Source organism: Hippocampus bargibanti, linkage group LG08 (assembly GCF_051943395.1).
Source record: "Hippocampus bargibanti isolate YZ-2025 linkage group LG08, ASM5194339v1, whole genome shotgun sequence".
Taxonomy (NCBI): Eukaryota; Metazoa; Chordata; class Actinopteri; order Syngnathiformes; family Syngnathidae; genus Hippocampus; species Hippocampus bargibanti.
In genome coordinates this window covers 25,799,317-25,860,264 of record NC_142741.1, presented here as the reverse complement: position 1 = coordinate 25,860,264, position 60,948 = coordinate 25,799,317, and the positions used below count along the sequence as shown (strand labels likewise).

The 60,948-nt window shown below is 41.1% G+C and overlaps 7 protein-coding genes across 16 annotated transcripts in view; 1 reads left to right on the top strand and 6 right to left on the bottom strand.

Moving 5' to 3' along the window:
* Positions 1–1,834: 1,834 nt before the first annotated feature.
* On the bottom strand, positions 1,835–14,182 carry tspan7 (tetraspanin 7). Its single transcript, XM_089002997.1, has 8 exons — positions 14,028–14,182; positions 7,951–8,139; positions 7,328–7,402; positions 7,157–7,252; positions 6,076–6,231; positions 5,893–5,976; positions 4,354–4,439; positions 1,835–4,250 (listed from the first exon to the last, which is right to left on the bottom strand). The coding sequence occupies exons 1-7, from the start codon at positions 14,091–14,093 to the stop codon at positions 4,371–4,373; spliced, it is 735 nt and encodes a 244-aa protein (XP_088859123.1). The 5' UTR covers positions 14,094–14,182; the 3' UTR covers positions 1,835–4,250; positions 4,354–4,370.
* Positions 14,183–15,114: 932 nt separating this feature from the next.
* Positions 15,115–15,873, bottom strand: LOC148894965 (mid1-interacting protein 1A-like). The gene has a single exon (XM_089002999.1). It carries the CDS (start codon positions 15,842–15,844, stop codon positions 15,386–15,388), a length of 459 nt encoding a protein of 152 aa, XP_088859125.1. The 5' UTR covers positions 15,845–15,873; the 3' UTR covers positions 15,115–15,385.
* A 3,619-nt stretch (positions 15,874–19,492) lies between these two features.
* On the bottom strand, positions 19,493–27,442 carry katnal1 (katanin p60 subunit A-like 1). 2 transcript variants are annotated; one of them, XM_089002614.1, is made up of 12 exons: positions 27,321–27,442; positions 27,060–27,156; positions 25,417–25,590; positions 24,466–24,626; positions 23,204–23,381; positions 23,012–23,121; positions 22,829–22,934; positions 21,545–21,703; positions 21,309–21,435; positions 20,513–20,647; positions 20,261–20,387; positions 19,493–20,033 (listed from the first exon to the last, which is right to left on the bottom strand). In XM_089002614.1, the coding sequence occupies exons 2-12, from the start codon at positions 27,099–27,101 to the stop codon at positions 19,835–19,837; spliced, it is 1,518 nt and encodes a 505-aa protein (XP_088858740.1). In that variant the 5' UTR covers positions 27,102–27,156; positions 27,321–27,442; the 3' UTR covers positions 19,493–19,834. The 2 variants fall into 2 exon arrangements, with proteins under 2 accessions (XP_088858740.1, XP_088858741.1); XM_089002615.1 differs by lacking the exon at positions 27,060–27,156 and having other exon boundaries at positions 27,321–27,415.
* Positions 27,443–28,059: 617 nt separating this feature from the next.
* Positions 28,060–32,387, bottom strand: kbtbd7 (kelch repeat and BTB (POZ) domain containing 7). The gene has a single exon (XM_089003255.1). It carries the CDS (start codon positions 32,111–32,113, stop codon positions 30,239–30,241), a length of 1,875 nt encoding a protein of 624 aa, XP_088859381.1. The 5' UTR covers positions 32,114–32,387; the 3' UTR covers positions 28,060–30,238.
* A 1,446-nt stretch (positions 32,388–33,833) lies between these two features.
* Positions 33,834–44,156, bottom strand: slain1a (SLAIN family member 1a). 3 transcript variants are annotated; one of them, XM_089002515.1, is made up of 9 exons: positions 43,466–44,154; positions 42,167–42,303; positions 40,473–40,589; positions 39,305–39,403; positions 38,208–38,357; positions 37,816–38,139; positions 37,278–37,487; positions 35,786–36,119; positions 33,834–34,747 (listed from the first exon to the last, which is right to left on the bottom strand). In XM_089002515.1, the coding sequence occupies exons 1-9, from the start codon at positions 43,927–43,929 to the stop codon at positions 34,672–34,674; spliced, it is 1,911 nt and encodes a 636-aa protein (XP_088858641.1). In that variant the 5' UTR covers positions 43,930–44,154; the 3' UTR covers positions 33,834–34,671. The 3 variants fall into 3 exon arrangements, with proteins under 3 accessions (XP_088858641.1, XP_088858643.1, XP_088858642.1); XM_089002517.1 differs by lacking the exon at positions 37,278–37,487 and having other exon boundaries at positions 43,466–44,156; XM_089002516.1 differs by lacking the exon at positions 39,305–39,403.
* Positions 44,157–44,914: 758 nt separating this feature from the next.
* On the bottom strand, positions 44,915–56,264 carry scel (sciellin). 7 transcript variants are annotated; one of them, XM_089002878.1, is made up of 19 exons: positions 56,043–56,260; positions 53,744–53,829; positions 53,590–53,652; positions 53,457–53,516; positions 53,050–53,082; positions 52,916–52,951; positions 51,929–51,967; positions 51,774–51,839; positions 51,288–51,344; positions 50,192–50,245; positions 50,036–50,089; positions 49,880–49,951; positions 49,710–49,796; positions 48,561–48,632; positions 48,327–48,452; positions 47,434–47,502; positions 47,065–47,173; positions 45,330–45,432; positions 44,915–45,245 (listed from the first exon to the last, which is right to left on the bottom strand). In XM_089002878.1, the coding sequence occupies exons 2-19, from the start codon at positions 53,809–53,811 to the stop codon at positions 45,229–45,231; spliced, it is 1,185 nt and encodes a 394-aa protein (XP_088859004.1). In that variant the 5' UTR covers positions 53,812–53,829; positions 56,043–56,260; the 3' UTR covers positions 44,915–45,228. The 7 variants fall into 7 exon arrangements, with proteins under 7 accessions (XP_088859004.1, XP_088859005.1, XP_088859002.1 ...); XM_089002879.1 differs by lacking the exon at positions 53,457–53,516 and having other exon boundaries at positions 56,043–56,262; XM_089002876.1 differs by lacking the exon at positions 56,043–56,260 and having other exon boundaries at positions 47,434–47,499; positions 53,744–53,844.
* A 3,021-nt stretch (positions 56,265–59,285) lies between these two features.
* The window catches only part of mycbp2 (MYC binding protein 2), a 74,050-nt gene continuing 72,387 nt past the window's right edge, over positions 59,286–60,948 (top strand). Inside the window, exon 1 of the mRNA XM_089001927.1 lies at positions 59,286–59,946. Within this exon, the coding sequence (XP_088858053.1) occupies positions 59,672–59,946 (275 nt within the window). The 5' untranslated portion in view covers positions 59,286–59,671. The remainder of the gene's footprint in view (positions 59,947–60,948) is intronic.

Here is a 60,948-nt window from a genome sequence, read left to right as displayed (position 1 = left end):
TCCTAACCTATCTAGCTGGCTATCTATTAGCTATCTATCAATCTAGCTAGCTGTCTATTAGCTATTTATTAGCTAGCTAGCTAACTTTCTATCTATTTGAGTTACTTCCGGGTTGAGTGAACGCCGCTGTGTGTGGCTTGCCTAAAAATATCATCCTGCGTGTTTTGGCTATTTTAGATGCTATAAAACGTTTTTCTGATGTCAGTTAGGAAACCAAAAAAATGGTGTCGCTTGTCCTTTAAATTTCCGCGGCACGCGCGGCCTAAATAGTAGCCCTGGCTAATGACACATCAGCCTTAATATATATATATATTGATCTATTTCTTGTGCATAAACGCAGACGACAGCATGTATTGAAAATTAAACGAACATTTGTTTGACGTTGTTGTTTGGCTGCTGCTGATGACGAGCGGCCGCTGCGTTGGCGTGTTTGCGCGCGAGAGACATTAAAAGACAGACTAATAGCGCTTCCCCGATGGATGTTTCCCTCCCTCTGGCCTCTATCAGCCACGAAGGGGGGGGGTGGTGGTTGGATATGCGGGCCGGGGGGGTTCTGGGGGGCGGAAGCCAGCGGCACTCACGCTCCATTAGCGGACCCACTGCCGCGCCGCTCCGCCGGTAATTTGTGTAACGAGGTTGCAGCGAACCCGAGCAGGCCGGGCTTCGCCGAGTAATAGCCTCTCCTTCCCATCATCTCGCCGCTTTGCCGACCGACCGACCGACCGACCGACCTTTTTACGGATGCAGGCAGCGTCTCCGTCCTTCGCTTCTCTTCCTCTCCCCCCCGACACCATCGCTCACGCGGTCGTTACGTTTTCACCTGAACCCGCAGCGCCTTCAAGCGGACGGGTGCGGTACTACACCCGGCCGCCGACTTTGACGGCCAAGGACACGTGTCGAACGAGAGGCCCTGAGGGCTTACATCCGGTTGGCAAACAAAATAATATTTTTCTTTTTTTCCAGTGGCGGACCGTCAGGCCCTGCGAAGCCTTCTCTGCTAGCCTAAAAATATGCGAATCACAGACTGATATGAATTATATTTTGTCCTTTAATGGTGAGTGTAGTTTTTTAAATGTTGCTGTGCCGATGTCTGTTTTGTGTTCGGGAGACTTTTACTGAGCGAGTTGCTTGTTCTGTAGCCACAAAGGGACAGAAGTCTTCTTGTGGCGGTCCCGAGCCCGGAAAAATACAGAGGGTTGTGTCAGGAAGGGCATCCGATGTAAAAGCGCGGCCAAAACAAGATGGAGGACACTGATTTGCTGCGGTGACCCCTCGAAGGGAAAAGCCCAAAGGAAAAGAAGAATTCCATAATTATCTTTCAGCTTTCTTTCATTACTTTTCCCCTGTCGCGCTTCTTCCAGATGTGTGTTTTCGCATTTAACTCATTCACTGCCAGACGTGTAAAAATGTGGCCACTCCAGCTGTCCAAAATACAATGCAATACATATACATATTGGTTTAGATAGTGATTTAATAACAGCTAAAGCTGGAACAAAGCGCTAACATGGGGGAAATTTTGCCCCCTTGTGGAAAGGAAAAACAGAGGTCTAGAGGTCTGGCTAACGCTTTATCGGCACCCAAGCAAGAAAAAAACAAAACTCAATTAATTCAGGAATGGCCGCTCTACGTGATATTTTCAATTCCCAAATAAATTTGTGAGTGAGTTCATGAAATTACACGGAATTAATCTTTTCAGTACTCGTCCTTCAAAATAAATGACAAATTGAACAAACAAATGTACAATTTTGTCAGTTTATTGATATTAAGACCACGGATGGTGACATTGTTGTTGATATTAGACAGTGTGGTGATGTGGAGAGAGGGTGTGTGTGTGTGTGTGTGTGTGTGTGTGTTGTGTGTGTGTGTGTGTGTGTGTGTGTGTGTGTGTGTGCGTGTGTGTGTGTGTGTGCGTGTGTTCGTGTGGTGACCCCATGTGAAAGATGGATGGTATTATAGTTGTTTTTTTAAATTAGAATATACAAGATAAAACCGCATACATGTACTCAAAGTAACGTACAAAAGCGGAGTACAACTCAAGAGCCACTGAAAGAACAAGAAAAACAAATACTTAGCTGTGATGACAAAAAAAAAATCACTAAATCAAAAGAGGAAGAAAAATAATCTAATAGAATATAATGCCAAATTCGACAAAAAGTGTCAATCAGAACAACAGCCACTACTAATTACGAGTCATTACAAACAAATACTTTACAACTAAACAGCAGATTAAACACAGCCAGGAAACATATTCAAATGAAACATCACATGATCATTATTCGTATTATAAATTACATTTACAGCACATATCAACAAATATGATGATGATGCGACGATGATGGAAGCAACGCTTTGTTGATTCTTTACAATCAGAATATTAATTTAACAAAAGTTGCAATTTTATATGAATATGTTCCAGCTTCAGCTGTTGTTCATTTTTGACCAAATAAAGTTGGAATTATCAGAAAAAGGAATGATTTTTGTCCGAACAATCAAGATGCAATATTTTGAGAATATTTATTCACAAAAAAAAATGTCAGAATATTATGTAATGGGGATGAAAAATAAAAAGTCCTAATTTGAGAGTAAAATGATAACTTGGTGAATTCCCAAAAATATTAAATGATGATTAAAATGTCCTGATTTAAAAAAAAATCCAATAATTCATAATTAAGTCAAATATTTAAATACATTACTTACTGAAAGAGTTTAATACATATTCATAATTAATTAATTTAGAATGTTTTAGTCACAAATCATGTTTTTTTTAATGAATATAAACGAGAAAGAAAATGTCATTTTGGCTGATAAACCCCTATTAACCCTTTCACACCGAGCGTGTTCATATGAACATAAATAAACTCATTTTCAAAGGCATTAATGTTGTTTCTTGTCACATTAATTATTGTTAATTATTTATAATAACATTATTATTAATGATATACCCCGTTTGAAGCTATTTGATACTCTGTCTTGATTTTATTTAGATTTTTTTAATTGAATTTATCAAAGTTCATATGAACGCGCTCAGCGTAAATAGGTTAATTTAGCTTTTCTGATAACATTTTGAAATTAGGGGTGAAAAAAAACCAGGAAAAACACCTCAAGGTAATTTAAAACAAAAAGCTTGAACAGAATATAACCGTAACAACAATAAAAAGCAATAGTGTACTTCCAAAGTATTACAGTGTTGGAGTGTTCCTCGTTTACCTAACATCACTTTGATTCTCAAAAAAAAAATATATTTCAATTTAATTTTTTTATAAGCAGCCTCAAAAGTATTCCCCGCCGCCCACCATCACCACTGTTTGATTTTCTTCGATCTACGGCCCTAATTTTCGTCCATTTCCTCCGCTTCTTCACAAATTGAGGAGGTGAAAGAACGAGACTGCAGTACAATAGCACCCCCTACGGCCGAATTGCAAACTACATCGATTTTTTGTTTATTCCGTCTATTGAAAAAAAAAAAAAAAAAGTTAGGTACCCGTATTAATCGTGACGTTTAAAACACACGTTATCGTACATCCATCTGTGAAAAGAGTGTCATATGTGTGCAAAAAGTGAGCCTTGGATGCAGTTAGCGCCAGTGTAACAATGTGTTGTGTGACACAAACAGAGCGCTGAGTGGAAATGAGGCTTAATGTGATCCCTATGTGGTGTGTACAGTAATCCCTCGTTTATTCGCGGGTAATGGGAACCGGGACCACCCACGATAGATGAGTTATATAATAATAACAATCCACGTGATACGTGAGAAAATTCATTGTCAGCGCCTTAGCCACTCTCAAAGACTTGCACACTGCAAGTATCCAAACAAGGGCGCAGAAAATCCTATTGGACCCTCCGCACCCTGCCCACCACCTTTTCCAGCGACTTCCCTCGGGCAGGCGCTACCAATCGGCTGGGCAGGGCTGAGAAAATGCACAGCTAATCCACATGGCTGTAAATTATGGGATATCGTGCTCTCATTGGGTGACGTTAGCGTTGCGAACCAATCCAAGCTACAGCCATGTACAAAAACTCTGTCATTCTACATTTTTTTTTACATTCAGAACGTTTTTTTTCCCTGAAAAAAAAACATCTGTGACGCACTAAAACGGCGATAATTGAACGGCGAACTAGCGAGGGATCACTGTACATGATGTCCACGGTAGCAGCTAGCAAAACGGAGAGAGGTAAAAATGAACTTTTCTAACATGATATAAGCAAAGAAAATCATCTTGGTATCTTTTTTAAATCTTCTCTTCATGTCACTGAAAAGACAACCGAATTATAACAGGCAAAAGGCAACATTTTGATTTTATGAATTATTATTATTATTTTTTTTACAATAATCCCCCCCCCACTCATTCCCACCTGCCATGCGACGTCTGTTACACCATCTCATACTGGTTGGCTGTGATGATCCTGGAAAGGCAGCAGGCCAGCAACATGCCAATCAGCTGAAAGACACACACACACACACACACACACACACACACACATTCCTGTTTCAATGCTTTTTGTGAGGTCCGGATAACTTCAGATAAGGAGCGAGTGTAACGGAGTTGTGCGCTTAGATTATTAAATTATGAAGGAAGTGACGCAACGGCGCACAGTGTGGCACTATGTCCCGCCCATAGTTTCCAGAACAATCTCCAGGAGATTCAGGGTGAGTCGCAATTTTCTGTTGGTCTTGATTAACGCGCATTTTCATGACAATATCTTATTTTGTTTCCCCTTTTTTACTGTCTAGTGTTATCTAATTAGTTCCCTTATTCATTCGAGTCCAGATTACTTTTTGTGTCATTATTTACTTCACGTTTTGTCGAGTGGAACTGTGCTTCATAGTGCTTTTCTATTGCTCAGTTAATCACAAGACGAAACCCATGCGACTTCACCCATCCCTTCTGCCATACTGTGTTGCAGGTAATAATTGTTTCATTTCGTTTTTATTGAACAATATTTAGTTTCTTGTGTCGTGTTTCATTTGCCCGTGAGTGTCCGTGGCTGGTTGAACTGTACGCCAGCCATTACAAGCGCACCGCGTGTTCTGCCGAGTCTCCGCCCATGATGCGTTCAGGGACATCTTGTAAATAACAGTGAACTTGTGTTGTATTCTCTTTTTCTGTAAATAACCACTATACGATCACACGTTGTTAATTCTGTTTTGTTATCGACAATGTTTTGCATTTCAGAACAATCTCCAGGAGATTCAGGTTAATCACAAGACGAAACCCATGCGACTTCACCCATCCCTTCTGCCATACTGTGTTGCAGAAATAAAAGAAATAAAAAGACACATCCACGCGTCTCGTCTTCATTAATACAGCAGCATCGTGGAGATGAAGACAGTCACTGTTGTGACACCCGTCACACGAGGACCACCGTTGCTGAGAAGTTTAGAGAAGAATTAGTGTTCCATTTGACCACTAAATGTCACCCCATTTCCCACTTCAACTTCTTTCAAAACAAAATTTAAAAAATGGACTTGAAACTGAAATAACAGCAGGAGTGAGGTCTCTGAATGGGCACATTCAAAGTCCTCACCCCTGTAAGGAATTTGGTTAAAATATCATTTTACTTTTAGTGGTATGAACATTTTCCTCTCATTAACCACACACACACACACACACACAAACACACACAGTGAGTAACAAGTGTGTGTATTGGATTGGATTGGATTTGCCTAAAACTTGTGAGGACCGGCCAAAAGGTCCTCACTTGTCAAAAATGTCCTCACTACGTACGGCATAAAAGATTAGTGGTCCTCACAAGACAAGTCATACAAACACACACACAAAACAATCTGCCGGTTCCGTACCAAATACATTCCAATATAATATACAAATTCCCCCAAACCCCAAAAAATGGAGTATTTATGAAAGGCCTATTTATGAATGTTGTCCCCACTACCTGCGAGAAGGCAATGCCAAAGGTCACGCCTGCAATGATGGCCATGTTGGTTTCCATGAAGGAAGTGACCAGCTCGTAGCAGCCCTGCACACCAGCGCAAACAGACACACAACGGTGAAAGCTACTACAGGCAACGTCTATGTAGTTTGTGTGTAGTTGTGAAACGTAATGGCTAACGCTAACCTGGTGGTGAACTTTGTTGGGGGCCACAGTTGCATTGCGAAGGTCGCCGGGGTCGCAGTCCGAAGAGTTGACGCAGCAGCTGGCGGGAATGCCGTTGGACGGATAGTAGACGCTGCCCAACCAGCTGGTGTAGTTGTAGACGCCGCAGCAGCGCAGCTATTGATGATAGTAATCATAATAATAAGAATAAGAAGAAGAAGAAGAAGAATGCGCCAGCGTTCACACAACCGGGAATAACTCAAATAGATCAAGTTAGCTAGCTAATAGATAACTAATAGCTAGCTAGCTAGTTAGACAGCTAATAGATAGCTAGCTAGGTAGCCAGCAACGGTGACCCCGTTGAACCGGGAATAACTCAAATAGATCAAGTTAGTTAGCTAATAGATAACTAATAGATAGCAAATAGATAGCTAGCTAGGTAGCCAGCTCAACCGGGAATAACTCAAATAGATCAAGTTAGCTCGCTAGCTAACAGATGACTAGTAGTCAGTCGCACTTTTTTTCCATGTTAGCGCTTTGTTCCAGCTTCAGCTGTTGTTAAAGCACTACACAGACACTCCCCTACTTACAAACATTCGAGTTACGAACAGTGGTACATAAGACATTTTTGTAGAAACATGTTATATTCTCTCCAGCTGACGAGCTAGCTATCTAGATAGATATCAATTAGCTATGTAACTATCTGGCTGACTATCTAGCTAGCTATCTATTAGCGAACTAGCTAGCTTTCTATCTATTTGAGTTATTTCCGGGTTGAGTGAACGCTGCCGCTGCTCACCCACAGAAAAACTCATCCTGTAACTGTAAAGTGACCTTGACAGTTTTGAAAGGCACTTAGAAATGAAATATATTCTTATTATTCTTATTATTATATATTTATCGAGCATATATTTCACTAAATGTTTATTTTTTAACCAATACAGGTTACGCAAACATACTTATATAAGCTTTAATCATATATTCCATACAAAATATAGCACTGAAGCAACTTACGAACAAATTCACCATACAAACGAGCGTTCGGAATGTATCCCGTTCGTAAGTTGGGGAGCGTCTGTACAGCGTTTTTAGGTAGGCTTACCCTGTTCTGCAGGTTGTCAACAGCGCGGCTGGCTTCGTCCTCAGAGTTGTAGTTGAGCACGGCGTCGGTGTACGTCCTGTGGAACGTTCCCTTGATCTGCAAAAAAATGACATCAGTTAGCTTAGATTAGCATTTTGTCCATTCTGGCGCTGAACCAACGCACACGCTGACCTCGTGGCGAAAGACAAATCCGCTAATCCCGGCCACCAATTCGGCGAGGAAGACCAGGGACAGAAACATGGCGTACTACACGGAGGGAGAAAGAACACGGTTGAGGAAACATTAGCGGTGCAATGCTACGTCGGTGAAAATCGGAAATTCTGTCATTCCCTCTCCATTTTATCTTCTTGATTTGGCTTATTGGTGACAGTAATTCAGATTTAAAAAAAAATTGGTACAAGTCTATTAGCTAGCTGGCTTTCTATCCGAGTTACTTCCGGGTTGAGTGAAGGCCTAGCTAGCTATCTGTTAGCTATCTATTAGCTAGCAAGCTTTCTAGCTGATTTACTTAGCTATCGAATTAGCTAGCTCGCTTTCTATCTGAGTTTCTTCCTGGTTGAGTGAAGGCCTAGCGAGCTATATATTAGCAATTAGCTAGCTATCTTTCTATCTGAGTTACTTCCGGGTTCAGTGAAGGTCTAGCTTGCTATCTGTTAGCTATCTATTAGCTAGCTAGCTTTCTATCTGAGTTACTTAGCTATCGAATTAGATAGCTAGCTTTCTATCTGAGTTACTTCTGGGTTGGGTGAAGGCCTAGCTAGCTATCTGTTAGCTTCATATCGGTAGCGTCTTACCAGTTTCAACATCCATGGGCTTCCTCTGCACGTGGCGAAGCATCCAAATAGGCCAAAAACCACAATGACGGTCCCGGTACCGATGAGCACGTAGGGAGCGTTGGTGGAGTTGTCAGCGATGAGCGAGATGTACGGGCCTAGCATCAACTTGCCCCATACTCCAACCGCTAGCAGGATAGCGCCAGTAATCTGTAGAAAGGAGACAATAGAAGGCATTGTTTCTCAACCATTAATGTGACAACAAACAAAAATGTTCACCCAAACAAGACATTGTGTCAGTTTATGCTAGCATCTTATTTTGGTTTTAGCTGGCATACTCGTGTATGTTAACTAGCATACTCATGTGTGTTACCTAGCATACTCGTGTGTGTGTGTTAGCTAGCATACTCGTATGTGTGCTAGCTAGCATACTCGTGTGTGGCTAGCTAGCATACTCGTGTCTGCTAGCTAGCATACTCGTGTATGTTAGCTAGCATACTCGTGTATGTTAGCTAGCATACTCGTGTTCGTTAGCTATCATACTTGGGTTTGTTAGCTAGCATACTTGTGTTTGTTAGCTAGCATAACCGTGTGTGTGTTAGCTAGCATACTCAGGTATGTCAGCTACCATACTTGTGTGCGAGATAGCATACTCGTGTTTGTTAGCTAGCATACTCAGGTATGTTAGCTACCATACTTGTGTGTGTGTGCTAGCTACCATACTCGTGTGTGCTAGCTAGCATACACATGTATGTTAGCTAGCATACTTGTGTATGTTAGCTAGCATACTGGTGTATGTTAGCTAGCATACTCGTGTGTGTTAGCTAGCATACGCGTGTGTGTGTTAGCTAGCATACTCGTGTATGTTAGCTAGCATACGCGTGTGTGTTAGCTAGCATACTCGTGTATGTTAACTAGCATACGCGTGTATTCAACAATCTGTTTTTGTTGCGCCCGTAATGGCGCCATATTAGTGTGCCGAGGCACCTCGGTGGGCAATCAAGTGCGTAAAATGATGGCGCGAGCAGGAAGGGAAGTGTTTGTTTTTTTTTTTATTATTATCCCAACTCGCTCTCGACAGGCAGCGTGGAGGCGGATCAAGGTGGAACAAGAAAGAGGGGCAATTAAGAGACCGAGGTTGGGAGGAGTGGGAGTTCGGGGGGGGAGGGGGGTTCTGCTGCGTTCAGGATGGCAATCACGTGTCTGGAGAACAACGGAGAACGCAGAACGACGCCGCATCAAAGGCGTCGCTTTGATCCGTCGCGAGACGCTTTTTTTCCGCCTGTTGCGCCGCTCTTTGCATTTCAAATGAAGGCGGCGGATAAAAAGAACCACGTTGTGCCAGGCAGCCCCAATGAAACGGCGGCGTGCTGGGAACGTCTTTCTCGGCGGTGGATATGGAAAGGGGGGCTTTGAGAAGAGGGGGGGGGGGGTTTGACGGTTGTCGACGACGACGACGATGATGATCCGCCCCTGGGCGACGGCGAACTGTCATGGTAAAGCTTCCAAGAGCAGGCGGCTTGCCTTCCCGCTGTCAACGCAACTTGACAGCAAGACGGCTGCACAAAATGGCTCCCTCAAACCTCACAGAACGAAAGAAAAAAAGAAATAAAAAAAAAAGAAACAAGCTGAGCTCTGATGCAAAATGACGCGACGAGGCTGGAACGGTGGCAGGTCCTTTCCTGGGAATGCTTCCCTCTTGGCTGGAGGTCAACCTGCTCTAGAAAGCCACCCAAAAGAAATCAAATAAGTCGAGGAAGATCCCAAATCATCCTGTTTGATTTGGGAGTTGTTCTAATCGACAAACCCGTTTCCGCCCATAGGAAATATGATCAAATTCATTGGTTGCAGCCATTTATAAGGACAACCGACACCTCCGGACAAGTTGCGTCCATCATTTGTAAAATCACTTCAAATGACTTCTACTGAGCGCATCTTACAAAGATTCCTAAAATTCACCTTTTAAAGGACAATCGACACCATTTTTTTGTTTCCCAACTGACATCCTTGAGCGTTTTGAAAGGCGCTTAGAAATTAAATGTATTATTATTATCAGAAAAACGTTTGATAGCATCGAAAATAGCCAAAACACACAGGCTGATATTTTTAGTCAAGTGCAAAACATGAATAAAAATGACTCACAAAACTACTTCAAAATGACCTCGGAGATGGCGAGTTTCAGAAGGTCCCGCCCCCTTGTTCGTGACGATACGCAGGGACGTCTTGACTTGCTCTAGAATCAAAAGACCGGCTTCAAATTCAGAGATGCTTTCTTGTTACTCCTCCAGTTATGAATATGATTCAAATAGTTCTGAAGAGGAAAGCATAAATGTTTGTAACCAATTAAAGGAGTCCTTCCGTATCAATTCGAGCTGTCAGCAATGTAGCGTCCAGAAAATCCACAAGATGGCGCACAAGCTCTGTTGGAAATGGGCTGATTTGTCTGCTTTCTTGTTACTCATTCGCTCAAACCTCACATTTTTCTTTTGATTCTGGAGCAAGGCAGTTTGTGAAGAAGTATCCTGGCATGCCGTCACCAACAAGGGGGCGGGACTTTATGAATCTCCCCAGTTTCGAGCTCATTTTTGTGGCGTTTTTGGGACACTCTAGTGGCCGTATAGTAAATCACAGCACACTCGCAGCTGTGGAGTGATTCAGACATAGCGCGACTGAAGGCCTAGAAGTGACACGCATGGCCCACCACTGATTTAGAATCACGCAAATGCCCTGTGCAGAATTAATGAGAGGAGCGGCGACTGACGATGTGTCACTGGCTTGTATTCTTGCAAGATTTGCTTTTTTGCTCGCCTTCAATTCCATCCAGACGAATTTGTGTGGGGTCAGAGGTCGCTGACATGGTTTTTACCCCGTTGGCAGAGCAAGAAGACAAACCATCCGACGCCGGAGGTTGTTTTGAAGGCGAGACTTCCAGCCTGTATGCTGGGAATATGGCTGAATGACCCTTACCCTCTTCCCTTCCCCCCTAAAAGAAAGGGAAAAAAGGGATCATCGCACTTCAATCTCAGAGGGTCGGGGGGGTGAAAAAAACAAGGGTTTGTACAGCTGTTAAACAGCCACGCAGACATGTTTTCTTATCAACACACGTGCGCAAACAAGGACAATGACTTCCAGATGAGTGTTGACATGACAACACGATAAAAGCTACAACCAGACAAAGTCAAGTCACACCAGACACGGGAAATTGTTGCATGTTCCCATCCATGTTTTTTATTTATTCCTGCAGAGGCATTTTTTTGGTAATAATAATAATAATAATAATAATAATAATAATCTTCTCCTTTCAGCTTTTCCCTTAAAAATAATAAAGATAAAAAAAAATAATAATAATAATAATAAGAAGAAGAAGAATATTAATACTAATAATAAAATTACAAATAAAAATAAAAATACAACTAAAAAGTAATATTAATTTTATATTATTTTTATTTTATTTATTTATTTTTTATTTTTTTATTTTTTATTTAAATTTAAATTTATGTTTTTTTAATTTTTATTAATGGGTAATAATAATAATAATAAGAAGAAGAAGAAGAAGAAGAAAATCATAACAATAATAATACATTTCACACAGTCAAACCTCGGTTTTCCACCATAATGCGTTCCAGAAACTTGTTTGAAAATCAATTTGGTTGAAAAGTGAAACATTGTCCAATAATCAATGTAATCAATGTTTGCTTTTCTCAAAATCTCAAACAATATATCATCAGAACAAAAAGGTCCAAAGTAGCAAACAAAACCATGAGTAAGACTTGATAAGACGAAACAAACATGACAGGGTGAAACAAACAATGACCCGACACTGAATGGTCGCGCCGGGAGTCCTTTTAACCGCCACTGATTAAAACAACCAACACCTGTGGAGAGCTGCAGGCGGGGCCCTACAGTGCCACCCGCTGGTCGCAAACCGAAACGTGACATAGCACAGTTAGACCACGCATTGTGCTTGAACTCCAGACCCATATCATTTCTGATAAAAGAAGAGAGTCGAAGGAGTGGACACATTTGTGCACGTCTGGCAGTGAATTAGTTAATTTTTATGATTCCTTTTTTTATATGGATAAAGATGAATATAACTCACAATGCCTGAATGTAACTAAACGGCTATCCGGATATTTTCTTTATCGCAAATTGCAATATGACGCAATGCAAAATCTCAAGTTAACAAGAAGCAGAGCTGCATATGGATGTGTTTGTTTTCCCCACTGGTCACGTCTATAAATGGCTATTCTCTGAGGGTCTGGTGTTGCGGGGCGGGGGCTATCGTCTCTCTTGATGATTCTGCTCTCGCTGTTCTGTCGATGGCCTCGGTGATTGCAGATAAATTGTTTCCCGCTTCCTGTCGCCGTTGCACACAAGTGGCTTGTTGGGAGCGTTCATTTTCAAGGCCCAACGGGAAATCAATTCCAAGAGGATACGACGAGGGCTTCTCAACTTGTTATGTCGCCTTGTGAATTCCAAACAGACCCCTTCCAAACCCCCCCCCGTCCTATCGGCCCAACCCCCCCACGGCCACCGCGTTTTTGTTTGAAATTCAACACCGCGCGAGGCCTTCTCGGGCGGTCGGAGAGTTTAAAGGAGGTCAGCTTTCTTCCCTCCTCATAAGGAAGCGGGAGGTGCCATGGCGAGGACACGACGCACCACCTGCTCCATCTGGGGCGAGACGTCTAACAAGGCCGACGAGTCGCACCGCGACACGTTATTTGCGAGCCGATGACCTGAAAAGTCAGGCCAGCCTCGAACTCCGGTCCGGGGTTTAGAAAAACGAGCCGCTGACGGTGATCTCGCTGCGCACACGAAACCCGAAGCCGCTAAGGTCTCGCCAGCTAAATCTAAAAGCTTGGTGACGCGGACATTTAGCCGCATGGAGGCTAGCAAGTCTCCGCCATATTTTGCCGAAGACCAAGTACCGTATTTTCAGGTGGATAAGGCGCACCCCCAGTCAATGCTGTATTTTCAAATGTCTCCATATATAAGGCGCACCTGAATATAAAGTATATACATTTTAATAATCATAAGAATAATAATAATACATTTCATTTATCAGCGCCTTTCAAAACTCTCAAGGTCACTTTACACTCACAGGATACGTTTTTCTGTGGGTGAGCAGCGACTGCCACACGTGCCAGCATTCACTCAGCCCAGAAGTAACTCAAATAGATAGCAATCTAGCGAATAGATACCTAATAGCTAGCGAATCGACAGCTCGCAAATAGATAGCTAATAGCTAGTGAATAGATAGCCAGTACCTAGTGAATAGATAGCTAACAGCTAGCGAATAGATAGGTAATAGCTAGTTCACTCAACCTGGAAGTAACTCAAATAGGTAGAAAGCTAGCTAACCAGCTAGTAGATAGCGAATAGATAGATAGCTAATAGCTAACCAGCTAATAGATAGCTATGCAGATTGCCAGCTAACAGATATCCAGCTAATTGATAAATAGCTGATAGACAGCAAATAGATCGCTATACATAGAATACAATAGATAATATACAGCTAGCTAGGTAGCCAGCCAGCGAGATAGCCAGCTAGCAAGGTAGCCAGCTACTATAGTGGTGCCAATCCAGATAAAGATGACTTAATTTTTTCCATTTGCGTCATAACGGTGGCAATACGGTTGAGAATCAGCTGAATGTCGTGCGCCAACAAGTAGCCTGGTAACAAACACCATTTGGAGAATTTGCACTGAAAATATCTTTAAAAAAAAGATCTTTAAAAGAATGATAATATGCACACACCCTTTTGAGCATAGAAGGAAAGTGCGGCCCAGGCTTGGCACAGCAGGCCTGGATCGTCACAAACGTCATTTGTTTACGTGGGGCCGACGTGGGGGTGACGTTTGATGTTGATATCATGGCTAGCTTCGCAGCAAGCGTGAGGCGAACGACCATGAATCATTCGGACATGCGAGTAATCGGTGATGCTGCAGCTATTAGCCGCCCCATCTTCATTCTCATCCTCATCATCATCATCATCATCCCCCCCCCTCGTCGTCATCCGCCACCGCGCACGCAGTTAAAAAAAAAACCATCTACCAGCCGAACACGTCGACGCCCATTCGAGGTGAGGACCGACTTACCCAAAAGACGAAGGAATAGACGATGAGGAGGGTCTTGAGGCAGGTGATAACCGGTTTGGTCTCCATGATCTCGTTGCTGACGGCGGCGGAAACAAACACGACTGCGGCACGCACAGCGTCAAGGGTGCACTTCGTCGCAGTGACCGCTGGGGGGAGTCCGCGCCATCGCCACCATTCACTTGAAGCTGCACAACTGAGAGGCACATTAACTTCCGGTTATTTTTCATTGCTTTTATTTTATTTTCTTGTTTTTTTTTTGTTATTGCGTTTTTTGGGGGGCGGCTATGTTAAACCAAATAATGTATTGATCACATATTCCCGTAGTCGTGTTTTGGAACCACTAACCAGCTCTTCACATACATATAAATTTGTGGCCGCTTTCATCAGCATTAAACGCTTGATGAGGAACGTAGCCTTCTTTCACCATCTTGAGGAATGATCCCTTGTTGGTGCGTTCTCTGCTATAATTTTACCTAGTTCCTCATCAAATGCGTTCTGTTTAGCTGGGTTGATAGCTTTTTGCATCAAGTGTACAGATAGCGTGTGCGGGTTGTTTGTGGAGCCTGATTGATGGGATATTTTAACCTTGCAGTCTACACTCTGCCTTTGAACTATCAAAGTTGAAACGAGTCCAAATGTCACTTTTCTACCCATTTTGTCACTCTGTCGTCTGCCTGTCTCTAATGTTTAACCACCTCCCCTTCTGCATTCTTGACCAATCACGTGCCTTTAACCAAAGACTGTGGGCGGGGAATAGGGGACTAAAACAGTCAGCTGCCATTTTGTTGTTAGAAGAATGGGCTCGTTCGCACATCGCTCATTGAGGCAGCTCCGTGTACAAAAATAGTTCATATGCCAAGGGAAATTTTTCAAAATTTAATGTTCATAAACCGAAACCGAGTTATCACTACATTTTAAAAGCTTTGTATAAATAATTCAGATTTACGAAAAAGTGCTACATTACAACAAACATTGCAAACATAAAACCCGAATGAGAAATAAGTTGCAATTTTATTCAAATACAAATTTGTTGACAATCATATTAGTACGGAGAAGAATCATAGCAGCATGAAATAGGGGGCGCAGGTTACAATTTCATATCGTAAAAATAAGTGATAATTGTCCATCATTTTGTTTTACAAAGTGACCATTTAGTTAGAAAAATACAAATCCGATAAAAACGTGCTTCACCTGAGTGCATCGGTGAAAAAAAAACAAAAAACAAAACAATTGTGATCGAAAACGAGTGTTAAGTGTACACACGTGTTAGGCAGTATCGGGATATTTGACAGCATGTCAAATTCCGCCACCTCAATATTATAGTGCAGGACAATTATTATATTTTTTTTTTGAGGGTTTTAGATGCCGACCCTTTGTTTGTAGTAGCTAGTGAGAGAGTTAGCTCGCACGGTGAGCTTGGATAGCACCCCCTGGAGGCCGGTGAGATGGTACTGGAACAGCTCCTCGATGTTGTCATCCTTGTCATTTTCATCCATTTCAGACGATGATGATGATGATGATGATGATGACGATGATGATGATGTGGAGGACAAGGAGTTGTTTCGGCTGAGCCTCTTGCCCTCAGCAGCCTTTACGCCCCATTCGATGTTGCCGCGCAGGGACTTGAGCAGGTGGTAGTAGGTGTACAGGTTGCCCTCATCCAAATCCGACTTGAAATGGCTCATCTCCGTGTGGCGGTCCAGCGGGATATCCCTCAGCAGGCTGGGCACCATGACGGTCTGATCCATGTTGTTCACAGCGCCGATGAAGCCGTCCATGCAGCTCATGATGGAGTTTTTCTTCTTGGGATGCATCATGATGATCGGACAGTTTTCGGGCTTCAATTGGAGTGTCGGTCGGGTTCTTTCTTTGTCTTTTTTTTTTTACTTGGAAAATGACCTTGCTTTCAAATGGGAGTCCAAGTAAAATCATCAGTGCTTAGAAAAACGGTCTCGGTGGTCGCACCAAAGTTGAAGTCAATCCTAAACCGCCTAAAAATGGCCGAGAAAGAAATGAAAGGTAATCATGAGAAAAAGTAGCATTTGTAAAATTAAATTTTAAATATTACAAGAATGTGAGTGTTCTTGGAGACATTTTTAATGGTACAAATGGCACACAAGGACCACTCTATAGTCTATCTGACCTTCAAATTACTATTCCCTCTCGTTCCCTCAGATCCACTTCCTCCCTTCACCTCTGTATGCCCCTCCCCCTGCCCGTCTCACACGATGGGGGACAGGGCTTTCAGCTGCTCTGCCCCCAAACTCACTTCCTCCCAACATTCGTAACATCGATTCTATTCCCAAAAAAATGGTGTCGGTTGTCCTTTACACCATTTTTTTGTTTCCTAACTGACTTCAGAAAAAGGTTTTATAGCATCGAAAATACCCAAAACGCGCAGACTGATATTTTTAGTCAAATGCAAAACACCAAGAAAAATGACTTAAAGTGTCCCAAAACTACTTCAAAATGACCTCGGAGATGGCGAGTTTCAGAAGGTCCCGCCCCCTTGTTCGTGACATCACACCAGGACGTCTTGCCTTGCTCGAGAATCAAAACAATGGCTTCAGATTCGGAGAAGATACTTTCTTGTTCCTCATCCAGTTATGAATATGATTCAAATAGTTGTGAAGACGAAAGCATAAATGTTTGCAATCCATTCAAGAAGTCCTTCCGTCTCATTTTGAGGCATCTGGACTCCAATGTAGCGCCTAGAAAATGCACAAGATGGCGCCCAACCTCCGTTGGAAATGGGCTGATTTGTCTGCTGGGAATTTGTGTCAACTAGTATGAAATAGTAGTCTCTGTGCAACACACAACGATTCACCATCACGTTATTTCTGTTTTTTCCTTCTAATTTCGCCATCACCACGGATCAACACCACACGTTTTCAGACCAAACAAAGTACCCAAACTGCATTGTGTGTTGCTTTCTCGGTCAGGGGCGTTCCCTCGGTGACGTCACGTCAGGCATCGTCATCAACTCAAAATCAAGACTTCCTGCATATTCAGCGAGAGTTTTAAAATGTAAAATATAGCTATATGCGGTGGAATCTTATTAAAATACGCTCAGTAGAAGTCTTTTGATGTCATTTTACAAATTATGGACACAACTTGTCCGAAGATGTCGGTCGTCCTTGAAGAAATGCAACATACTTAAGTGCTACAACAACACACAGGGGGAAACTTTGCTTCCCAAACTCAAGACCATGTTTGCGAGTCAAACATTTTTGACACAAAGCAAGTTGTTCCGACTTTGTTCCTATTATATTTCATTTATAAGGATCACAATTGTTTTCTTAACTGGACATGAAGGCAGCCTTTCCTTTATTGCTTTGATGTTTTTTTTCACCATTAAAATTGTATTGTCAAAGCTAGCGAGGAATTTAATACAGTTAAGATCGGTCTCTAATTGACACGCACATATTTCACATAAAAGTGAACGAACCAGAATTGTGTGAAATTTACCAACATGGCATCATTAATTCACAAATATTAAAAGCAGTTTTGGGGTGAAACGCACTTTAGCATTCGAAAATCGTGGGTCTATTTTTTTCCCTTGAAAAAGTTGCTTAAATTAATATCACAGGAGCGAATTTGAAGTGATACACGCTCACACCTGATTTGATTTAGCCAATTGCTAGTAAATGTACAATCCCCAAATCCGAATTTAAGACGTTTAACCGGTCGATATTCATATAAAAGCGATAGATAACCGATTCCTGGAAGTTAACCAGAGTTGTGTCGACCATTTAAGACGATTTTCGGCGAATTTGGACCCACCTTGTCGCCAAGGTGACGGAGAAAACCGCACCTTGGTCCCTCGACTGTCGGTTGCGGCCAGTTCAGGAAAAAGAGCAACTCACACTTTCAACGTTGATATTTCTTGATGGGGGTACGTTTTACAAACGTTTGCTCCGTCAACGCCTAAAGTGTTCGGTTCTGTTCCCATACAATCGTCACGTTTCGTCAAGAAGGACGTTCAAAGCCGGCGGATCGAACGTCTTTCACTAAACTGAGCATGCGCAGCTGCGACCACCATTTTGTTTGGGAAAGAACGAGTCGTGAATTTCAAGTCAAAGGAGCTGCTTGTACTGTACTTACGAAACGAAACGAAATGAAAATATGACTTACAAAGACAAAAAAACTTCTTTTCCCTTCAAGTGGTCTCCACAGCAAATCAGTGTCCTCCATCTTTAGAGGTTTGATCCGCATGTTTGTTTTGGCCAAGCTTTTACGTCGGATGCCCTTCCTGACACACTGTCTGTATTTATCCGAGCTTGGCACCGGCACAAGAAGATTTATGTCCCTTTGTGGCTACAGAACAAGCAACTCGCTCAGTAAAAGGCTCCCGAACACAAAAAGGGTCATCGGCAAAGCAAAAACTATACTCACCATTTGATTACAATGCTCTGATCTTACTGTGAAATGGGCATCTGTTTCCCTACATTACATCATAAACAGAACTTTAAAGTCCTTTAAGATGCTTTATCTTCCAGTCACATTACATACTGTATCTAAATTATCTCTTACTCTATATTACATCCCGAAAAACATTCTTTTTCAATAATTCCAAATTATCTTTCAGCTGCCTTTCACTACTTTTCCCTTGTTGCGCTTCAAGACTTTAGTTTCCATATTTTAGCATTTAACCAGTCACAGTATATACATGTATATCTAAATTATCATCTCTTTCCCTATATTACATCCCGAAAAACACAATATACATATTTCGGGAGGATGAAAATGAGTTTTAGTTGTCAATATAAAAAGCAAAAAAAAAAAAAAACCCAAAACAGTTTTGAAGGACACTTGTTTAGATCGAAAACGCTATACTTTCGGGGTATAAAGGGCCTTGCTAAGGTACTAAACTCAATGTTCACAATTTTTTTTCCCACAAGTTTGTTAAAACCATTGGTTCCCAAACTTAACACTAATGACCACCTTCAAAAAGAATTTAATCTCCAAAGGTGATTAATCCCACAATGGGAAAATGGGCCCTCACTTTGCTTGTATCTATTTGAGTTACTTCCTGGTTGAGTGAACGCTGGCGTGTGTGGCTGCCGCTGCTCACCCACAGAAAGACTTATCCTGTGACTGTAAAGTGACCTTGAGAGTTTTGAAAGGTGCTGAGAAATGAAATGCATTATTATTATTATTATTATTATTATATAGCCATCTAGCTAGCGCGCTAGATTAGCTATGGACCTAGCAGCTAGCTAAATGAACTTTTATAACAACTTTTATACGGGACTTGTAATCATTTATAAGGGCAGGTATTAGCCAAGGTCGACAGGTATGAATCACAATTGAAAACCTTATTTTTTTGGTATTTAATTGTGTGATTCTTTCATCTAACATCATCTAATACAGAAGATATCCCATGTATGAAAGTAAATACCACACGTTGCTGCATCAAATTCACCTTTTATATAAGCAAGCACACAAACAATTGTACAACCTAATCAAGGGCATCCATTCATTTATTGGATTTCAGTGCACTTCAAGAACAATTTAAAAGTTCACACAACACACGAGGTTGACGTAAATGACCAAACACCCAGACCGCGGTTTTGTCTTCTAGGGTTTCCTGACGCAGGCGATATTGATGCATTTGCTACAACTTGAAAGAAGGAATATTGCTCGGTCAAATTTGCATCCCCATTCAGTGATTCATTGCTTTCATCATTTAAAAAATATATTCCATGAATGGATTGTGCCTTAACACTGTTGCGTATTCATCAGGCATATATGACATCATCATTCGAGGTCAGTCAACTTTTGTAAAACAAACAAAAAAAAACACTTCACCCTGAACCAAACTCGGACATCCAGGCTTTGTATCTTTCCAGGTCAGAAGCTGACACAGACTTGGAGATCTTCTTGAGTGTGAGCGTGAAGTCCTCCATCATCACGGGCATCTGGAGTTCTTCTTTAGACAGGGCTCGGATCTCCTCGGGGCTGAGTCCTTGAATTCGCCGCCGCATGGCCATCATGGAAGCATCCCTGAGAGAAATGATGGACACGTTTGTCGAGGGACCTTCTGAAACTGGCCATCTCCGAGGTCATTTCGAAAGAATTTTGGGAGACTTTAACTCATTTTTATTGGTGTTTTGCATGTGACTAAAAATATCAGCCTGGGTGTTTTGGGTATTTTAGATGCTATCAAACGTTTTTGTGATGTCAGTTAGGAAACAAAAAATGGTGTCGGTTGTCCTTTAAGGCATACAAACCTGCAGACGTTGGTGATGTCGGCTCCGGAGTAGCCCTCGGTTTTTTCAGCGATCAGGTCTAGGTCCACGTCGGCGGCCAAATCCACCTCCCGCAAGTTGATCTTAAGAAGTTCTACCCGACCCACGGCTACACGGACGGCGGTATTTACAAAAAAAGCCACGTTAAAGATAGCACAAGTCAAGACATGTTTACAGAAGAGTATTTTTTTGAACGGGAACAACGTGTGGCTTTTAAAATGCGCGAGAGGTCACCTGTTGGCAAGGAGATGTAGATCCGCTTTTCCAGACGTCGGCGCAAAGCTTCATCGATATCCCATGGGAAGTTAGTTGCGGCGAGGACCATGACCATCTTGGAAGGGTCTTCGTTGTCTTGGGCGCCGCCCACCCCTGCAGCATCAAAACGGGAAGGTTATATTATTATATATATACATATATTACAAATTTCCCCATTGCGGGACGAATAAAGGTTTTCTGATTCTGATATCAGATGAAATGTTGTGATGTCGAGATCGGATCACGTGATGGGAAATCAGATATGAACAGTTGGTTTTTAGCTGATTGAGGATTAGGGGTGCGCTATATCAAACAATATGTATGTATTGCATTGTATTATGGACAGCCGCCCTCATTTCAAGTTCATATAACTCCAGAACTATATAATTCAGGAAGTTAGGGATATATAAATGGGGCCGATACGACCAGTCAGACTTTAGTTCGCTGACGAAGCCTCTTGGATAGGAGGCGAAACGTCCGAAACCTTCACTTTGTACAGATGACGGCTGAAGAAACCTTCTCATCGATGGACCACTCCTGTACGACTGAGAGCTTACACAGACATAATTCAGGAAGTAACTCTTTCTTTCTGATGAAAGAAGATAATCGAAGGTTTCTCACGCTGCATTGAATGTTTATGTAGTCCTAAAACTCCTGCAATTTGAGTGACAATGACAAAAACCCTGGCGCTGGAGTGGACACATATTCGCACATTGTCTGGCAGTGAATGAGTTAATAGCTTAATTTGAACATTGAAAAAAAAATGAAAAAATACCATCCATTTGAACCAGTAGCTCCGATTTGACTCTGCGACTGGCTTCATGTTCATTGGACGTTCCTCTTCTGCTACAGATGGAGTCGATCTCATCGATGAAGATGGTTGTCGGCGCATAGAAGCGAGCCTGTACCAATCACCCCCCCCCCCACCAAAAAAAAAATATTGCTTTGAATTCCAGTTCATCAAGACTCCCCCCCCCCAAAAAAAAAAAAAACACCCATGCAATGTTGTACCATTTCAAAGAGCAGACGGATGAGTTTCTCCGACTCGCCTCTGTATTTGGAGGTCAGAGTGGAAGAGGACATGTTGAAGAAAGTCGTGCCGCATTCTGTCGCCACTGCTTTGGCTAACATGGTCTTGCCTGTACCCGGTGGGCCTACCATTAGCACTCCCTGTGACAATGACAAATTAAAGAGATTTAACAGATAATAATAATAATAATAATAAGACCAAAACTTAGATAAGTAAATAATACAACTAAATAAATGCATACAAAATAATAATAGTAATAATAGTAGAACAACAACAAAACCTGAATAAATATAATAATAATAAATGAAAAAATAATAATAATAATACCAAAACATATGTCAATAAATAATAAAAAAAATACACAAATACAAAATTATCATAATAGTAATAGAAGACAAAAAACAACAAAACCTAAATAAATACATAAATAATAAAACAAAATAAAACAAAATAACAACATAAATAAATACTGAATAATAATAGTGATAATAGTAATGATAATAATAATAATACAAATAACACTCATACAAATACTACTACTAATAATAAGACCAAAACCTACATCAATAAATAAACAAATAAAACAAAATACATAAACAAATACATACATTCAGAAACAAAAACAACACAACTACTAATAATAACAAAGCTTAAATAGATAATAGTAATAATAGTGAAAATAATAAAAATAACAACAACAACAATAATTATAATAAATAATAATAATAATAATAATCCCAAAACATGATGCCATTTTCGACATGTTGCTGAATAATAATAATAATAATAATAATAATAATAATAATAATAATAATAATCCATTTCATTTATAAGCGCCTTTCAAAACTCTCAAGGACACTTTACAGTCACAGGATACTTTTTTCTGCGGGTGAGCAGCGGCAGCCACACATGTCAGCGTTCACTCAACCCGGAAGTCACATAAAGTAAAAAATAAAAATAAAACTAACAAATAATATGACACCACATAGACACATAGTCATTCATTCTTCAGCACTTTCTGTACCCTCTTTGTGACATGAAGCAGTTACGTGACTCAAATCCGTAAAAAAAAATAGACTTTTCATAGTCAGGGTGTTCACATGAAAAAGTCTGACAAAAACGTCTCAAATTGGTAAGAGAAAGTTCATATTAAATCAGGCAATAAAATTCTTTCCACCATGTTGTGGCTTTGAGTGTAATTTGCAAACCTTTTTTGTGTAGGCGTCAGTGAGTCACATTTTTATTTTTGGTTCTTGTTTTTCTACCTTCCAGGGTCGTCGAATGCCCTTGAAGAAGTCCGGCATCCACATAGGTAGCACCACAGCTTCTCTGAGCAGCTTCTTAGCGTCCTCCAGATCGGCAATGTCATTCCTCACAAAAGAATTTCCGTTATCAGCAATTAGAAGACTGGAAGAAAAAAAAAACCGCTCTGGTGTGTGTTTTCATACCAGCGTACGTTCAGATTGCGCGACACAATGTCTCGCTCCAGTGACTCCACCAGTTCACCGTCATGTCCCGCGGCATCAAACTTTTTATGCTCTTTTTCACTTTTCTTTCCCTGACGAGTAGATCAGAGACAGGCGTGAGCGTCCCGACGGCAGTTTGTGAGCGAGCGAATCCCAAATGCTTGCGTCAGATACTTTCAAAAGACCCTCGTCGTTAGATTTCATGTTGCGGGCGTCTCTGGCTCCGGGCCGTTCCGCTTTGGTTTTGGCCTGCCCGTGACCTTCTTGTCCTTCCCCTCGATGATGGAGACCAGGAGATTCTTTCTTCTGCTGTTTCACTCCGCTGCTGGGACGCTTCATTGCCACGGGATTCCTACATTAAATTCCATAGCAAATCATTCAGTGGGTTCAAACATTTTGGGAATTTTTACTCAGCAAAACTTGTTGAGAGTGACAGCGCAACACGAAATCCCAGATTTTGAGGTCATTCTGAGCGGGGGTTTGGAACTCATGTCCTGAATGTTGATATTTTCTGTAAAAAATGGGTATGGCCACCCCCTTTAAAGGACAACCGACACCATTGTTTTGTTTCCTAACTGACATCAGACAAAATGTTTTATAGCATCTAAAATAGCCAAAACATGCAGGTTGATATTTTTAGTCAAATGCAAAACACCAATAAAAATGACTTCAAGTGTCCCAAAACCACTTCAAAATGAACTCGGAAACGGCGAGTTTCAGAAAGTCCCGCCCCCTTGTTCGTGACGTCACGTCAGGACGTCTTGCCTGGCTCTAGAATCAAAACAATGGCTTCAGATTCAGAGAAGATGCTTTCTTGCTACTCATCCAGTTATGATTATGATTCAAATTGTTCTGAAGAGGAAAGCATAATTGTTTGCCATCGATTAAAGAAGTCCTTTTGCATCAATTCGAGCCGTCAATGACAGCAATGTAGCGTCCCAGAAAATGGACAAGATGGCGCCCAAGCTCCATTGGAAATGGGCTGATTTGTCTGCTGGGAATTTGTGTCAACTATTATCAAATAGTAGTCTTGGTGCAACACACAACGATTCACCATTGCGTTATTTATGTGTTTTCCTTCTAATTTCGCCATCAACACAAAGTTTTCAGACTAAACAAAGTACCCAAAATGCATTGTGTGTCGCTTTCTCGGTCATGGGCGTTCCCTCCGTGACGTCACGTGAGGAATCGTCATCAACTTGCTGTGAAATGTAAATTTCTCCACTGTGAGACTAATAAAGGCATATCCAATCCAATCCAACTTAAAAACAAGACTTCCTGAATATTCAGTGCAAGTTTTAAAAGGTAAACTATAGCTATATGCGGTGACATCTTTGTCAAATACACTCAGTAGAAGTCATTTGAAGTAATTTTACAAATTATGGACACAACTTGTCCGGAGTGGTCGGTTGTCCTTGAATGCACTTTATGATCACCTGTGTTCCGCAGGCGTGGGGGGCGGCCACGCTGCTGGGTCAGCGGCGCTTCCTCCTGATTGAGTGACAGGTACCGGCACTGGCCTCTCGGTTTTGAAGGCGTCCAGCACAGCGATGATACTCTTAATCTCCTCCCATTCCTCAGACAGCTCCTTTTTCACCTGAGCAAACGTAAAACTCGGATGAGTTGACTTGAAATGACGTCACTTTTTTGTTTCCTAACTGACATCAGAAAAACGTTTTATAGCATCTAAAATACCCAAAACACGCAGGATGATATTTTGAGTCAAATGCAAAACACCAATTAAAAATGACTTAATGTGTCCCAAAACTACTTCAAAATGACCTCAGAAATGGCGAGTTTCAGAAGGTCCCGCCCCCTTGTTCGTGACGTCACCCCAAGACGTCTTGCCTTGCTCTAGAATCAAAACAATGGCTTCAGATTGGGAGAAGATGCTTTCTTGTTACTCATCCAGTTATGAATATGATTCAAATAGTTCTGAAGAAGAAAGCATACATGTTTGCAATTGATTAAAGAATTTATTCCGTGTCATTTTGAGGCAACAGGGGTGGGAAATGTCGCCGTTTCCACAGGCTGATTAATTCCTTACACGGAGCTTTGTCGCCCTCTTCTGCCTCTTTTTTGCCCTACACAAAGTTGTCAGACCAAAGTCTAGCAAAATGCATTGACGTGATGGAAGAACTGCTACAATGTGTCCTTTTTTCGGTCAGGGGCGTTCTTTCAGTGACGTCACGTACGGACTCGTTACCAACTAAAAAAAAAAGACTTCCGGAATATTCAGCGCGAGTCTTAAAAGGTAAAATATAGCTATATGCGGTGGAATCTTTGTAAAATATGCTCAGTAGAAGTCATTTGAAGACATTTTACAAATTATGGACACAAGTTGTCCGGAGACGTCGGTTGTCCTTTAAAACAAAAGCACCCCCCACCTGCTGCCATCGGACTTTAAGCGCCGGGTCTTTGAGCGTCTGGCAGTGCTTGTTGATCTGTTGTAGCACACCTTGGTAGTACACGCTGGATGAATCGTAGTTCCCCAGCAAAGCATACTCGCGACCCTTTTTGGCGTTGTCATAAATCTCAGATAAATTCATGGCGCATGGCAGCTGTGAGACAAAGAAAATTACAAGAACATCCATTCAGTGGTTCGTATTATTAACTCATTCACTGCCAAATAATATGCAACAATGTGTCCATGACAGTGCCTGAATAGTTTTCATAGTCACTCGAATTCCAGTACCCACAGAATATTGAGTTTTAGGACTACATAAACATCCAATACAACGTTAGAAACTTTAGACTCTCTTCTTTCATCAGAAAAAAAGAGTTAATTCCTACATTATATGGACGTGGAGTTATATGAGCTTCAAATGAGGGAGGGAGGCTGTCCTAAATACAGTGCAATCCATACATATTAGTTTTATATAGCGCTTTAACCTTCATATTATATTATGGGTCCATTTTACCCGTTTCCGTTTTTGTGTTGACTAAAACACTGGATCTTCTTTCTTTTTCCTTTCTTCAAAACAGTTGTAAAATATCTCAATGGGATAGAAAATATGTTGGCTCTTTTTTTCAAGCATGTATATAACATCTCACAAACAGTTGTTGCTGATGTCACCTATTATTTGACTGTTTTGTTTGGATTTTTACATACGGGTAAAAATGACCCACAACACAATCAACGTGATTTTTTTTTTTTTTTTTTGGTCAACATAATATAAGGGTTAAACAACACACCACAACGTCAATTAGTATGTGGAGAGTTGAAGGCCCATGAGTGGTAGGAGCTCAAGAAAATGTCCGTTAATTTTCAATATTCAAACCATGAATTAAAATAAACCAGGATCTATGCCCAAACATGGTGCTAGTTTTAAAGGACAACCGACACCATTTTTTTGTTTCGTAACTGACATCATAAAAATGTTTTATCATGCAGGATGCGTGTCAAATGAAAAGCACCACTAAAAATGACTTAAAGTGTCCAAAAATGACTTAAAAATGAAACCGGAAGTGGCCAGTTTCAGAAGGTTCCTGAATAATCAGCGCGAGTCTTAAAAGGTAAAATAGCTATATGCGGTGTAATCTTTGTAAAATACGCTCAGTGGAAGTCATTTGAAGTGATTTTACAAATTATGGAAACAACTTTTCCGGAGGCGTCGGTTGTCCTTTAAGCAGGCCCAACTATATGTGTACATTTTTTTCGAGACAGTATTTGGAAGGAGCTTTGTGTCCCTTAGTCATGAATTAGACAATATTAACAGTGTATATACTCTACTCATTTAAAAAATTTGAAATATGCTTATCTTTCTCCTTGATTTTAATTTGACAATGTGTTGAATGGCAAACTAACTGCATCTATTAGCAAGGCCTCTACTAACACAACTCAAGACCTGCATTAACATCGATTTTAAAACATGCATGCAAGTATGATCCAATCTGGACGATAAATGCAATCGCTTTAGCAACGTTCCCTTTTTTTTTTTAGTTGACCGTGGTGCTTTGCGGTGGTGAAAAGTAGCATCTATTTTTTTCATCCCGAGAACATAACCAAAGCAACTCCACATGCATGCACCTGTTCGCCCCTCTCAATCCGATCGCCATTTATCCACTTCATTTAGTCCGCAATCATTGTAATCCGGTTTGCGGTTGCTCATAGCATCGCCTCCAGGCTACGAAGACAACAAAACGGGGTGGAGATTGGTGAGAAAGAAAGGAAAAAAAAACACGAGACATCCCTCGTCGTTTGTTAAAACGAACACCAGTAACAACAAAGACTGCGAGGTACCTATTGGTAGTGTTGACAACAGAAGGAACATGAAAATAATCGTCATACCTGCGTTAAAAACAGATGTTTGCGGCGTTCTTTTCAATCGGAGGTCCACGATGAAGTGTTACCATGGCCGCGGAGACGCCTGCTAAAGAATACAGATGGCGCGATTAACGTGCCGCATTCACATTGTGGAGAATCATCCGGAAATGTTCCAATCGTATTCCCTTAGCACATGAAAACAAAACAATATACCATTTTTGTAATGATTCTCACTAATCACTCTCGTGTTAAATGTCTATTGTAGATAATAATCACCAATTTCCGTTATCATCCTAAACATGCAAATGTAAGTACAGTGTTTTATTCATCCGATTCATGTTCTGATTTCATGTGAACTACAGAACTAACACGAACGTGTTCTCCGTTCTATTCCAACGTTTATAGTTAAAAAACTCTTCCAACGTTTGGAGTTAAACGACATCTTAAAATGTCATACGCGAAACCGACCGATGGTCAAAATCGTTTTTTCGACGTAAATATCAAAAGATCCGAGGTCATTTGAATGCAACATTAAGAATGTCATTCTTTGGCAGGCTGCACCAGATGCCGACTGTCAAAACGATTTTTTTGGGTAAAAATATGAACAGTAAATGTACTTTCGTGGTCAAAAATATCGTTTAAGAACTTATTTATTATTTACTTATTTTTATAAATGTATTTATGAAACTGCTATAAATATAGATAGACAGACCGACGGTCCGTCTGACTGAGACAGATAGCTAGCTAGCTAGCGAGCTAATCAAAACACACCAAACTCGTCTTTCTTCAACAAACCACGTTTTATTTTGTTGTTTCAAACATACAAGACCAAAATCATTCTCAAAGTCGACATCAATCATTTTGAGAATGATGTGACAAAATTCAAGGTGGTCCAGAGAGGAAGGACTGTCTGCATTTCAAGACTCATTTGGTCCCAAAAGAGTGAAATAAAAGCATTTCATTAGATCAATACCAATTGCAATTGAGAATATAAGAGATAAAGCTGGTTGTGGTCATATGCGTTTTGAAGAAAAAAAGAATAGATAAGATTGGATTTACCTTTATTCGTCTTGCAGTAGAGAAATTTACATTTCACAGCAGCAAATTGGTGAAAGGAAGGGAAAAGGAAAGAAAGAAGTAGAAAAACCCAATAGATAGAGTGGCCGTTTCAATGTTAACAATATAAATGTCCCTTTAAAACATTGCACCTTTTTTTTTAACCGGTTTAGCACCTTAAAATTGAACCTTTCTCACTTTTCACCCTATTTATATGCAAATTAAGGTTTTTATTAAAGAAACCTGATGATTCATAGTTGTGAATGTGAGTGATTGCTATAAACCCACATATGCATCCCAAATAAACCTCAGTCAGCATAATGCATTCACTTGCCATTTCATTAGATGCAACGACTGCACCGAAAATGAGCAAAATGCGTGTTTAAAAGGCGAACACTGCTCAATTTTGACTGACATGAGGGAGGTATTGCTCTAAAAATATCTTTATTATATTTTGTTAATGTCACCAATATATTAGAAGCACCTCTCAATAAGATGTAGTGCAATTCTAACAAGTGCAATGATAAACATAGAGTACAGTATTGTTAAATGAATACCTGACACGGATTATTTCTGATTCATTTTTTTCCTTCCAAGTGGTTTCTTTGATATCAAATTGGAGCCCCCCAAAAATGTCTGAATTTGCCCCAAACCGACAAATCATATGTGCTACTTTTCAAGCAATATGTCCCTTACCAATAAAATTACTATATTTTCTGCACAATAAGGTGCACCTAAAAGAACAGATATTTTTTCAAAAGCCGACCATGCCCCTCAAAATCCAGTGCGCCTTATTTATGAAAAACGTTTTAAAATGTCATTCATTGATGAGAAAACGTCCTCATTTTACCACAGTGAAAAAGGAATAGGAAAAATCTGTCATAAAGATTACCAGAAAAATTACCACGAGTCAGAATATTAAAAGAATATTTTCAAATTTTATTGAGGAAAATTAAGTTATAATGTGAGTGAATGCTGGCGTGTGTGGCTGCCGCTGCTCACCCGCAGAAAAAAAATATCCTGTGACTGTAAAGTGTCCTTGAGAGTTTTGAAAGCCGCTCAAAAATGAAATGTATTATTATTATTATTACAGTGATACCTTGGCTTACGAACTTAATTGGTTCCCAGACAGAGTGTGTAAGGCGAAGTGTGTATCGCAAAAATTAATTTCCCATAGGAAACCATTAAAATGAGAATAATCTGTTCCCAGGTCCCCATAAAATATCATTTCCTACTAAATAAGCATTAAAACTACACAAAATATACCTTATTTTATGTAGAATAAATGTGCTATGGTATTGTAATTAAAGAAATAAACTGTACAGTATAATAAAGTGGTTTTATTGACCTTTGTGATGGTCGTTGATGGCTTGATGGAATGGAGTGGCCGCTTTCATCAGCATTAAACACTTGATGAGGAACGTAAACTTCTTCTTTCACCATCTTGAGGAATGATGTTTTTGCACAAGTGTACAGATGGCTTGTGCTGGTTGTTTGTGGAGCCTGATTGATGGGATATTTTAACCTTGCAGTCTACGCCTTTGAACAATCAAAGTTGAAACTCTCACTGTCGTCTGCCTGTCTCTTTAATATTTAAACCACGCCCCCTCACTGCTGCGTTCTTAACCAATCACGTGGCTTTAACCGAAGACTGGGGGCGGGGAATAGAGGACAAAAACAGTCGGCTGCCATTTTGTTGTTAGAAGAACGGGCTCGTTCGCCAACGACACATCACTCATTGTGGCAGATCCGTGCGGATCCCGAAAAAAGTTTGAAGGTAAAATGTTCATAAATGCAACGTTCGTCAACCGAAAAGTTGGTAAGCCAAGGGGTTCGTTCGTAAACCGAGGTATTATTATTATTTAGACCAGCCTGTAAAAATGCGACTACCAGTTCTCGTCTGAGAATGAGCTGGAGCTGGCTGAATCCGAATCGGCGTCCGTCAAGCCGTCAAGGTCCCAGTCGGCGCTGGATCCGCTGTCGTCATCTTCCTCAGTGGAGAAGCTACGCGCTGAGCCGAGACACGCCGGGTAGACCCGCGCGGAAACGCACACGGGCCCCAAGGTGGACACGTAGACCACCGTGACGCTCTTCCAGCTCTCCCGCGCGGGCTCATACTCGTGCATGAGGACGCGATTCTTATTGTGCTGCAACAAGGTTTGCGTGAGGAGCAGCAGTTTGCCGCCATGTTGGATGACTTGGTAGTTGAGGGCGCGGCTATCGATGGGAATGTCGGCCAGCCGCCGCCACTCGCCGCGCGCCGGGCTGTAGGCCTTCACCACGGGGATGTCGCACACGCAGATGATCTGGTCCCGGTAAACGCACGCTTTGTGTAGCTTGTCGCGGCGCAGCGAGCCGCAGTGGCGCCAACGGTTGCGGCGCGGGTCGTAGCATAGCATGCGGCGTTTGTTCATGACGTATAAATGATCGTTCAACGCGACCACCTGCATTTTACTAAAAGAATGCGGCAGCGGAGCAACGAAGGTCCACTGGTTCCTTTGGACGCTGTAACACTCCACTTCTTTGAGTCGGGCGTCCGTCACGGGGTTGCGTCCGCCGAGAAGATACACGTGGCCATTGAGGTAGCCCATCCCGGAGTGAATCCTCCCGAGCGGCCTCCCCGCTAGCTCCTGCCAGCTGTTGAGAACCGGATCGTACTGCCAGAAGTGTTTGGAGAGGTGAGAGGCCAGATAAAGGTTATTTTCAGGGCTGGAACAAGCAATGAGGGACTCCATGGTGGAGCGTTTGTAATCCTGCGTGCTCAGATCAACCACAGGAGGTGTTACAAAGTAGAGGTCCTCAGAATATGGATCGCAGCACATGATGTTGTCGTTGGGAAGACCGAAGAACAAAATCATTTCTTTGGCACTCACGCCTATCCGATGCTTGGGAAGGTCCAGAGATGCGGCCGCGGCGCGGGGCCTGTTGAAGGATGACTCAAAGTACTTTTCGATGAAGGGCCTCGCCGCCAAGCCCTCCAGGTAGCGCTTGTCCCTCTCGCTAAACAAGTTCCAGCGCACGCACCTCAGCGCCCGTAGCGCGTCGTCCTTCTCGAGCGGCCCGTTGGCTTCGATCCAGCGCAGGGCGGCGGAGCACACTTCGCGCTCGCAGGCGACGTCCAACGTGTCCAAAGAGAGCAGGTCTTCCAACTGGCGCAGGTCCAGCTCGCAAAGCTCCCCCGCGATGCACGGCTGGCTAAAGTTCCTGGCGATGAAAGCTCGGGCGCTCTCCTTGAGCTCGGGGTTGTCGTAGGTGTCGGCGAATTTCAGAATGCCCACGCAGTTGGCCAGGTCGAGCCTACGGGTCATGAACCCAGAGCAGGCCTTCCTGATGTACTCCAGTTGGAGCATGTTGGCAGCGGCGTACAGCCTCTGCGCGTTGCTCTCGGTGACGGTCACCTTACCCGTGTAGCAGTAGTCCACGATGACCGCCATGGACTCCACGTCCACCCCGCGGATGGCCACCCTCTCCTGAACGCTTTCGGTCAAGCCGCCGGTGAACATACTCTTGAAGTAAGGGCTGGCGGCGGCGAGAACGTTGCGGCTGCAGTGGAACAGCTGGACGAGGTCGTCACCCGAGGAACCCTCGTTGATACCGCCTCCGTTCGGCTCCAAGGGTTCTCCATTGGGGTCCACCTCGATAGTAATGTCCGAGAGGAGGCGGCTGTCGTACAACGCCTTCAACTCTCCCATTAAACCTTGAGCGTGACTGACGTCCTCTAACACTTCGGGTCCACTGAAGCAGCCTAACACCGAAGCCATTTTTTGGATCTATTTTTTTTTTGTAATCTCACGTAGCGGAAGCTTTGTGATAAGACACCGCCTCGCGCTGCACCTCCACGGCGAGCCGACAAGGACACATCCGCTCACGAGAACACGTCAAATATATGTCTGATCAACAACCGCACAAAAAAACGTCTCGAAGTTAGTTTTACTCTCCAAATGACCATAATGGCCACTTAAAATCCAGCGTAAATGGCTTGGTTTTCTTCCCCTTACTCAGTGAGTCTAAACGCTGGAGAGAGAAACAGCCAGACGCGGAAGGCGGGGGTCGTGATAAAAAAAAAATACACATTGTTGAGTGTCAAAATAAAATACTAAAAAGTGTGCATATGTTAAATTGCTTTCTTAAACATCATATCGTGTGTAAACATAATAAACTCATGATTCTGTTTGAGTTAGTCACATTCTACACGTTTTATTTGTCATTAGATGTGAAATTAGATTAAATAATGTCTTGTTTTGAAGGCGACGCACGGTACTTCCGCTATCTCCCACCGTAAACTCATACAACTGTGTACGTACGAGGTAATGGACGCCCGTGATTGGCTGTCAGAACTGGGTCAATTTCACATAGAATAAGAGCATTATTTGAAATTCCAGGATAAAATGACTCGAGTTAAATCCAGAAGATTTACATAGTTTAATGTAAAATGTCCCCTCATACATTCCCATGCAATACACAAAAGACGTTTTGTTTCAGTGTGTAGTGTACAGTATTTGCTGAGTGGAGAAAGTGCAGACAATCAGACGGGTCCAGTCGGTCCGACAGCTCGAAACCATTTTGCAATCATTCTATTATTGTTGCTTAATTTTCCCGTGACTTTTTATACCTGTGCTGACTATCATGGATAAAAGTAGTGGAGATTTTTGACAAAAGGCAATGTTTTGATGATAATTACTACAGTATGCTTATTATCCCTCCATTTTTTTAGTCTGTTTGTCCACACAAGGATTGTGGGCCTTCGGGAGATTATCCCAGTTTTTTTTTTTAGGTCAGTGGATGGAGCAGCGGTGAGCCGGCCATGTCACCCCTAGGCCTTTACTAGTGCTACGTTTGAATTATTGGAATTATTTAATAAGAATTCATGGACAAAATATAATTAACTGAAATTGATACAGATATTTGTAGGCCAGCAGAGAAGGCCTTGCAGGCCCTGACGGCCCACCACTGAGGTGGAGTCGACTCTGAATTGGTTGCCAGGGCATCCATCGACGATCAATCACAAACAATTACAGGTAACATCCAACTTACAACCAGCTCGACTTACACCCACCCGTACTTATGACCACGACCTCCAGACCGTATTTTTTTTTTTAATTATAATTCTACGCCTGGCACCGCAACGCGCTAGCAGGCCGGCAACGCGTACGACAATTTTGCCCAGCCAGCATCTCATTCTCGCACAGCAATCGACCGTGTGATGGCGCCAGAAGGGGGAATTTGCGAGTCATCTAGCCTCTCAGTCTCTATTCAACATTTTGAATGGATTTCGACTTACGACCATTTCAACTTACGACCATTTGGTTGGAATGGAGCTCGGCCATATTTAATGCATTTCGACTGACAACCGTTTGGTCGGAACGGAACTCGGTCATAAGTCGGATGTTACCTGTATATGAAAAAAAGAACATGTTAACAAAATAAGTCAAATGCAAAGAAAGGACGCTAAACGAAAAATTGATTCAAAAATTTACTGTGATTTTGGTGAAATGGAAGACACAAAGTGTTCGAAACCTTTTATTTCACCGTCCCATTCGGCTTCTCCTCCTTCATATGGTAGAACACAATAAATGATGTGCAATATCAATGCAGCGGCCAGTTACGTGAAGGAAAGTATCTTTTAAAAAAAGGAAAAAACACCAAAAATTCACATCGAAAACTTTCAATAATTTAAGCAACTCAAAACAAATCCAAACTTTTAAAGTGTTCTTCACATATTTTCAATAAAAAAGTGCTGCAAAATGAGGCCAGTAAATAGAAGTGATATGAATATGATGAATGCGACATCATTTAGTTTTTTTTACACCACAGCGACAAAAAGTTTGTGAGATTTGAAAAAGGCATGTAGAAAAGCGTGACTTTTGACTTTTCAGTTTGCAAACAACCAACCAAACACACATACTTAATACAGTAGTAAAGAGTTGACATTTAACAACTGGTTAGTGATATATTGCAAGAGTCGATAAGTGGGGTGGGTAACCTCAGTTGTATAAAGTCCTGTATAAGAAAATATGAGAGAGGATGTTTCGAATGAGAAATTTGGGGACATTTTTTTTATTCCTTCATCACTTCCTCTGAGGGTTTTTTTTTTTGGTCCGGCTCATATGGTCTGGTGGGCCATAACTAGCCCAAGGGCCTTGGGTTTCCCACCCCTATTTTATTTTGAAAATCCAGCCTGCTGGATTGATTAACAATTCCTCAGAAAGGGAACAAAACAGTCATTCTTTCTTCACAAATGCCGTTACAGGGATTAATGCAGCTTGACCCTGTTTATTATGAATCATATTATCATTTTTATGATGATACCTGTGGAATGTTAGTAGCAGCCATCTTTCCAGCTGGAATCCCTCAGGGTACTTAGGGAGGTGAGGCTCTTTGGGGGTGTCAGCAAACTGCAAGGGAGAGCGACGAAAATAAGATTTCATGACTGCCCTCCACTCATTCATTCATTCATTCATTTTAACCATTCAAAGCTACAAGAACATGAACTCAATCTACTTTTGTATTAATATGGAAATTCAATCAGCGATAAAGACAGCAACATTGGTATATATGAGTAGCATTACAGTGATACCTCGGTTTACGAACCCCTTGCCTTACAAACTTTTCGGTTTACGAACGTTAAATTTATGAAAATTTTACCTTGGCATACAAACTATTTTTCACACGGAGCTGCCACAATGAGTGATGTGTTGTTGGCGAACAAGCCCATTCCCTGAAAACAAAATGGCAGCCGGCTTGTTTTGGTCCTCTATTGCCCCGCCCCCAGTCCTTGGTTAAAGCCACCAGATTGGTCAAGAATACAGCAGTGAGGGGAGGTGGTTTAAACATTAAAGAGACAGGCAGACGACTGAGAGAGAGTTTCAACTTTGATAGTTCAGAGGCAGAGTGTAGACTGCAAGGTTAAGATTCCCATCAATCAGGCTCCACAAACAACCAACAAAAGCCATATGTACACTTGATGCAAAAAGCTATCAACCCAGCTAAACAGAACACAATTGATGAGGAACTAGATAAAATTATCGCAGAGAAAGCACCTACAAGTGATTATTCGAAGAAGGTTACGTTCCTCATCAAGTGTTTAATGCTGATGAAAGCGGTCACTCCATTCCATCAAGCCATTAATGACCATCACAAAGGTAAATAAAACGACTTTATTATACAGTACAGTTTATTTCTTTAATTATAATATCATAGCACATTTATTATACATAAAATAAGGTATATTTTGTGTTGGTTTAAGGCTTAGAAAATTATAAAGTAGAAAATGATGTTTTATGGGGACCTGGGAACGGATTATTCTCATTTTAATGGTTCCCTATGGGAAATTATTTTTTGGGATACACACTTTTCGCCCTACTCGTTGTGTCTGGGAGCCAATTAAGTTCGTGAGCCAAGGTATCACCGTAGTCTGGTTGGGCGAATCTCACCTGCGCGTAGGTTGTGTGATTTTGCTAGAACGAGGACCTCCGCCAAGGGCCACGAAGGAGGCGGGGCGAGGGAGTGAGCTTCGGGGGACAGCAGACTGCGCATTTGCGGCAGGGCTCTTTACGGGCTGCGGTCCTGAAGCGGCCGCCGCTTTAAGGGGTTGAGGCGTCGGCGCGCTACCGGGGATGGAGTGCAGGCTGCTGGAGGAGGACAAAGCCGAGGGGCCTTGCAACACTGTGGGGCTGACGTAGGCGGTGGCTTTGAGTGGGTGACGAGGGGTGGCGGGGAAGTTGCCAATACTCTGGACACGTTGACTCAGCTGGCCTGGCAAAGGAACTGTTGTTGCACACAAGCAGAAAATATGCTGAGCTGATCAAATTAAATATTTTGCAAAATATGAAACAACATGGAGGGAAGATAAATAAAGTTACCGGTAAGTCAAGAGATCCCAAAGCAAGCTAAATAGGTGACTCTAAACTAAAATCAGAGATTTCACTCAGCTAAAATGAGCTAATCTACTCAAATAAGGTATATTATATATATATATATATATATATAAAAAATTTTGTTAGCTGACGAAGCTTTTCGGATGAGAAGCAAAACATCCGACACCTTCAAAGAAGTACAGATGACGGCTGAAGAAACCTTTTCATCTGTACGACTGAGACTTTACACAGTCGTACAACCAAAATAACATATCTTAAGAAAACAAAACTCGCTAATATAAAATACAACAGAATAAGAACCCTTAAAGGACAACCGACACCATTTTTTTGTTTCCTAACTGACATCAGAAAAACGTCTTATAGCATCTAAAATACCCAAAACACGCAGGCTGATAATTTAAAATGACTTCAAGTGTCCCAAAACGGCCACAAAATGAGCTCGGAACTGGGCAGATTCAGAAAGTCCCGCCCCCTTATTTGTGTCGTCACGCCAGGATACTCCTTCACAAACTGCCTTGCTCCAGAATCAAAACAATGGCTTCAGAGAGTTCAGATTGGGAGAAGATGCTTTCTTGTTACTCATCCAGTTATGAATGTGATTCAAACAGTTCTGAAGAGGAAAGCATACATGTTTGAGATCGATTAAAGGAGTCCTTCCGTCTCATTTTGAGGCCACCACGTTATTTATGTAGTTTTCCTTCTAATTTCGCCATCAACATAGTGTTTTCAGATGAAAAAAAGTACCCAAAATGCATTGTGTGTCGCTTTCTCAGTCATGGGCGTTCCCTCTGTGACGTCACGTCAGGCATCGTCATCAACTTGAAAACAAGACTTCCTGAATATTCAGCGCAAGTCTTAAAAGGTCAAATATAGCTATATACGGTGGAATCTTTCTAAAATATGCTCTTTAGAAGTCATTTGAAGTGATTTTACAAATTATGTACACAACTTGTCGCGAGGTGTCGGTTGTCCTTCAAGCGTGGACATTGGCGTTTATTGGATGTCACGTGATATTAGCAAAGCACGCACTAGAAGTGGAGGGTCTTACTGGAGGACTGGAGGCGTGCGAGGCTGCTTGACGAGTCAAAGCTGAGGCTGCTGCGCAGGGAGGATATGGTTGGCAGGGACGAGGGTCCGTGGGACGGGGGATTGACAGGGGAAGCCAGGCATTGCATACTGGGAACGCTCGGGATACTGGGAACGCTCGGCATGCTGGGAGCTCGCATCAGGTTGGGCATGCTTCTCCGCAGCCTAATGTCTTTTACAAGCGTGGCAAAACAAAAGCAAAATACCAGCAGTTTAATCCCTGAGCTCTGTTGTATGCTAAATTAAAATAAGACATCTGGACAGTTGACCCTCATTTCAAGCTCATATAACTCCAGACCCATTTAATTTAGGAAGTAACTCTTTTTTCATGAAAGAATGGAGTCTTAGGTTTCTAACACCGTATAGCATGTTTACGTAGTCCTAAAACGGAATATTCTGGGGGTCCTGGAATTCAAGTGACAATGACAAAAACCCTGGCACTGGAGCGGACGGACACCTTTTTGCACATATCTGGCAGTGAACGAGGAAAAGGAAGCTACCTGCGCTGTTCCTGTACGATGTATGCGTTTCCCCGCTCAGTCCGGCGGCGCCCGGGCCACCAAGTGAAAAGGACGATGCGGTGGAGCTACGCCGACAATCCCTGAAGCTGGAGAAGGTGTGCGAGTGGGGAAGAGCGCCTCGCTGCACCGAGCTTGTACGAAAAAGTCGTGGTTGCGGAGGAGGAAGTTGGTCGTAACCTTCATCCTCATCCTCTTCGTCGTCCTCTTCCAGATCCACGTGGCTGCGCCGCAGCGAGTTCAAAGAGAAGCTGGAGCAGCGACGACTGACCGTGGCTGAGGTCGACGCGTAATCTTGACGCAGACCTACTCGAAAAGGTTTCGTTTTAAGAATAAAACATTGGGTTGTTGTTGTTGTTGTTTTCTTTACTCACTCTCCTCCTGGAGGCGGGCCATGACCTCCACGTCCGTCATGTCCTGCAGTTTGTAGCCCATGGTGATGGAGTCGTCGTCCAACTCCGAAATACCCGCCTCGCTGTCCAGGGAAGACTGAGGGCTGATGGTTGCGTGCCGTGGGCCAACGTCTAAAAGACACCAGAGTTCTCTTCTTTTTTTTTTTTTTTCAAACCTCAGGAATATTATTTGTCATGCTAACGGAAATAATCAATCCTATGGATGATTAAAGGACAACCGACAGCATTTTTTTGTTTCCTCACTGACATCAGAAAAACGTTTTATAGCATCTAAAATAGCCAAAACACGCAGGTTGATATTTTTAGTCAAAACTACTACTAGTAGTCCCAAAACTACTTGAAAATGACCTCGGAGATGCCGAGTTTCAGAAGGTCCCGCCCCTTCGGGGCTTTCTCTACGATAATTTTACCTAGTTCCTCATCAATTGTGTTCTGTTTAGCTGGATTGATAGCTTATTGCATCAAGTGTACAGATGGCTTGTGGGGGTTATTTGTGAAGCCTGATTGATGGGATATTTTAACCTTGCAGTCTAAACTCTGCCTTTGAACTATGAAAGTTGAAACAAGTCCAAATTTCACTGTTTTCCATTTTGTCACTCTCTCTATGTCGTCTGCCTGTCTCTTTAATGTTTAAACCACCTCCCCTCACTGCTGCGTTCTTGACCAATAAGGTGGCTTTAACCGAAGACTGGGGGTGGGGTATAGAGGACAAAAAAAATGTCAGAAGCCATTTTATTTTTTGGAGAATGGCTTCACTCTCTCTGTCTGTATTTGACCAATCACGTGGCTTTAACCGACGACCGACAACATTTTCTTGTTAGGAGAACGGGCTAGTTCGCAAAGGACACATCACCCATTGTGGCAGCTCCGTGTGTATCCCGAAAAATAGTTTGTATGCCGAGGTAAAATGTTCATAAATTTAACGTTCGTGAACCGAAAAGTTCGTATGCCACTTGTGATTGAACATGCCTATTTTTGACATCAAGTCACCCGTTAAATTCAAAAGAGAGGCAACTGTGAAAAAACTGTCATGCGTAAACTGTCATAAAAAGCCTTACTGTGCAAGGTGGAGTTTGACAGAAAGGTGGGCGCCCTATCCAGACTGAGACTGGGCCTTAGCGGGAGGGCGGGACCAGATGATGACGGCGGCGTCAGAGCTTGAAATGGAAAGGAGAACAGAGATTTTAATCTCACTCAGGATAACCGGAAAATCCAAAGCACGTTGGCACGCCGCCTTGGACATCAATATGCTCCGAATTGCTTTTCCTGATCATCTCATGTGCTCAGTGGGGGGTAAAAAAAATGGCGTGTACTACTCTGGCATGAACAGCGGCTGCGCTCTTGATTCACTCTCAGGTCGGTTGCTTTGTACCAGGGTCAGAAATCTAACTGGACGCCTTCACAATCAGTTCTGCAGGCCCTTCACATCAAATGTGTCAATCAAGCCATGCCTGACGTGACGTCACGGAGGGAACGCCCCTGACCGAGAAAGCGACACGCAATGCATTTTTGGTACTTTTTTTCATCTGAAAACACTGTGTTGAAATTAGAAGGAAAAGTACATAAATAAGGCGATGGTGAATCGTTTTTATGTCGCAGCCAATTGCGGTAACACGCATAAAGAAGGTGTAAATTGACCCAAATTCCCAGCGGACAAATCAGCCCATTTCCAACGGGAGCTTGCGCATTTTCTGGGCGCTACATTGGAGTCCAGACAACTCGAATTGATACGGAAGGACTTCTTGAATCGATGGCAAACATGTATGCTTTCCTCTTCAGAACTATTTGAATCATATTCATAACTGGATGAGTAGCAAAAAAAGCATCTTCTCCCAATCTGAAGCCATTGTTTTGATTCTGGGGCAAGGCAGTGTGTAACCAACGTCACGAACAAGGGGGCGGGACTTTCTGAATCTCGACATTTCTGAGCTCATTTTGTGGCAGTTTTAGGACACTTTACGTCATTTTTATTGGTGTTTTGCATTTGACTAAAAATATCAGCCTGCGTGTTTTGGGTATTTTAGATGCTATAAAACGTTTTTTCTAATGTCAGTTAGGAAACAACAAAATGGTGTCGGTTGTCCTTTAAGTCTTGAAGCTTTCAAAAGCACGTGTGTGTTTCCATCATGTTTTTACATTACACAAAAACTCTATTTTTGTTTTATTTTCTCTAACTGCTGCATTTTCCGTCGATTTGCGATGCACCCATTTGGTGTTTGGTCCTACCTGTGTTGTCGTTTATTGCAGCAGTTTTGGAGTAAGGCGGGACGGGGCAGCTGAGTGTGGACAGCCCGTATATGCAGCTGTAAGGACGAACGGAGGACACTCCTCGCCACCGCTTGGCTAGATACAACAACAACAACAACATCCAAAATGGTCGTCAGCAGGAGCAAAGCAGATTGATTATCATGTCAGCAGTCAAGCCAAAATATTCATCTTCTTCCGACATCCCGCCATTGATGCTGTTCGTGTGTCGAAATCGGCATTACATCATGACGACAACAGATTATTATTATTATTTGTATTTTTTTGCTTCCTGAAGGGATTTTCGGATAAGCGAGGATTGCTTATGTATGTGGGTTAAATCTCATTCCCTAAAACACAATGACGCTTACTCAAAATGACATTTTATTAGCTTTCTAAAGCATTACTGCTCATTTGGATTGTTTTTTTTTTTTTTATCCAAATCCAGAGATTTTAACCGTGCCTTTCAGGATAACATCCAGACCTTGGAAGATAGAACAAACGCTCCACACTTTATGAACGAGTGGTCATTCGTAAGGTGAATTCGTTTGTAAGTTGCTTCAGTGCTATATTTTGTATGGAATGTACATTTAAAGGATAACCGACACCATTTTTTTTGTTTCCTAACTGACATCAGAAAAACGTTTGATAGCATCTAAAATAGCCAAAACACGCAGGCTGATATTTTTTGTCAAATGAAAAACACCAATAAAAATGAGTTAAAGTGTCCCAAAACTACTTCAAAATGACGAGTTTCAGAAGGTCCCGCCCACTTGTTCGTGACGTCACGCCAGGACGTCTTGCCTTGCTTCAGAATCAAAACAATGGCTTCAGATTCGGAGGAGATGCTTTCTTGTTACTCATGCAGTTATGAATATGATTCAAATAGTTCTGAAGAGGAAAGCATACATGTTTGCAATCGATTAAAGAATTTATTCCGTGTAATTTTGAGGCATCTGGAGAGAAATGGAGCACCCTAAAAAAATGCAGAAGATGGCGGCCAAGCTCTGTTGGAAATGGGCTGATTTGTCTCCTGGGAATTTTCGTCAGCGAATATCAAATCGTTGTTCGGTGCAACACACAACGATTCACCATTGCGTTATTTTTGTGTTTTCCTTCTAATTTCGCCATCAACACGAAGTTTTCACACCAAACAAAATGCATTGACGTGATGAAATGACTGCTACAGTGTGTCACTTTGTCGGAAAGGGGCGTTCCTAATGTCACGTCACTTCAGTAATGGTCATCAACTCGAAAACAAGGCTTCCTGAATATTCAGAGCGAGTCTTAAAACGTAAAATCTAACTCTACGCGGTGGAATCTTTGTCAAATACGCTCAGTAGAAGTCATTTGAAGCCATTTTACAAATTATGGACACAATTTGTGCGGAGGTGTCGGTTGTCCTTTAAACATTTTTCGACATACCAGCAAAAATGTTTGTATGTACCGTAGTTTGTAATACGAATGCTCGTAAATTGAGGAGCGTTTGTATCTGATTTGTCCGTGACTGACAAGTGCAGAGCAAAATCATCTTGACGACGTTTCATGTCCAGTCCTGCACGTGTACGGATGCGGAGCAACATGTGTCGCAGCTTAGCATCACATGTTCACAGCCACAGCTGGCCACATGTGGCTGTTAATCCGAAGGGGGCGGAGCCATGCTCAACGCAGGTTACCTTGGTCCAATCTGTGGCACAGCGTCATCCTGGCGAGTTCCACTTCTGGTCCGGGGTGGTCCAGGACCTGCCTGCACCATTGGAGAGGGCTCAGGGTGTCCACGCTGTGCTGCTTGGCTTTGGTGCTCACGTAAAGCCTAGGAATAATCATCATAATCATAATACATATCATTTATAAGCGCCTTTCAAAACTCTCAAGGTCACTTTATAGTCACAGGATAAGTTTTTCTGTGGGTGAGCAGCGGCCAGCGTTCACTCAACCCAAAAGTACCTCAAATAGATAGAAAGCTAGCTTTCCAGCTAATAGATAGCTATCTAGCTATCCAGCTAGATAGCTAGATAAATAAAACACTCTTCAAGAACATTTCTCCTTCAGTACACACACACACACACATGCCGTTTGAATGGTTTTGGAAAGTCCGGATAACTCCATATAATGAGTGAGGCCCACCGTTGCTGATAAATTTAGAGAACTAGCGTTACATTTGAACACTAAATATCACCCATTTTCTCTTCTTTAAAAACAAAGAAATAAAAAGTGGACTTAAAACTGAAATAACAGCAGGAGTGAGGTTTCTGAATGGGTACATTCAAAGTCCTCACCCTTGTAGTGAATTTGGTTAAAATTTCGTTTTAGAGAGAGAGAGATTATGAGATAGATTATTAGATAGATAGATAGATATTGTAGATATAGATACTGTATATAGGTTGTAACAGACATTCACATTTGACCATGATGTTCCTGATCCACTGGTGAAAAGGATGCTATGATCCTCTCCTCTTTGATCCAGAACTGCTTCATGCATTGAATATTGATATAACGAGACTTTACTGTATTAAGTAATTCAAACCACACATAACATCATCACATAATATAGAAGAGTTAAACTCAATAATTTAATTTACATACCACGGCAAAAAAAAAATAGTGACATTATTATGATTATTATGTATATTTTTTCAATGTAACTCAACAGGAACCATCGTATTGTTGTCTGTAGTGCTATGCTTTGATAGTCTGAAATGCATAAACGTTTCGTTTGTAAATAAAATAACATCATTTTGCACATTTTACAAATATGTAAAGTGGTGCAAGGTACTGCTGGTTTGAAGTTCGTAATATCTCTCAAATGGATGAATAGTAGATCTCTCAAGTGGCCTCATTGGAGCTCTATTGTTTGCAATTGGAATCTTTCATTTTAACGATTTTGCGGTGGTGGGCGTCGTTTCTTCTTTCTTCACACCAAAAACATGAAAACTGACACAAAGACACATGGTAGTGATTAAAAGGCGTCTTACCAGCTATCCGGTTCTGAGACGGTAAGGACGGTGTTCAGGTCCAAGACGTCAACGTCATCCAGAACCGTCGTGGCTTCATCCTCCGCCTCGTTGTCGGAGGCGTCCTCCTCCTCGGCGGAATCCAGAGACGACGAACTGGGCTGAAAATAGGCGAAGGGCTCCCGGGGGCGCCGGCTCGCACACTTCGCCGGGAAAGGCTCCCCGTCTGCGGGGAGGCCGGCGGGCGGGGGCCCCGTCTGCACATGGAGGTGGTCGCGGAGGGGAAGCCGGTGGCGATGGTAATGGCGGGTGGCGACCGGACAATCGTTGACGGCGTTGGCCCTGCTCCGCAGCTGCTCGTTTTGCTTCTCGAGTTTACGGACGAGCTCCTGCAGTTTGAGCACCTCCAGCTCGGCGTTGGCTAGTTTCTTGTTGCCGTTCACGTCCGCCATCACTGGGGTGCCCAGTAGCACCTCGGCGTCCATTTGCCGCCGTCGAGCACATGCGTGGAGAGACGCTCGCGCTCGCCTCAAGTTTCGGATGCCGAACCTTTAAGAGTCCTTGGTTGAATTCGGATGGAGGCGGCCCACCTCCGCGTTTTCAACACGCGACATGCACTCTCACGCACACGCATTCGCTCGACTCACACGCACACTCACGTACGCGAAGGATGCTGATGCTGGCATGACTTACAAGCTGTCTTCTGATTGGTCATCAGCTTCCTGGAAGCCACGTGGCCAGGAAGTGTTTTTTCTGTTGTTACTTTATTACTGGGGTGCATTTCCCAAGTAAATAATAATAATAATAATAATAATAATAATAATAATAATAATAATAATAATAATAATAATAATAATAATAATAATAATGATAATAATAATAAATAAATGACATGTAGTCATTTATAAGCGCCTTTCAAAACTCTCAAGGTCACTTTATTTTTCTATTTATAATTGTATTTTATTTATTGCATTCTATTTTGTGATTGTATTTTATTTATTATTGTACCTATGCATGTCTGTGACTGTAAAGTGTCCTTGAGAGCTTTGAAAGGCGCTTAAAATGTCATGTATTATTATTATTATTACTTAACAGGCACAGGATCAGTTTTTTCTGTGGGTGAGCAGTGGCAGCCACATGTGCCAGCGATCACTCAACCCGGAATCTGATCATATCATGATGTTAGACCAGCGTGCGATCCACAGGCACCAAACAATGTTGTCCACTTTCTTGATATCTTGAGTGAGTTTTCAGACGCCAATCACGATCCATTATTAATTCATTTATTAATTAGTTCATTGATTAATGTATTTATTTATTTACCCACTTATTTCGTTCTCTCTTTTTTTCTTACCTACCTACTTATTCATTAATGTAATGTAATTTCATTTAATTTAATTTAATTTGTGTGTCGTGTGTTTGCTTTATAGCTACTTAGCGATTGACTGTACGAATGACAACGAGAGTCTATTTTGATATCAATGCAGTGATTGCTTTTATTGCACACAGGAATAACAAGCCCGGCCATCCACATCACAGTATTGTTATCCAATAGCAAATTAAGAGTCCCTTAAAAACCTTCCGAGAATATTAGAGATAATATATTGAACATATATCCATTGCAATTTTCTGCTATAATATGTGCTACACATTCTTCATGATCATCCAAAACACCAGAATTAGCAAAATATGAATGCAGCAGAACCCATACGAACCACCCTGACATTAAAAACATAAAATAAAACATTGAATGACTTGCTCAGCATGGAAGTTGAGGTGCAAAGTCAGTGGCGCCATTTCTCTGCGGGATGGAATATTTGATTTTGTTTGTAGATTATTTGCCGTTAAAAATGTATTTAAAAAGATTAAAAGATGTATTTCTTACCTCTGGTGATGTCAAAGCAGTTCTGGCAATGCACCATGTGGTTGTACACCCACATACAGTCACCCGCTTTCAGGTGGCCCAGAGTGCCGTTGCACACCTCACACTGCGTACAATCAGCAGGTTTGGTTAATATGCATCGGGTAATTCGTGTTTCATTGAAATCCAGGAGTACGTATTTTTAGCGAGATTCATTTTTAAAGTTAAAATAGAGACAGAGAAAGAGAGAAAGATAGCGTACCCGTCAACCGTATTCTGTTTGATTTTTGCACATTTTCAGAGGTATACGGCATACAAGCGCAAAAACAATTAAATATAATGTTGAGATATGTTCAATTCCATTTTCGTTCATAAATATTAACAGTAATGTTAATTACAACAAATATTGCTACTCGTAAAAAGCGAAATCGACCACCGAGAAAACAAGTTAAATTAAACATTTTACCTGTTTGTTTGTTAGTCGTAATATCATTCATATTTTTTAATAAACATTATACATCGTAAGAACACAAATTCATATGTTTTTTTGCTGTGGACCACTTCCACAGCAAAAAAAAGCCCCAATGTTCTACAACAAAGAACACACTAGATTATTGCTAGAAATATGTTGTAACTTGTTGAAAGTACGTATTCATGTTTACATGTAAAATTTTGTTCATAACATTGCGCAATGAAATCTTTTTTTTCCAGAAATGTTTTTTTCTCAGTAAGGAAAAATCAAGCCGTTAGTAAGGTCACAGTGCTTCGGAGGTTGACAGGTACGAGATAGATAGCTCGCTAGCTGGATCGCTAGCTGGATCGCGAGATAGCTCAATAGATAGCTCAATAGCTCACTAGATAGATAACGTTCCTTAACATAAATTTAGCCTTTTATTAACTAGCTAGCTAGCTTTCTATCTGAGTTACTTCCAGGTTGAGTGAAGGCCTAGCTTGCTATCTGTTCGCTATCTATTAGCTTGCTAATTAGCTTTCTATCCGAGTTACTTAGTTATCGAATTAGCTGTCTATTAGGTAGCTAGCTTTCTATCCGAGTTACTTAGCTATCTATTAGCTAGCTACCTTTCTATCTGAGTTACTTCCGGGTTGCGTGAAGGCCTAGCTTGCTATCTGTTTGCTATCTATTCGCCTGCTAATTAGCTTTCTATCCGAGTTACTTAGTTATCGAATTAGCTGTCTATTAGGTAGCTAGCTTTCTATCAGAGTTACTTAGCTATCTATTAGCTGTCTATTAGCTAGCTAGCTTTCTATCTGAGTTACTTCCGGGTTGAGCGAAGGCCTAGCTTGCTATCTGTTAGCTATCTATTAGCTATCTAGCTAGCTATCTATCCGAGTTACTTAGTTATTGAATTGGCTGTCTATTAGCTAGCTAGCTTTCTAGCCAAGTTACTTCCGGGTTGAGTGAACGGTGGCGCGTGAGTGTGCTGCCGCTGGTCACGCACAAAGAAAAAAAAACATATCCGGTGACTGTAAAGTGATCTTGAGAGTTTTGAAAGGCGCTTATAAATGAAATGTATTATTATTATTATCACTATTATTATTAGTATTATTATTTGTACCAGTGAGGGGCCCTAGGCCTTCAGTAGTGCTATGTCTGAATCAATACACAGCTGCAAGTGTGGTGTGATTTACTACATGTCCTCTAGAGGCTGCCGCTGCTCACCCACAGAAAAAAATATCTTGTGATTGTAAAGTGTATTATTATAGATCGATAGATGGATAAATAGATGTTTTTAATCACCTTGAAGCAGAAAGTATGGCAGCTGATCTTCATGTCATCCAGGATCATCTTGGCATCGCCATTGAAGGGTTTATGGCAGTAGGTGCAAAGATCTCGATCCAGGCTTGTCCTTTGTTTCGAACCACATGAAAATGCAAGTCAAGTCAATTTCAATCAGGGGTGTGAAACTCCGGTCCTCGAGGGCCGTAGTCCTACATGTTTTCCAAGTCTCCCTGTTGCAACACACCTGAGACTGTGTTGTAACAGATGTGTTTCAACAAGGAGACTTGGAAAACATGTAGGACCGAGGCCCTCGAGGACCGGAGTTTCACACCCCTGATTGAAATAGACAAAAAGCATTGACAGCTCAACCTGAAGCGCTTTTCTAACCTGTCAGAACTGGTGTAGACACTCTTGGGATTCGAGAGCATCTTGTCAGATAAGCTGCTGCTGCTGCTGCTAGAAGAAGAACAATATTATTACAATTGTTCTTGTTAGATTTATCGTGGAGTACCGAATTTTCCGGTGTATAAGCTGCACCGGACTATAATAATCAATGAATGGTGTATTTTCAAACTGTTTCCATACATAAGGCGCACCTGCACTATAAGGCGCACCTTCAATGAATTAAAATGGCTTTCCAAATATTCCAAATAGCTATTAGCTAGCTGGTTAGCTTTCTGTCTATTTGAGTTACTTCCGGGTTGAGTGAATGCTGGCGCGTGTGGCTGCCGCTGCTAAAAACGTAACCTGGGACTGTAAAGTGACCTTGAGAGTTTTGAAAGGCGCTTAGAAATGAAATGTATTATTATAAATATAATATGTGAATATATATTACACGATCTTTAAGGATGTTCGTTGTTTGTTGCGCCATTTTGTTTCACGTCTCAAGTACTAATAGCTATCTATTTGCTAGCTAATAGCTATCTATTCACTCGCTGATAGCTATCTATTAGCTATCTATTCGCTAGCTAGCTAGACTGCTATGTATTCGAATTACATCCGGGTTGAGTGAACGCTGCCGCATGTGGCTGCCGCTGCTCACCGACAGAAAAACGTATCCTGGGACTGTAAAGGCGCTTAGAAAGAAATATATTATTATTATATAAAGGTTTTGCAAATATATATATATATATATATATATATATATATATATATATATATATATGACGTCACTTACAGTATAAGGCGTAGAGTCACCAAATCATGGCTTTTTGGGTGCACCTTATACACCAGAAAATATGTAATAAATATGTATTTGTGTTCATCCCGCATCTTTGTACCTCCTGTATGTGGTGGAACTATATTCCGTGGGGCCGCTGATACTGTTGTATTCATACGCGGGCTTGGATGAGCTTGAGGTGGACGAGGTGTAGTAGTAGCTGCCGCTTTTGCTGCTGTAGTCGTCACTGTGGGTTCAGAGACAAGACATACTGTCATAGTAGTCAACAAATATAACGTGTATACATATGGTTGAATAACTTTTAAAATAATTCCGGCAGTGGGAGTACGTGTACCTGGGCAGGTTGGCGTTGCTGATACTGTAAGAAGTCACTCGCGCACTGGGAATTTCATCAGTGTAAGAGCGGCTGCGTGCGTGGCAGAGAGGAAAGTATACTTGACTCATTTATTGGTGCAAAGTACCAGATTTTACACCGGAGTATAAGGCGCACCCCCAATGAATGATGTATTTGCAAACTTTCTCCATATATGTATAAGGCGTACTGGACTAGAAGGCGCACCTTCAATGAAAGATTGTTTTCCCAAATATAATATATAAATATATACAATTTTCCAAATATAATTAATGCACACCACATTATAAGGTGGTACAAAAGATAATAATAATAATCCATTTAATCTATAAGCGCCTTTCAAAACTCGCAAGGTCACTTTACAATCACAGGATATTTTTTTTCTCTGTGGGAAAGCGGCGGCAGCCACACGCGCCAGCGTTCACTCAACACTGAAGTAACTGAAATAGATAGAAAGCTAGCCAGCTAGCTAATAGATCGCCAATAGCCAGTGAGCTAGATAGCTTGCCAGTGAGCTAGATAGCTATATAGCTAGCCAGATAGCTAATAGCTAGCCAGCCAGCTAGACAATATAGCTAACTCAAGATCTTTTTAGCTAGCTTTTGTAGCGCTACCTAGCTAGATATCTATATCTATGTATTTATCTATGTACGTATTTATGTATTTATTTAATTACAGTAGTGAAATTTGTTTTTTTTTTTGCTGTGTCAAATTTAGAAAACATTTTTGCTCGGTATTTTAATATGTGAACATGAAAGGTAAGACGAACTTTGCTGCTGTGAAATATCAATTTCTCCACTGCAGACAGATACTGTCAGGAATGATGGAATCTAAAATAGATATTTTTGCTTGTAAATTCCATTCTATCAATGACCCGACCATTCAGTGTTGGGTCATTGATTGTTTCACCTTATCAGGTTTGTTTCATCTTGTCACGTTTTACTTGTGGTTTTGTTTGCTACTTTGGACCTTTCTGTTCTGATGACCTTGTTTTCACTTTCTTTTTTTTTAACCAAGCCGTTTCAAAAAGCTCAGCTGTGACATATCAAAATAATGTTCCAAAGTCCTCATTTTAGTTATTTTTTTATCGCGGAAAAAGAAAAATACTAAAGTTTGTACTCTTATGTTTACCTGCTGGAGCGCAGGCTGGAGGATGAAGTTAGCGGTGCGACGCTATTCTCCACAGTCACTATCTCTCTCTTCGTCACGCTCGAAGTGCTGACACAAACACACAAAAATATTGCCAAGATGTTTATTATGGGATATCGGGATTGTCCATGACCCGCGGGTTGTGGTCTCACCTGTAAGATGAAGATGACTGAGCGGAGGAGATGCCCTTTGGAAGCAGGGTGTCATACAGCTCGTCTTCAGGCCTGCCGACGCATGACAACATTCAGCAACATGTACAACACGATCCGGTTTCGGCTTCATTTTGCTGAGTAAACACAAGACTTAACCCGCTAATGCTTCTTGTGAAAGTCCTCGTCTCGCTGCTGGAAAGACTTGTTCTGCTGGAGGGAACAAAATGGTGTTTTTGACGTCATTTCTTACTAATTCACACAAAAAAAAAAAAAAACGATTTCTTCAATGTGATTGGTGGATGAATATCTGACCTGTCTCCAGTTTCATCTTTGATCGTATTGGGGAGGAGGGAATCATAATCACCACTGAGGACATTAAAAAAAAAAAAACATTTTTCTGAGAGTTATATACACATGCAGATACATTTTTTAGATGCATTACTATTTTTCATATCACTATTTTAACCCGTTCACACACCAATCATAATATACGGTGACACCGTGGCTTACGAACTTAATTGGTTCCCAGACAGAGTGTGTAAGGCAAAAAGTGTGGATCCCAAAAATTAATTTCCCATAGGAAACCATGAAAATGAGAATAATCCGTTCCCAGGTCCCCATAAAACATAATTTTCTACTTTTCTAAGCCTTAAAACTACACAAAATATACCTTATTTTATGTATAGTAAATGTGCTATGGTATTATATTTAAAGAAATAAACTGTACTGTATAATAAAGTCATTTTATTTACCTTTGTGATGGTCGTTGATGGCTTGACGGAATGGAGTCATCAGCATTAAATGCTTGATGAGGAACTTCTTCTTTCACCATCTTGAGGAATGATCCCTTGTAGGTGCTTTCTCTGTGATAATTTTATCTAGTTCCTCATCAGTTGTGGTCTGTTTAGCTGGGCTGATAGCTTTTTGTATCAAGTGTACAGATGGCTTGTGCGGGTTGTTTGTGGAGCCTGATTGACGGGATATTTTAACCTTGCAGTCTACACTCTGCTTTTGAACGATCAAAGTTAAAACTTTCTCACTGTCATCTTTTTAATGTTTAAACCACCTCCCCTCACTGCTGCGTTCTTGACCAATCACGTGGCTTTAACCGAAGACCGGGGGCGGGGAATAGAGGACACAAACAGTCGGCTGCCATTTTGTTGTGAGAAGAACGGGCTCGTTCGCCAACGACACATCACTCAATGAGGCAGCTCCGTGTGTATCCCGAAAAAAGTTTGTATGCCAAGGTAAAATTTTCATAAATGTAACGTTCGTAAACCGAAAAGTAAACCGAAGTATCACTATATAATATAATAAATCATTCACTGTCGTAACCGCTGTGCTTGAAAGGTTTCAAATAACCGTATTGAACTACAGCCTATATGACTTTTTAAAATTGTTTGTTTACCCTTTGCTGAAGGACTGTACCCGTTCGCTGAACGTCGCAGTCTTGGAAGGATTTTTTCTGCAAATAAAACAAACAACAGAAACAATTTAAAAAAAACATTATTGTCATCTAAATCTAAGTCCAATGATATAATGCAGGGGTGTCAAACTCGTTTTTTGCCACGGACCACATTGTAGTTACGGTTTCCTCTCGAGGGACGTTATGAATTTGGGGAAGCCATTAGGCAGTTTCATCCCCTCCACATATTACATATAGAGCGCACGACAAATTAATAAATAACTAGTTTTCAGATCTGAAGTAAAGAATAATGACTGTCATTGTGGTTTACATCTAAAAATATGACATTATTGTTAACATTTTAGCTAGCATCATGGAATTTCCTAAGTTTGATTTGCTTTGGCGGGCCGAAAAAAAATGATGTGGCGGCCCTGATTTGGCCCCCGGGCCTTGACTTTGACACCTGTGATATAATGGGTCACTTTCTACCTAAGACTGGTGGTGATTGTGGTTTCGGTGATTTGGCCATCCTTGCTCAATGTGGTGGTGGTGGTGCTGAAGGACAGGACAAAAAGTTTCAAACGGATATTTTTGAGTCAGATGTTTAGATGATGTGGATGCAGGAATGACTGTCGCTGGTGCACCTTGTATTGGGTTCATCTGTTCTCCGAAAGGACGGAGAGCTGCAGGAAACACATTCATATCTGTTATTTGCTTTCAAGGACAACCGACATCTCCGGACAAGTTGCGTCCATAATTTGTAAAATGGCTTCAAATGACTTCTACTGAGTGTATTTTAATAAGATTCCACAGGATATAGAATATATTTTACATTTTAAGACTCGCGCTGAATATTCCGGAAGTCTTGTTTTTGAGTTGGTGACGAGTCCTCACGTTACGTCACAGAAGGAACGCCCCTGACCGAGAAAGCGACACTCAATGCATTTTGGCTACTTTGTTTGGTCTGAAAACTTCATGTTGATACGTAATTAGAAGGAAAACACATAAATAACACCATGGTGAATCGTTGTGTGTTGCACCAAGACTACTATTTGATAGTAGTTGACACAAATTCCCAGCAGACAAATCAGCCCATTTCCAACAGAGCTTGGGCGCCATCTTGTGCATTTTCTGGGACGCTACATTGGAGTCCTGACGGCTCGAATTGATACGGAAGGACTCCCTTAATCGATGTCAAACATGTATGCTTTCCTCTTCAGAACTATTTGAATGATATTCATAACTGGATGAGTCACAAGAAAGCACCTTCTCCGAATCTGAAGCCATTGTTTTTATTCTAGAGCCAGGCAAGACGTCCTGACGTGACGTCACGAACAAGGGGGCGGGACCTTCTGAAACTCGCCATTTTCGGGGTCATTTTGAAGTAGTTTTGGCACACTTGAAGTCATTTTGATTGATGTTTTGCATTTGACTAAAAATATCAGCCTGCGTATTTTGGTTATTTTAGATGTTATAAAACGTTTTTCTGATGTCAGTTAAGAAACCAAAAAATGGTGTCGGTTGTCCTTTCTTTGGCTGGAAACTGGAATAATATTCTGGATATTTGAATCTTCCATAACTGTCTTTACAAGACACATTGCTTGATTAATTATATTTTGAGGAAAATTTACCTCTGAGTATAGGAGACACGGGACTTGGTGTAGGAACTGCGTGTGAAAAGGCAGATAGGCAAGAATGAATAATGATTAAAAGGCTTCGCAATGTTTTTCGTGGGCATTTAAATGAAAAACAATTGGACACAAACCTGGTTGAGAGCTCATCTTGACTCCCGCTGAATCTACAACAGCACAAATGTCAATCACAAGTGTGTGCCACAATTTCCCATTGTTAGTTCGTCTGATTTGATTCGGTATTAGTTAGTTTTTAATGGTCTCAGTATTGGACCAATTCTCATTTTTGGCATGTTGAAGAAATGCAAATAAAGTCACCGCAAACGCCTGACGATGCAAACAAATAAGCACACAAATAAACAGAATAAAATAAAATAAAATAAATTAAATTGAAAAATTAAATTAAATTACATTGAAAAATAAAATAAAATTAAATTAAATTAAAAAATAAAATAAAATTACATTAAATTGAAAAAAAAATATATTAAATTAAATTGAAAAACTAAAACTAAAACTAGAATGCGCAGCACCACATTTTTACCTCTTGCTGAGAGCCTGTACAGACGTTGACCTGGCAATTTGTTTATTTTCTGCCACAGAGCTGTAAGCAACATGCAAAAAAATAATAATAAAATAATAACTTTGTGGAAAATAGAATAAAAATGACAGTTTACCTGTTTAAGCTATCGTTGGATCTGTAGTGGCTGAGGACAGATGAGCCAAAGTTTGGATCTCGGCTGTCAAAGAAGAAGAAGAAGAAGAAGATGAAGACAGCAAATGAAAGCCAAATGAATGTCTGCGTTGGTGTGATGTCATCATTGTACTCACTCAACAGCTTCGTACTCATCGTCGTCTTTTCTGATCCAGCTGTCGTCTTTTAGCAGAGACGAAGACATGGTGCGGGACACTCTTGGCTTTCAAAAGATCATGCTCACGTTTAAAATGACAGCTTCAAAATGCTTTCAATTAAACACATTTGACACGGTGTGATGAAGTAGATTTGCACCGCGTCGTCATGGTTTTTGTTACCTCGTTGACATTCAAGTCAAAATATAGCAATGAACAATGAAGGGGAATAAAGGAAAAAATACACACAACCACACACACTTCAAATTAGATATACAGTAAAGTCTCGTTATATCGATATCGGATATATCGATAGTCCCGGTTATATTGATATTTTTTCGGACTCCCTTGAATATCGATATAACGAGACTTTACTGTATTATTTTTAATATTATTTTTAAATAATGATTTCATAATAAAGGCAAATGATAAACAACAATCATAGTTTGATAGAAATGAAGCATAATGAAATGACTCAAATAACTATTATCATAAGACATTATTATATTCTTGGTAATATAGAAATCAATGTGTATTGTATTGTATAATAACAACAAGAACAACAATACTACTACGAATAATAATAATACCAATAATACTATACTACTACTACTGCTAGTACTACTACTAATAATAATAATAATAATACAAATATTTGTAATAATAATAATAATAATAATACAAATATGTGCAATAATAATAATAATAATAATAATAATAATAATAGTAATAATATTTATGCTAATAATAATAAGAATGATAATAATAATAATATTTACAATAATACAAATATTGACAATAATACAAATATTGACAATAATACAAATATTGACAATAATAATAATAATAATAATAATAATAATAATAATAATAATAATAATAATAATATCCTCCACAACCGCAATGAGGACTAAATTGTATGGAAAATAGATGGATAATAATAATAATAATAATAATAATAATAATAATAATAATAGCCCCTAGAACATTAATGAGGATTAAGCATCTGGAAAATGGATGATTAATAATAATAATAATAATAATAATAATAATAATAATAATAATAATAACCCCTAGAATCTTAATGAGGATTGAGCGTCTGGAAAATGGATAGATAATAATAATAACAACAACAACAATAATAATAATAATAATAATAATAATAATAATAATGATGACATTTTAAAAAGCGATACATGCAAATTAGCGTGTTATGGCCACTAGATGTCACTGTGGGCTGAGGTGCTCAAAGGCTCTCCAGCTGGACTGATCTGTCTGTCATGGTGCCTCGCCTGCTAAAACACCCTGAGATGCTGTCAAGTTGAAAAGAGGAGCTGCCTCTTTAAACAAACTGGTTTGTCTGGATCTCGGTCCACAGGAACACACACACACACCCCCGTCCACGCACGTTCCATTCAACACACACCCTCGCTAAACACACAGCAATTCAGAGTAGAACATAGATATGGCTGACATGAGTCATTTATAGTCATTCATTTGCTTGCTTGTGTTTGGGGTGTATAACCTTTCGTCCGTGGAGTACAGTACAGGTTTATGCAGACCACAACCCCCAAACCCGAAAACCTTTGACGCCATAACGCTTAAAATTTAAAAGGTAAGGTAAGGACTGTAATGTAACAAAAATAAATAATTAGTAAGATCGTCAATGGGTGAGTACACTGAAAACACGTTTTTGTTGAAGCGAGTAAGTTTTCTTTAGTTAACTATGAAATAAATTCATCTGTATTCACATGTAATTTTGAAGCAGATTTACGTAAAAAAACATGTACAAAACGTACACAATCAAATCGAGTAAATTCAGCACACTGTGTTTTTCAGTGTAGTTGACAACATTATTTTAGGCGTTTTATAGATTATGTTCTTTTTTTTACACAAATGTGACGCCCATTTCAAAAAGGTCCTTAAAGGGGTATAAAGATCTTTTTTTTCTTTATGAATTTAATCAACACCTGGTTGACTCAATACAATACGTCCTGATTTATGTCGTTGAAATCGTAACAAAGCGTTTAAAAAACACCCCATACGCTTATTTGAAGCCTCTCACTGATTCCTGCGGATTATCCCTCTATGTGTATGCTAATGAATGATACGAGCAACTAAACGTGGCACGGGTTTCATGACTCAATATTTGTTCAAATTGACTGCCTCAAGCGAGCTCGGCGTAGCTTTGTTTGGTTTCCACTCATCACCCGTCGATTCAGTTGACATAAACACTCACTTAATATTTGCTACTTTAATGGTAGTAAAGCAAAGTGCGTACCTCAGTGGAAAGTTGTGAGTTCCGAGCAGGGCGGAACCAAATTGCAGTTGAAAATCCTGCCTTAACACCTGTAGACTTCACTCAAGTGTGCAATTACACCCTCACCAAAGCGGGTTTTAACCTAAGAGGAGGGAAGGGGAGTGCAAGGTCACCCTGGGGCAGGCGGAGCTTCATGAAAGGAGAAGCGTGAGTGCGCTTTCTTTCGGCTGCTCGTCAGTAATTGAGCAAGTTTATCAGCCACCGAACCCGCTGAGACGCGGGTGGAATTTAGGTGGAGCGCATTGGAAGGACCTGCATGTCAACTTCAAGTGTCAGACAGGCACCCAGTGGGTGTGGTACTTCATGTCAACACGTCACTAAAAATGTGTAAAATGTAGATAGACCTTTTTGAAATCAGCTTGTTTTCTAGTAAGCTTTACTCCGCATTGCATGACTGTTCCGTTCATAAATCACAGTAGGACTTTGCACTTTACAGCAGTTGCAGCTCATAAGTTAAGTCCGGCAAAGTCCAAGTAACTTTAATCGGTACACTATACGTCTGTGTAAGCTCTCAGTCGTACAGGAGTGGTCCATCGATGAAAAGGTTTCTTCAGCCGTCATCTGTACTTCTTTGAATGGTGTCGGACGTTTCGCTTCCTATCCGAGAAGCTTCGTCAGCGAACTAACATCCTTTGCTGGTAGTTTCCCCATTTGCTCTGGCATCACCTCATCTGCTTAACTAAGCCTATGTTGCCTAATAAGTCTATTGTACGAACGATCCAAACTGAACTTCACCCCACAATGGCTATTTAGTGAAGGGTTTTGATGTTTCCTGTTTATACTGAATGAGATGAATAATGCTGAGCTTTTAATTAAAAAATTGTTTCGGCCATTAAGAAAAGTTCAATGATGTAGCCGTGTTGTCTAACGCTATCACGATTTTGATTAATTTTTGCCGTACAAAATTGGATTAGAGAAAATGTATAATTACAATTTCATGGCAAAATAATTATCCGCATCAGTCACAATGACATAATCACAGGGTGACCGGCACTGAAACAAACTGCAGTTTCAACTTTAGTTGAAACTTGAAAAACATAAACAAACTGATTAATCTGGTTTGCATTCCAAAAGCTGGGGGAAAAAAAATGCTAACTTTGTTTTAAAATGATGTTTTACAATCAACATGTTTAGTGCATAAGTTTGTGATGTAAAGTATGCTTTTGTGTGACTGCCACTACTGAACTTGAATGAGGAAAAGTATGAACGGCTCATAGCATCGAAGGGTGTGACAACATCATGCTGATAGGCAAGCCTCGGTTGCAATGACAGGAATGCAGACGACCCAGCATTCAGCTTGCTTTTGTGTTTTGTTATGCTAGGTCAAGCCATTGAAATAGTTTTCATAGAGGAAATACGGAATCATGTACTTGTTTGGCAAAAAATCCAACTCGGGGTTGTTTTCCTCATTGTGATCATAGCAAGACTGTACTTTTTGACAACTCAGAAAACAATAATCTGATGAGACATCTTTAAAATGTTCTATTGTATAGTGCCTCCATTTTTCTCATGATGATACTAGGGCAGCATGTTCTACTGGAGACAAATTCATTTTATGTTCTACATACTTGGCAATAAAGATGATTCTGATTCTGATTCTATATAGATGAAGTTTGTAAGCCAAGGTATCACTGTACTGTACTCAACGTTAATTCAAAACACGAGAACAGGCGATCGGCACAGTGCTAGCTGTTAGCTTCTTTTAGATGAATTGTGCATGCGTGTGGTATGGGGCTTTTTTTTACTTTGTGTTACTTCCGGGTTGAGTCAATGCTGGCGCGTGTGGCTGCCGCTGCTCACCCGCAGAAAAAATATCACGTGACTGTAAAGTGTCTTTGAGAGTTTTGAATGGCGCTTATAAATGAAATGTATTATTATTATTATTATTATTATTATTATTATTATTATTATTATTATTATTATTATTATTATTATTATGTGTACCAGTGGGGGGGCCCTAGGCCTTCAGTAGTGCTATGTCTGAATCAATACACAGCTGCAAGTGTGGTGTGATTTACTACATGTCCACTAGAGGCTGCCGCTGCTCACCCACAGAAAAAAAATTCCTGTGACTGTAAAGTGTCCTTGAGAGTTTTGAAAGGCACTTCGAAATGAAATGTATTATTATTATTATTATTATTATTATTATTATTATTATTATTATTATTATTATTATTATTATTATACAATTCAAGGTAATGTAAAAAAACACTATTCACTTTCTTTCGGAAGCACATGTAAATGGAAAATGGGGCCAGGTGTGATTAAAAAAAATCTCACTGACACTTCCACAATAAAGGATACGATATGCGTTACACAGAACAATATGAACAATATAATTAATACATATTAATTTCCTCAACCTTATACATTTAACACACTAATTCCAAAAATGCTCTTAGAATTCCACCAGGGGGCCGTATTGCTCTGAAAAACGCTTTCAGTTCCCGTTCTGATACACATCTGTCGGGGGGGAGGGGGGGGGCTTTAAAGGTGGGTAGTTTTATTTTATATTCGTTTTATTTTACTGCCACAAAAAGTGACATCAACGTGTAAAGCATATTACCACCCGGGCTCAGGAACACGTCAGAAATGCAATGTCAGCGTTGGATTTATTGAAAGGTGATGTAAGAGTGGTTCCATGACACGGTCCCGATGTTTTAGCGCCATATAATTCTAAAATAATCATTTTTTTCACCAAGTTTATCAGTTTTAACACGAAATATATTGCCATTGTCACATATTCAATTAAATTGAAGTTGGTTTTATGATGTTAAATTCATTGTATTCGGGTTACGCAGTTAAAGCTAAGTCAATATGTAGTGTATTGTATTATATTATTTTTGTTAAACGCCAACCTGCAAACGTAAAAGGAATTGAATTTATATTTGAGAATTACACGTCTTCATACCATTAACAGGTGAAAACATTCGTGATTAAAATGGCCATACACCAAAATATCGAGTTTTTTTCTGATGGGGGTTTATGCTTTCCAGAGTAGACCCATCAGACAGAAAATTGTTTGGAATTAATTTTTTTAATCACAGGTGAAATCATTCATGGATTCTTTCTTCTCGATGTTCCAAAGGAATTATGATTAATATGTATTTGCATGCATTCTTCATCGTTAAAATGCCACTGGATGATGATAACGTTCCTGGATGCTAAGCGACGCGGCACACCGTGCAGGGGAGGGGAGGGATGATGGCGCTAAAATGGCAGACCGTCACCGTCTGAGGGTGCAGCCGCTCGGGGGTCAACGCATTTCCGAGGAACAAATGGCAACGAAAACCCAACAGAACCAATAATCTTGATATCTTGGACATTTTACCGCGAATGTTCTTGTAGCTCGAGGAAGAGACGCGCAGAGGGAGGAGAACGAGGGGGAGGAGAGAGAGGAGGAGGACCTCGATCTGGTTGCTGAATTAGCCCTGATAACAAGCGTCGATCCCGGATACAATTTATGCCATTTTCCGCAACGTTGTAAGCGTTCGGTGGATTTAACAATCCCCAGATTGTACCCGATGGCCTGCAGTGATTTCACGATTGAGCATTTTGCGTGATTCATGTATGCATTGTGCTCCTAAACGATGATGTGTGCCGCTGCGGCAGCGGCCGCCGCCTGTGGAGGGATTCTTCCCTCTTCGTCACCGTCGATGGGCTCGGGAGTCCGGCTCATTTACGGATTGGGAGCCGATCTCTCCACCATCGGGCCGGGTATGGGTCCCTGCCCGACACCCGGAGCCCAGTCTGACCGTCGGACTCGGTACCAGCTTTTACTCTCAGGGAGAGCCCTGGCGGAAAGATACCGAAGGATTTATACGATTGCCATCAACGATAAAGAGCAAGGACTAAATCCAGGAAGGTGAGTGAGGCTATTTGGCTGTTCATGGCTGACGCTTGCTTGTCATTCGTGGGGCTAGCTTGGAGCTAACCATAGCATAACGTCATATCCCCGGCTCGACACGAAATGTCATTCATGTCTCGCGAGGTAGTCTAGCTTTCATGGTTCATACAATTGTCGCATTATCGTCCCCCAAATACATAAATGAATAAATAAATAAACCCGTGTGGTGCGCTATTTTGAGAAGCGGTGGGGGCACTCCCGGTGGGGTCAGCAGTTGATCCCAGGACTTCCTTAGCCTATGTGAGCACGACGTCACCCCCGTTAGCTTCTCCCAGCATGTGGGGGTTGATTGTCAAATGTGTTTCTTTCACAACACAGCACGACACTTGTCATCTAAATAACTTCATGGTGGTCATTTTTGTATTTTTAGGCCCAACGGCGTCACTATTTCGATAGCTAGCTAGTTAGCTTTGCAGCTAGCTGGGCATTAACTAACACAACATGGGAGTACGTATTAAACCTTGTTACTGTTTTTTTTAAGTGGTACGCGTTGATGACAGTGTCTTGATAACGTGCCTGCGTGGTTTTTATGTGAAGAGGAGGAGGAAAGCGATCTTAAGTGGCGGTTTGTTTGCCCTAAGCGTGCAATCGAGTTACGTCATTTATTGTCAGTCAGGTTGGAGAGAAGCTGGGTCATTGCTGCATCATCCCTCACTTTCTCTCATTGTGTTGTTGTTGTCGTACTTTATACTGTTGTCCTTGTTGCGCTGTCACATCCTCTCCTCTATATTGTTGTGCTGGAGGGAAGAATGTGTTGTTGTAACACATGATACAGAGATGTGCCGTCATCAGTCATGGTTTTAAGTTAATATTTTATTGACCAAGGCAAAAGCAACCTATCAAAAAAAGATTTGGACTTAGAACGGCGACAGAGTGTGACTCAATCAGAAAGTGAAGTCGTTATTTGTTTCACTACCACCTCTACTTTCATTTACTTGAAATCAAGGACATGTGAATATC

Excerpts from the sequence above, each read along its gene's own strand:
- tspan7 (XM_089002997.1), bottom strand. The coding sequence starts at position 14,093 with ATGGAGACCAAACCGGTTATCACCTGCCTCAAGACCCTCCTCATCGTC. Across the intron at positions 7,403-7,950 it reads GCCCATGGATGTTGAAACTG|TACGCCATGTTTCTGTCCCT; the intron begins GTAAGACGCTAC and ends CCCTCCGTGTAG. Across the intron at positions 7,253-7,327 it reads GATTTGTCTTTCGCCACGAG|ATCAAGGGAACGTTCCACAG; the intron begins GTCAGCGTGTGC and ends ATTTTTTTGCAG.
- LOC148894965 (XM_089002999.1), bottom strand. The coding sequence starts at position 15,844 with ATGATGCATCCCAAGAAGAAAAACTCCATCATGAGCTGCATGGACGGC.
- katnal1 (XM_089002614.1), bottom strand. The coding sequence starts at position 27,101 with ATGAAGTGGATAAATGGCGATCGGATTGAGAGGGGCGAACAG. Across the intron at positions 21,704-22,828 it reads GCATTCGACGACCCTGGAAG|GGAGTGCTAATGGTAGGCCC; the intron begins GTAGAAAAACAA and ends TCATTGTCACAG. Across the intron at positions 20,034-20,260 it reads GACATCACCAACGTCTGCAG|GGATGCTTCCATGATGGCCA; the intron begins GTTTGTATGCCT and ends CATTTCTCTCAG.
- kbtbd7 (XM_089003255.1), bottom strand. The coding sequence starts at position 32,113 with ATGGCTTCGGTGTTAGGCTGCTTCAGTGGACCCGAAGTGTTAGAGGAC.
- slain1a (XM_089002515.1), bottom strand. The coding sequence starts at position 43,929 with ATGGACGCCGAGGTGCTACTGGGCACCCCAGTGATGGCGGACGTGAAC. Across the intron at positions 40,590-42,166 it reads GTGCCACAGATTGGACCAAG|CCAAGCGGTGGCGAGGAGTG; the intron begins GTAACCTGCGTT and ends TGTTGTATCTAG. Across the intron at positions 34,748-35,785 it reads ATCACACAACCTACGCGCAG|TTTGCTGACACCCCCAAAGA; the intron begins GTGAGATTCGCC and ends TCTCCCTTGCAG.
- scel (XM_089002878.1), bottom strand. The coding sequence starts at position 53,811 with ATGTCTTCGTCTCTGCTAAAAGACGACAGCTGGATCAGAAAAGACGAC. Across the intron at positions 47,174-47,433 it reads GTCTACACCAGTTCTGACAG|GACAAGCCTGGATCGAGATC; the intron begins GTTAGAAAAGCG and ends TTCGAAACAAAG. Across the intron at positions 45,433-47,064 it reads GCCATACTTTCTGCTTCAAG|TGTGAGGTGTGCAACGGCAC; the intron begins GTGATTAAAAAC and ends GATTGTACGCAG.